At 45.7% G+C, this 72,089-nt stretch overlaps 1 protein-coding gene across 1 annotated transcript; it reads left to right on the top strand.

Annotated features, from left to right (window-relative positions):
• The first annotated feature begins 3,146 nt into the window (after nt 1-3,146).
• On the top strand, nt 3,147-49,923 carry BACE2 (beta-secretase 2). The gene is made up of 9 exons (XM_044287481.1): nt 3,147-3,526; nt 27,556-27,644; nt 33,652-33,868; nt 34,445-34,573; nt 36,892-37,026; nt 37,558-37,659; nt 41,056-41,205; nt 43,349-43,517; nt 48,771-49,923. The coding sequence occupies exons 1-9, from the start codon at nt 3,263-3,265 to the stop codon at nt 49,016-49,018; spliced, it is 1,503 nt and encodes a 500-aa protein (XP_044143416.1). The 5' UTR covers nt 3,147-3,262; the 3' UTR covers nt 49,019-49,923.
• Nucleotides 49,924-72,089: the final 22,166 nt, after the last annotated feature.

The raw sequence follows: 72,089 nt of genomic DNA on the forward strand, positions 1-72,089 counted from the left end.
TAAATAACCTGAGGGGTGTAGTTTCTACAATGGGGTCATTTATGGGGGTATCCACTATGTAGGCCCCACAAAGTGACTTCAGACCTGAACTGGTCCTTAAATAGTGGGTTTTGGCAATTTTCTTAAAAATTTTAAGAATTACTTCTAAACTTCTAAGCCTTCTAACGTCCTAAAAAAATAAAGTGACATTTACAAAATGATGCCAACATAAAGTAGACATATGGGGAATGTCAGAGGTATCACTTTCTGTTTTAAAAGCAGAGAAATAGAAATTTTGAACATTTCTAATTTTTCAACATTTTTATTAAATTTGGGATTTTTTTATAAATAAAGGTGAAATATATTGACTCACATTTATGACAGTCATGAAGTACAATGTGTCACGAGAAAACAATCTCAGAACGGCTTGGATAAGTAACAGCGTTCCAAAGTTATTACCACATAAAGTGAGATATGTCAGATTTGCTAAATTAGTCCTGGTCGGGAAGGGGGCAAATGGCCCAGATGTGAAGTGGCTAAAGTGGTATTATACCTACTAGAAATGGAAAAATAGAAGCTCTTAGCGCACAAATTTGATCAAACGTGTGTTGGGCCCATCTAGCAGGCGTCAAGGTGGCTTCCGCAGACGGGTCCCTAACACTAATATACCGCCTCTCTTGGACTTTCCTGAGCCCACATTATCAGGGCAGTGAAGAGACCCGCTACATACGTACTCTGCTCAGAAGCCCCAGGCAGACGGACGTTGCTCAGTCTAAAAGAGGCGCTACCCTCAATATATACTACAAGAACTCAGGGCTGGGACATGCGTTTTGGTGCTCTATACGGATAATGAATTTGACCCGCTCCAAGCCATTATATCCATTCAAAATGATTGACGGTTGGGTCATTGGTAGAGAAGAGGTTAATGGAAACATCACTGGTGGTCTATGTACGTGAATGGGTTATAAAATATAACGCGTATAAGGCTTTCATTTACATAGACCAGGGATGGCCAACCTGAGGTTCTCCAGCTGTTGCAAAACTACAACTCTCAACATGCCCAGACTGCCTACGGCTACCGGCCTACAGCAGTGCATGGTGGGAGCTGTAGTTTTACCACAGCTGGAGAGCCACAGGTTGGCCATGCCTGACATAGACCATGACCCCAGACGCTGCTCACCTCCTAAGCTCCAGTCACGAGTAGTGCGTACATCCTTTATCACCCCCCGAAATGAATAAGGACCCCAGACCAAACCTTAGAATAAACGGATCCCAATGGAAGTACAGACCCCAAAATAAGCACAGACCTCAGAATTAACCCAGACCGCATCCCAAGATACAGACCCAGAAATAAGTACAGACCTCATACCAGACGACAGAGTAAGGACCAACCCCAGAATAACCCTGAAATACACCCCCCCAAAATACAAGCAGCAATATTTCCAGGGGTTCAGGTTGCTCCTCTGTTTATAAGGGTACTGTGCCTGGCATTATGGGGGTCACTATTGGTGATGTTTCTGGGGACATGTTGGATGACACCAGGAAACTACGAGGCTTTATTATGGGGACACTGAGGGGACAGTGCCTGGCATTATGGGGGTCACTATTGGTGATGTTTCTGGGGACATGTTGGATGACACCAGGGGACAGTGCCTGGGGAGAACATCTGCCACAGGACACCATACCTCCCAACTTTTTGGACGGTCAAAAAGGGACACTTATGGTTTATTGTGTGAAAGATCCACTTTCCCTGCATATTTATAAACTTCAATAACTTTTTTTTTTTACACAATAGCGCAATAATTATAAATATCAAAATATATATTTTTTTATATATAAATGTAAAAATTTCTAAACTCCAAATATGCATCAAATAATGAAATAATATGCAAGGTGATCTCTAATATGCAGAGAGGAACCAGGGAAACACTTTCTGGATCAAGATTGTAAATGTTAGGCCTCATGCACGCGACCGTGACTTTTTTTCGGTCCGCAAACCGCAGATCCGCAAAAAACGGAAGCCGCCCGTGTGCCTTCCGCAATTTGCGGAACGGAATGGGTGGCCCTTTGTAGACATGCCTATACGGACAAGAATAGGACATGCTATATTTTTTTTTTTGCGGGGCCTCGGAACGGAGCGGACAGCACACGGAGTGCTGTCCGCATCTTTTGCGGCCCCATTGAAGTGAATGGGTCTGCACCCGAGCCGCGAAAACTGCGGCTCGGATGCGGACCCGAAAAACGGTCATGTGCATGAGGCCTAATAATGCAGATCTCTACCTCAGATCATAAAGGGGGACATTAATTTAGGGTAAATGCACATGTTCAGAATTAATGTGCACTGAAATCCGCAGGTGTTTGCCGGGAAATCCGTGCGGTCAATCCGCATCAATTGGTGCGTATTTTACTCTCCCCATTGAAGTGAATGGAAAAAATCCGGTCAGGAAAAAATAAAATAAATCTGCATTGTGTGCATGTGAATTTTTAAATTCTCATAGAATACAATACACATGACCTACGGTGCGGAAAATCCGCACGCAATCCTGATCATGCGCATTTAGCCTTAGGGCTCATGCACACGACCGAATGTATTTTGCGGAACTGAAAAGTTGGCCCCTAATAGAACAGTCCTATCCTTGTCCATTATGCGGACAATAATCGGACACGGAAATACGTATATATGGAAACGGAATGCACACAGGGTAACCATTGAAATGAATAGTTCTGCATACGGTCCGCAAAAAACCCCGGAAAGGACACAGAAAGAAAGTACGTTCGTGTGCTAAGCCCTTAAGGAGCAAAAAGGGACATGGATCAAAAGTAGGGATTGTCCCTCCAAAAGAGAGACACTTGGGAGGTATGGGATACACGTGTACTGGGTGATGATTTGGATTTATTTTAGATTTCCTGAGCTTTGGGGGGTAGGTGTGCCCCTTACTAAGTAGTAAGAAGTTTTAGATTGGGGGGGGGCTGCACCATGTTTGACCATCTTCTACACAAAGGGGAGGCTGTTCCCCTTCCCCCACCAAATGTCTGCTCTCTGATAACCTGGCTGATAAGGCACTGAGCAGTACCCGTGTGTGGCCAGCAGGGGGCAGCCGGGCTCCTCCCTCTCCCAGGACTTCAGGAGAAGTTTGCAGAAGTTTGCAGCTTGCTCCTCCCTGCCATATCCGTTTGTGTAGCCCCGGGGGCAGAGCTGGGACTGGGGGCTGCCTGCTGCAGGAGAGTGAGCAGAGGAGCAGGCATGTGGGCAGTGGAGTGCGAGCTCTTGTGACCAGACATCATGAGGGGGTGCCTGGCTCTTCTGCTGGTGCTGGGGGCAGTGTGTGGTGCCTCTGCCCCTTTCTCCTTCCCTCTGAGGATCTCTCCAGCTCTGGTCAGCCAGCCCAGGCTGGTGTCTCCAGCCACTCCGAAGGACATAGTGGGACTATCCCTGGCCTCAGACCCCAGTGGCAAAATCAACTTCATGGCCATGGTGGATAATCTGGAGGGGGACTCTGGCAGGGGGTACTACCTGGAGATGATGATAGGTACCCCACCACAGACGGTGAGTACCCCAGCAGGTTTCTGTGTGGCCAGGGGGGTACTGTTGTATAACTTGCAATGTGTCTATATGATGGCGTTGACCTTAGAAAACCTCTCGGGGAACTGCACTTTACGCAATTCCCTAACCTAAGAGGTGATCTGTGCAATTATCCAGTGGATCCGTCACTACCTGCCACCAACGGAGAGGAACATGATACCCCATGGACTGTATACCCCCTATGGACTGTATATCCCAGCCCCCATACTGTCCCTTATATCCTCCGCACCCTTATGGACTGCATACCCCTTATACTGCCCCTATGGACTGTATATCCTCCGCCCCCTTATGGACTGTATACCCCTTATACTGCCCCCCATGGACTGTATATCCCAGCCCCCCATACTGTCCCTTATATCCTCTGCACCCTTATGGACTGCATACCCCTTATACTGCCCCTATGGACTGTATATCCTCTGCCCCCTTATGGACTGTATACCCCTTATACTGCCCCCCATGGACTGTATATCCCAGCCCCCCATACTGTCCCTTATATTCTCCGCACCCTTATGGACTGTAGTACCCTAACCCCCTATACCCTTCCCTTATTCCCACAACCGAATCCCCCCCCCCCCTGTTAATACTTTGGCAATGCTAAATGTCTTCGGTTCTGCCAGTAAGACTCTTGTATTTGGATACAGGCTCATTTCTAAAAACTTCAGGGCTGCGTACAGTAATAATTCGGCTGCCAGGACATGCTGGGGGTTGTAGTTTTGCAATAGTTAGGAACCACTGTCTTTGACGTTGATACACAGGCGTCCATTAGTCCAGGGTTGATCATTACACAAGATCTACGTAGAATACTACTAAAGGAATTCTGCAGCAACCCTGTGCCAGGTTGTGTCCGTCCGTTGGAGTACGTGGAGTATAACCCCACTAAGTATTTATCCGTTCGTGCCCGTTACGGCCCATGTCTGTGCTATCCACTATCCGATCCAGCGGTCGGCCACCTCTGTTTGCTTTTTTGGAGGTGGCTCTTGGCTTCAGTAGATGGGGGGAAGGGAGTCTGGAGTCACTTTTCGAAACAGGCCATGGAACGAGTTTTAAGCTCCCTATATACGGCTGCGAAGTTCTGTAGGACCGTCTTGTAGTAAAATGAATCCTAAAATGTGCGCCCTGTATGTGCAAGCGCTGACCTCGGGCTTCAATGGGCTCCTTTGTTCCTGAGACGTCCCGATACATTCTATGTTTACAGTAACAGATTTGGAAACATTTGTCAGTGTTACATTGTTCCTTCTGCTGGGAGCCCTCCTCGGCGCAGTGCAGCAAGGTGGAGGACCTTGGGCTACTTTCACACTAGCGGCAGGGCGGATCCCACAGGCTGTTCGCCCTGTGGACCCGCCCTGCCGCTATTTCGCCGGACCGCCGCTCCGTCCCCATTGACTATAATGGGGACAGGGGGCAGAGCTCCGGCAGTGCGCGGTGAGAGGCCGCCGGACTAAAATTACTGCATGTCCGACTGCTATGCTGAAAACAACATAAGGCTACTTTCACACTCGCGTTTGGTGCGGATACGTCATGGGCATCCTGGGTGTTGTGGTACTACCGATCTGATATTGATGACCTATGCTAAGGTCTCAGAAAATCCCATTAAAATTAAAAAAAACAGACAATCCCTTTTTAAGGTGACCTTACACGTTATTCTTGACTGAACCCTCCAATTTCGGTGGAACCGGTGGACCATCTAATGTGGGGGCATCCCATCTATGGCAGATGTTGGTGCCGTAGAGAAGGATCGGGCGGTTATTATGCCCAATCTAGAGGTGGCATTGACCAACTGCTGTCTACAATGTGTGGGCTGCGGCTACTGCTGGCGTTCATTGCTGCCCCTGTTACGTGACCATCCCTATGCGTGCTGCGTACACAAAACGGCGGAGCACAAAACCGGCTGTGACAGGTTCAGCCTGTCCGTCATGTGCTGCGTCTCCTTGTAGAGGAATGTTTTACACCTGGTCTTAGATGATAGTTTACGACGCCTTGTGACATTTTTAGGTCTTTTCCAGCCTTGTATAATGGAAAGCTCTGCAATAGTCCTGTATTTCAATCCTCCTGCCTTTTTTTTTTTTTTCTTCTTCAAGATCTCTGCTTGCTGTCAGTGGTTGGGAAGATCCTTGTTTACAACCAGAGGCTGGAAATCCAGCACAGACCTAATACTTCTCATAGCTGAGGATTTCGTCAGCGTATACATCAGCAGCAGCCAATCTCTTTCATCCTGATAGTTTGTTACAATGTATCAGTTTAAAGTCCCGATTTTTATTTTATTTTTTGGCTCATTATACAGTCACTGAATGGAAATCATTGAGGGTAAGGCTACTTTCACACTAGCGTTCGGCTGTCCGCTTGTGAGCTCCGTTTGAAGGGGCTCACAAGCGGACCCAAACGCTTCCGTCCAGCCCTAATGCATTCTGAGTGGACGCGGATCCGCTCAGAATGCATCAGTCTGGCGGCGTTCAGCCTCCGCTCCGTTCAGCAGGCGGACACCTGAACGTCGCTTGCAGCGTTCGGGTGTCCGCCTGGCCGTGCGGAGGCAAGCGGATCCGTCCAGACTTACAATGTAAGTCAATGGGGACGGATCCGTTTGAAGATGACACAATATGGCTCAATCTTCAAACGGATCCGTCCCCCATTGACTTTCAATGTAAAAGTCTGGACGGATCCGTTCAGGCTAATTTCACACTTAGACATTTTTTGACAATATAATGCAGACGGATCCGTTCTGAACGCTAGTGTGAAAGTAGCCTAATAAGTTGATTACTGTGTGATTGGCCGCTGAAACCCACTGCTCTGCCCCTTGGGTAATCCTAGATACTGTAGGGATGCCCATCATAAATGACCTCTAGATACGCCAGTGGTACCGATTATTAAAGGGATCTTTTCCAGAGACCACACCTTTTTTAAAGGGGTTGTGTCACTTCAGAAAGTGGCATTTATCATGTAGAGAAAGTTAATACCAGGCACTTCCTAATGTATTATCCATATTGCTTCCTTCGATGGCGGGATTCATTTTTCCATCACATTATACACAGCCCATTTCCATAGTTACGACCACCCTGCATTCCATCAGTGGTGGTCGTGCTTGCACAGTATAGGAAAAAGCACCAGCCTCTCTGGTGCCGGGGGTCGTGAAATCGCACATAGGCTAGCGCTTTTTCCTGTAGTGTGCAAACACGACCACCAGTGATGGATTGCAGGGTGGTCGTAACCATCCGGCAAGTTACAAATGTATGCAAACTGAACGAGAATAGGACCTTTTCTATCCTCTCTATGCAGACAGTAGATGGTGTGCAAGAGGTTTTCCGAGACCATGGCCAAGCAAGGTGCAAAACTTTCACCTGCCGCAGATCCTCCAAGCCCAGCGCTGCTCTCCCTTCTCCTCAGCTTCTGGTCCTCGCTGGATTGGAAGTATGAAATGCCGTCTACATGCACGTCCCCACTTCTGACCACTCGATGGCCTCCACAGTGGGAGCGGGCCTGGAACGTCACCAGTGAGGACATCGATTGGCCAGCATTGATGGCATGACATGGGGACCGAAAGCGGAGGAGAAGGGAGCTGAGCGTTAGACTTTTTCTTTACTTTTGCAATTTGCACCCTGCCTGGCCATCTCAACAGGGTTCCCATCTAGGAAAACCCCTTTCAACGAATTTAGCTGTACGTAGTCAGTGGGATTTATAAAAAAATACCGTCCTCGTGCTGGCACGGAAACATGCTATGGCCTGTTATGTTATTTTCCCAAAGAACAGCGTGCCCTACCCCATGATGATTATATTTTTTGTGGCATTTTTCCATCTTTGACTTCACTGAGTAAAAATGTGAAAGATAAAAGTTTAAGTAAGGCTACATTCACACAACCGTATGTGTTTTGCGGTCCGCAAAAAAAAAACTGATGACGTCCGGATTTTTTTTGCAGATCCATTGTAACAATGCCTATCCTTGTCCGCAAAACAGACAAGAATAGGACGACATAATTTTTTTTGCGGGGCTATGGAACGGACATACGAATGCAGATAGCACATGGTTCCCCGTGGGCACACAAATAGGCCACTTTGTCTTGCCAGGCTACCTAAACATAGGGCTATGGCAGCAAAACTTACCTTTGCCACTTGGTGAAAGTGGCTCTAGCTATGGCTCTGGTTCACATGCTCATCCTATACATATGATGCCGCGGGCCTTGGCGTTGTTTACCTCTGCATTGTATGATTCGCACTGTAGCCCTCATACAAATATATTATAGGGGTTTTCTGGTCTTCAGATATGATTATGGGGTGGGTATGACTGCTGGGAGCCCTTGTAATTTGCTGCTTATTTTCCCTGCAGCGCCTCCACAGGTAAGGAGACGCATGACGGGAAAGTCATCACTGTGCAAACATTGATTTCAGTGAGCACCGTCTGGTCCTACAACACAGAGAGAAGAGTCGGATAACCATTTGGGCTTTTGGTCCCTTCATTGAATCTTGGGGTTGGGGCACTTGAAGATGAGCTGTGACCACTAAAGACGCATTTACAGTTCGGCAAGTGAGATCACTTCAGCCGCTCTGTGTCACTGATCTGTCATGGCTGCCATTACACAGAGCAGTGCAGTGTGTTGAGACTCTGTCCTCTCTGTCTCTGCAAAGTCAGGCATGATGAGACATGTAGTATTCATTGGGTAAACCATATGAGAAAGACCCTTCTTGGGTATTAGGAGACCAGATGGTTGGAAAGCTCGAAGAAGCCATCATGTGGATCTGCTGCCACCTAGACCCTGGTCCCGTCGAAGTTGTCTTCCCGCCTGGACCCTTGTCCCGTCTAAGCGGTCTTTCCGCCTAACCCCCCCCCCCCCCCCCCGGGGCCCGTCGAAGCGGTCTTCTTCACTAATCTTCTACTGATACTTTAAAACTCCTGGTTATTTAGGTATTTTCACAGCGTCTTATCAGTTCAGGATTAGGTGATGACAGTAGCTCCAGGCTCCACACTTAGGTAGACCTGTCTGATAACAAGGAGATTATGACATTGTCCATTTGATGGTAGGGCTCGAGTAAGTCACGAGTTCCTTTAAACCTTCCCCAACCGGAGTGTTCCTGTTCTGCGTTGTTCTCCAGGCCCATTTGCTAGTTCCTGACCTTAATTTTATGTTCTTGAAGCTTATATTAGATGGGCAGAAAATCTTTCAGCTGGCAGTGTAATACTGCCGCCTATTACCTGATGAACGAGCAAACGCTAGTTCATTGGGTAATTGGAATCTTTAAAGAGATGTAAAAATCAATTTTTTCTGGCGGCAGATCGCGCTGTGTAATCGCGGTCTGCTGCCGGCAAACAATGATTCAGTATAGAGAAGTATATCGACCCCCCCCCCCCCCCCCATACTGTGGAGGACGTCATTGCATGTAAATACACTTGTCTCTTCCACTGGACGAGAAGTCAACTGTCGGGAAGGAACGCTTCCTTCCCAACAAATCGGCCCGTGTAAATCCAGCTTATGTTAGGACCCACCCAAACTGTGTATGGTAACTGCTGTCTGGAAAGAGAGCTATAAACCTAATTTATTTTGGAGCCCATTGACCCTGGTGGGATTGACCCATGATCAGAATTGTATAGGAGCAGATTTTAGGTTGAGGGAAAACGTCAGCATGGTCCAACTTTTGGTCCCTTCTGAGATGAGGTTTTCCCTGTGACACAGGTCTGCAAAGTGGAAGCTAAGGCTAGTTCCGCACCTGCAGTAAAGGTATCCGGCAGAGCAACAGCCCGCTGGAGTTCACCGTACCCGGCTTAGCCTAACTTCTATGGGGCTGAGCTGCGCCTAAACCAGGTGACCAATAAACGTGACGTCTCTGACCTAGACTAAGCTGCGAGAATGCCGCGGCGCTACTGTGAGCACCAGTGCCTTCTCAAACTGCTGATTGGCAGGGTTCCTGGGTATTTGATCCTCATCGATCAAACACTGATGACCTATCAGTTTAAGACCTCCTGTCTTTTGAGAGCAGCTACGTGGGCCTTAGACACAATGGTCTGGAAGTGGATCCCTTTGACTTATATGGGAGAGTCTTCTGTTCTGTGATCCGTGCGGAGGTCAGGAGGGGGGAAGATGAGCTGTGATATTCCCCATTGTGAATGGTGGATGAATGGTGGATCCTGTCTTATCTATACAGAGGTGTTCATTATCATTGTAATCCTGCCTGTGATGATGATGATGATGATGAGAATTAGTCAGAAGTTACCTGTACAGAACAGGAGATTGGACCTATAAAGACCCAGTGTAAAAACAGTCTGGATTATATACAATGTTTTATTTATATTTTTTTAAATATAACGACATGGAAAAGTAAAAATTTTTTTTACATAAAAACAATATTTAAACATTAGTTTTTGTTTTTTATGAGGACGCCTTCCTTTAACATTGGGCGCAGAACAGCGGTAGACTAGGGCTAGTCCACGGACCTTATTGGCAAGTGACTTCTCCAGAGTCTCCTCCAAATGAGGCGTGCCGCCCTACTCCTCCAGGACAGCAGGACCCTGACAGATCTCTCCAGATCCTGTTATTGTGTAAACGTGTTCCTGTGTGATGACGCAGTGTCCGGATCAAAGGCCGCCCTCGTGAACACTGCCAGATCCGTCCCCAGGGCTAAGCCACTACAGAAGAGGAAGAGCAAGTATGTGGAAAACCTGGGCCTGAGGGTGCGGGACTGACTCAGCCTGTTCCATGTGGACTACAGCCATTTACCCTATTCTGTTGCTGGTTTCAGAAAATCCTGTTTCCGGGAAAAATTTAATATATTTTAATTTGTTTAGTTATTGTTTTAGTTTTTATACGCCCCCCCAAGTTAAATTATTTTTATTTGCTCTCAATCAAGTGCACCCGGTGCAGATTTGTATGCAGAAAATACACACTACTTATTACCCTTTTGGTGCAGGTTTTTATGTTTTTGTTCTAGATTTTGAAATCTGCAGCGTGTTGTTGTCTTTTTATTTTTTTTGTGTGCAGATTTCACCCTTTTCAATGGAAGGTGAGATCTGCAGAAAACCCGCATCAAATCCACAAGTGTGGATTTATGTGCATCCATAGAAGCCACATAATGTGACATGTACCATCTACCTAACCACTGTATAGACAATGACTCTCCTTTCATGGCAGTAGTGCCCCCCCTAGTGGCCTCTTTCAGTAGGCTAATGCCCCACCACACTGGAAAAACTGTCCTGGAATGAGGAACATGACAAAGAGCTCAAGGCAATGACATGGCCTCCAAATTCCCAAGATCTCAATCTGATCATCTGTGAGATGTGCTGGAACAACAAGCCCGATCCATGGAGTCCTCAGAGGTCTTGTGGAGTATATGCCTTGATGGCTCGGTGCCTGTTTTGGTGCAAGGACTTCTACTTCCCACCATTATAAGATTGTCCCAGAAGAATTTGGAGTTTCAGGTCATCGCTTTCCATGTATAGGAGCCAGGTCACCAAAGGGCACCTCTATATTACTGATGACCTCTCACCATAAAACAGCTTATGACCCTCCAGCTGTTGTGAAACTATAACTCCCAGCATGCCACGAATGGCAACTTCTTCTGCATGCTGATTGCATGGAGCAGGGTTCTCGACCTTTAGGCGTCTCCTGTAGATCAGCAGGGACCTGTTTTTTATTTTTTTTTCCTGGAGAAAAGCAAATGAACCTATTTCACTGAACAAATATTGACTCTCTGATCTGATCTATGTAGTATGGAAATGTTTCAGCAGTATGAATGGCGTGGCGGGCACTCTGCTGCTCTAGTCAAAGTCTATGAACTTCTAGAAGTTAGTAGACTGCTACACCGATGACCCCATTCTTGCCACCAGTGGTCGGACTTCCCCCACCACCAATAAAGCACTTATTACCTACAAGGTCTTTCAGTACAAGTGCTACATATCTCATTGTTGAGTTTCACGAGGTTGCCTTTAGATTTGTCCCGCTGGGAAGCCTTGCCTCGGGGCCAGCTCCTCGTCCACTCTTCTAAGCAATTGTGGAACTGGTTTTGTAGAATTGCCTTCAGCTGTCGTATAAAATGCCTTCCTTTTTCTTTGGGGGCTCGATCCAGTGATTATGGAGGGTGTCCCAACACAGTTATTTCTTTAGCTAAAAACTCCCTCACAGATGGCACAGTTTGAACAGGTGCATTGTCATTATGCAAGATCCATGAGTGTTCAGGAAAAATTTCAGGTGGTTCTTACATCTTTCAAACTCGTGGATCTGCAAAAACGGATCAGTTACAATAATACAACCGCATGCATCCATTATGAACACATCTGGTTGTATTATGTCTTCTATATCCAAGACGTATCCATCTTGAACACCATTGAAAGTCAATAGGAGACGGATCAGTTTTCTATTGTGCCAGAGAAAACGGATCTGTTCCCCATTGACTTACATTGTGTGCCAGTTTGGCTCAGTTTCGTCAAGCGGAATGCAGACTGGAGGCAAACTGATGCATTCTGAGCGGATCCTTCAGAATGCATTAGGGCAAAACAGATCCATTTTGAACCTCTTGTGAGAGCCCATGACTGATCTCAGAAATGGAAAGCCAAAACGCGAGTGTGAAAGTAGCCTTTACATTTTTCGCGACCCCCCCCCTCATCAGCACTTCCAAATGGAACACTTGGTGGTTTGAAGTGAACACTCCCTCAAAGGTCAAAGAAAGTTACCAACTTTCTGACTTTTTGGATTTCAACCTTTGGTACATTTGTGGGAGAATCGTCTTCCATTGTGCACTTTGCCGCTTGGTTTCAGGGAGATGGCACGGCCCAAAACTTCATCTTGCTTCTTCAAAAGGTCTTTGCAAATCTTTACTCTCCTTTTGGTTGTGCTTGTTGGTGAGCATCATGGGGACCGTTTTGGCACATGCCTTCCTCATTGCAAGATTTTCCTTACTGTTTCTCTGCCAATTGTTCTTTTGCTCTGCTATACTTCTGACAGTCAGGGTGACCACTTTCATAACCCCCAAAAGAAGGACAGTGGGTAACGATAGAGCAGACAGAACGGAAACTGTGATCTATAGAACAGCATCAGAAGGCACTACAGGGAAGGGGTATAAGAGGAGAGAAGTACAACTCCCAGCGTATCCAGGCTGTTATGGGATATTCAAGAACAATTCAGAGAGGGGGTATAAGAGGAGAGAACTACATCTTCTAAGGTTTCTCAGGATCACCACTTCTGAACTCTGCTCCTCCTGCACTGCACTGACTGACATCATCACATGTCCTTACCACTGCTTCTCTTCCTGCACTGATCACATGACAGTGACATCATCACAGGTCCTTACCACTTCCCTGCTCCACTGCTGTTCTCAGGCCCTCCTGCACTGATCACATGGCTATGACATTGTCACAGGTGCTTATTACTTCTCCTATCCACTTGTCACGATCAGTATGGGGAGAAAATGCCACACAGGAGGGAAGGGGAGCTGTAACTGGGCCTGGAAACTAGGGAAGGAACAGGTCACTCCCTAAACAACCCCATTCCGGGCCCTAACCACCTATTAATATGAATAGACCTTGAAGGTAGGAATACTCATGCAGGATACCTAGGCCCTTAATTCCCTCTAAGGCCCTGGAATAAGGTTAGGACCAGAGACGACCCATTCCTCCCCAGATGGACGAATGGAAGTCTCTGTCTCAGGCCAAAATACAAACAGGGAATATAACAAACACGACACTTAACTTTTTTGAATAGAAGGATAAGCAGGAACACCAGAGACAAACTCGCACCAGCTCAGCCAAACCCAAATTAAGCTATCTACCGCATAGTCAGAAGGTCAGACTATAAAGGGTAGAAGTGAGAACAGCTGAGAAAAGGGAAGTGGTCATTAACCCTATCAATACTGAATCAACAGAAATCAAGGAGGCTGTTAGATTCCTCCACGCTCAGCCAGTCTCCCTGATCTCCTGACATCAGTCACCTGAGGGACCGTGACACCACTGCTGTACTCGGGAACCTCCTGCACTGATAACATGACGGTGACATCTTCGCAGGTCCTTACCACTTCTCCGCTCCACTACTGTTCTCATGCCCCTACTGCACTGATCACATGGCTGTGACAGTCACAGGTCCTTATTACTTCTCCTCTCAACTGCTGCACTCGGGAACCTCCTGCACTGATCACATGACGGTGACGTCATCGAAGGTCCTTTACCAGTTCTCCTCTCCACTGCTGAGCTTCAGCTCTTCCTGCACTGATCATACGACAGTGACCTCATCACAGATCCTTCATCTTTTGCACTGTAGCAGATTATAGTACCCTCCCATTGGCGCCATACTTTAACCTCCATCCCAGAAATTTTTAGTAACTTAAAAATCATTGCCAGACAATCTTTTTAGGACCCGGAAAGAGGAGATATGGTCACCTAGCCAAGAATTTTCACGTGCAATGCTTTCGTCGGTTCTGCTTGCTCTTGGCCGCCCCTCTCTCTCTTTCTTCGTCAGCAACACTTTCTCTGCCTATAGGAAAAGGTTAATTCTGCCTGTAAACCGCTGCTTTTTTATAGCTTTATCCTCATAAACTTGCAATAACATTTTCCTGATTTCTCTTCCACTCTTGCCAAGTTTAGCAAGGAGCTTGGAAATTCCAGGGACTGGATACAGAAACACGCACAGACATTACTAGTCACCTGTCAGAATGAGATTGTTGCGGGCCTACAAACACACAGCTGTGAGCCTCCGATAGTATAAGGTCCTGGAACCTGCTCTGCCCTGACCAGCTCACAATGGGGAGTCCTCAAACCTGGTACCGTAGAGGACCTCTAGGAGTGAGGCTCTTAAAGGGATCTGGGGCAATCCCTTTAAGAGCCTCACTCCTAGAGGTCCTCTACGGTACCAGAATACTAATGAGTTGCATAAATACTCATCCTCTATACACCCTTTTATATTCTGTACCTTTTTGGAAAATGGGACAGTCATGGGAAAACCAAATCTCCTGCCCTTTTCTCCACAGCTCCTCTGCCGACCGGATGTTTTATGGCAGCCTGTAGTGCGGTCACAGGCTTCCATAAATGGCATCTGGCCGGAATCGTAGGGGCACGGTTGAGCAGTCCATCCTTGCTATAACCCGAGCTTTGTTCTGGTTTCCATGGATGTCCAAGGTGGGACCTGTAATATAATTTTTTTATTTGATATTATTATTATTATTTTTTGTCCTTTTGTCTGTGCACATGCCCCTTCCTCGCTCAGGGCCATGTCACATGTCCAATCTGGGCAGATTGCTTGTATTCAGTGAATTGTAAAAAGTCTGAGTCATGTGTTACCTTGTGATGAAGCCAGGAATCTCTCAGCTGATGAGGAGGGCGGGGGCGCTTACATAGGTCCCTATGGAAGTCCTATGACACATGCCCTGCAGAAATCAATTTGTGGTTTTACGAAGGCCTTAAAATTTGTACCACTTGACCTGGCGGCGTGTTGTGTGATCTCCTGGTGGGCGTCTTGTTCACATTGTAACAAAAAAAGCTTGATCCTGACACATTGTAGCAGTTGTCGTGTAGAAATGCTGAATTATTTTTGGCTTTACCATGCAGATGACTATAATGTATTGTTATAATGGTAGCCGTCACACCTACGGGGGCCCATCCCCTCTCAGACCTAAAGTGCAGAACATAGTGATGTTTATATGGAATGGAGTCTTACTTTTTGCATTATTCGTGTGCTCTGACATCACTGCTGAATACTGTGACATCAAAAGTTCATTATACCAGCATTTTTCTTGTGCAGTGATGTCATAGTGTACATTATGCCTGTTCTGTGGCATCTTGATGTGAATCCTGTGTGCGCTGGCCCGGCGCTCTGACGCCACCTTGTGTGCGCTGGCCCGGCGCTCTGACGCCACCTTGTGTGCGCTGGCCCGGCGCTCTGACGCCACCTTGTGTGCGCTGGCCCGGCGCTCTGACCTCACACTGGCCAAAATATCTAAAATGATCATGCGTTTTCTTGTATCGAATGTTCTCTTGAAGATGGTCATGGTGAAGGGGGGGCCCCGTTCCAAGTTTTGCTGTGGTCCACCTAGAGCAGGGGTGCACAACCTGCGGCCATCGATACCATTCTGTGCGGCCCCCAACCATCTGGTAACAGACATGTGTAATACCCCAGAGTGGCATTACCACTCCTACGCCCAGCTTCTATCTGTGTATACTAAGATCATGTCATCTTGTGTGTTTATTTCAGGTCCACTACACTGTGCATTCCTAATAATGTTCTGCAACTGTTATGTTCAAATGTAATGTTCCTGGTTCACCAGCAGGTGGTAGCAAACATGGCAGAGCTGCAGTTAGGTAGAATGGAACTTTCCATTCCATTCTAACCCCCCCTCTATGGAGGAGTGTGAGAGTCCCACTTCATGTAGGAAGGGTGGGGATGAGAGTTAGTGAGTTCCAGCTTACCCCCTGACCAGGGAGGGTGTGCCGGGCATTTCTCTCCTGGACGTGCCCAAGCCTGCCAGAGCACCTTCAGCTCTGCTGGTCATGAAGGCCACAGCTTAAAGCCTCAGGAGCCAGGAGGAAAGTTTCCTGGCCTAATTAAAGGGAGTCTGTCACCAGATTTTGACCTTTTAGACCGCTTACATAGCGCTCTAGCATAGCAGTCTATGATTCTAATGGTACCTTTGATGTTTTCTTGTGAAGTTCCCCCAAGGCAAAAACTGACTTTTATTCATATGTAAATTAGGGCTCGCAAGTGCCCAGGGGCGGCGTTCACCTCGTTGGTGCCCAGGCTGTTCTGCCTCTTTTTGTCATAGCCCCGCCCCAGCCTCTTCCTCTGCCCGCCCCGCTCTTCCTTTGCGTCCTCCTTCTAAAGTTCTCTGCAGCGAGATCCCGCGCCTGCGCTCTCCATTGCTTGGCCGGGGCATGCTCAGTAGCTACTGCCATGCCCTGCCCACAATGGGCATCGCAGTGCACATGTCCTGGCAAAGCTATGGATAGCACAGGTGTGGGATCTCGCTGCAGAGGAGGACGCAGAGGAAGAGGCTGGGGCGGGGATATGACGAAAAGAGGCAGAACAGCCTGGGCACCAACGAGGTGAACGCTGCCCCTGGGCACTTGCGAGCCCTAATTTACATATGAATAAAATTCAGTTTTTGCCTTGGGGGAACTTCACAAGAAAACATCAAAGGTACCATTAGAATCATAGACTGCTATGCTAGAGCGCTATGTAAGCGGTCTAGAAGGTCAAAATCTGGTGACAGACTCCCTTTAACCCTGCTTTCACACCTGAGCGTTTCCCAAACGCGCGTTTTTGTCGCACGTTTTTATGCGCGTTTTTTGTAATAGTAAACGCGCGTTTGACGCGCGTTTGTGTCATTGACTGCAGTGTCCTATGGCCACAAACGCGCGTCAAAACGCCCCAAAGAAGCTCAAGTACTTGATTATGCGTCGGGCGTTTTACAGCGCGATCGTACGCGCTGTAAAACGCCCAGGTGAGAACCATTCCCATAGGGAAGCATTGGTTTTCATGTCTTGAGCGTTTGAACGCGCTGTAAAACGCTCAGGTGTGAACTTAGGGTAAGAGACAGACTATAAAGAGAGAAGTTGCAGCATACAGCAAAAGCAAAGTTATACAGTCAGATTGTCAGTACAGCAGAGCCAGAGAGCAACAGATGTAGGAGAGACGAGTTTGCCTGCCAGAGTTTTAATGCTAAAGCCTGCTGGGACCGAGACAGTCTGTAAATCGTTTTGGAGAACGTTTATACAAAGTAAGGCCTCATGCACACAAATGTATTTTGTTTCTGTGCCTGTTCTGTTTTTTTATTTCTTAAATTTATTTTTTTTCTTTGCGGATAGGATTTCAGACCCATTCATTTTAATGCGTCCGCAAAAAAAGCGGACAGCATACCGTTTGCTATCTGCATCCGTTTGTCCGTTCTGTAGCCCCGCAAAAAAATATAGATGTCTGTTTTACAGACAAGGGTAGACATTATTACAATGGATCTGCAAAAAAAAACGCATGACATACGGATGTCGTCTGTTTTTTTGGGGCGGACCGCAAAACGCATACGGTTGTGTGCATGTAGCCTAAAGCTGCTTTTCAACTGCATTTCAAGGTCTGGACTCAAGTTATTCTTTTATCCCTCAACTATTCCCCCTATTTGTTTGCTTCGGAGCCAACGCCTGGGGACCAGGCGTGTCCAGGTAGGAGCACCGCAACACTCACAACTCGCATAAAGGGACATTTTAGGCCACCCTATACCACTCGGCCATTCCTACACCTGGGTCCTCTAATAGGGCCCCAGGGGGCGGCCCGCTGCACATGTATGTCTATGTCTTGTGGCTGCTCAAATGTATTTTTCATGTATTCTCTTATTAGATGGGAGTCCTAGAAGTGTAACTAGACATTTATGATATATACTGTGTGTTCAATATGCCATATACATAGTTTTTCAGTTGGTAAATACCCATTTAACTTTATTTTCAGCCCTTGGAATTGGTTCAGTCTGACAATGTGGCCCCCAACCAGAAAAGGCTGTGCACCCCTGACCTAGAGGTTACTTGTCAAGGCCTTGAATAGTGCAGCACTTTGCCCTTTGTCAGTGAATTGCAACATGCAGAACATATCACGCAGGTCTTCCAGTTCAGTCACAGTTTTGATAATGACGGTGGTAGTCACAGTCAGGCGTTTCGCAGTGACGACGTGGTCACACCGGTGTCCGCCAGCAGCTAAGCGGTCTTCCATCATACCCATCGCCCTTTCTTTGTATGTCGTCGTTGGATCAAAACGATTTTCCAGGACTTATTTGCAGCGTGCCAGCTGCTTGGGCAGTGCGAGGACTGGTGGGGGGCATGGGAGTACTGACCATGACAGCGTTTGGTAGTCCACATGGTGGCTAACCCCGCTCCAGCGCTCGTCCAGGCCGCACATGCAGTGAGTGGAGTGGGCGCCTTTCTCGAGGAACACCCTTGACTTTGAGGTCTCCTGCCTGGTGGTGGCTGGGATGTCCTTATAAGTGTCGGCTACTCTGATGGGCTTTCTATAGATGCGTGTAAGCGCTCTCAACATTTCAGCGGGGTGCAGTCTTCCAACGGATGGACATTCCATCCCAGTAAGGTGGCGGGTTCTGGAAGCAATATACCCTGACAAAATACAGTAAAGTCTACAGCCGTATACCTGCGTTACCTTTACTGTCTGTCCAAGCACTGTCCCTTTTAGGTCCTCAACTTTCTGTAAAAGTTCAATTCTTCCTTCCCTCCGAGGTTTTCTTGTGGCAGGGTTACTTTTCTGGCAGCTTGATATCTCACAGGGATGGTGTCTTCCCTGGAAAAGGATTTTGTCTTGGCCTCCTTGGCAGGAGCTCTGGCTTTCTTACCAGAAGACTCGCTAATTGGGGGCTGGGGCCAGCCCACTACCCAGCAACTAAGGCTGAGTACTGCCAGTTAACTCTTTCCTACCCATACATAGCCTTTCTAGGTTACATAGTGCATAGATCATAGTGACCATCAAAGTCAACATTTTAACCGCTTCAGCAGTGAACCATAACATTAACCCTTTAGCAGTCAACCAGCGAGTCACTGCATATTGATAATCTTTATCAGTATCTGATTGGTGAGGGTCCAACTCCCAGGAAGCTTTTTGAACAGGCTGTGGTGCCTCTTCCTCTGTTTGTGACGTCCAGTCAATCAGTCGCATCCGAGGCAGAACTGACTTGGCTACGGGCCCCGGGCATATGTTTTTTATATTTATTATGTGACTGAGTGGGTGCCGGGTTGTATGGCAAGTGAGGGCTGTATTCACGAGCTGCAGGGAAGTGGAAGTTGCTTGGTCAGATGTGGGGGGGGGGGTTCTTATTACCCCTTGGGTCACATGGTCTAGGCGCAGCTCAGTCCCATTCAAGTTCCCCCATAATACCCAATTTAAGAACTGAACTAAGAAGGTATATGTTCTATGTTGCCTATCAATCCGATCCCAGCATTCATCTTCCCTCGGCTTCTAACATTAAAGAGGTGATCTACCGGTAATTGGTAATTTTGTACGCCCCTAGATGATTTCATTTGTCATCTCTGCTTGCTGTTGGTGAATGGAAAACTTATAATTTGGATCCAAAGGCTGCAAACCTGTACAGACCTAATAGTTTACACAGAGGAAAAGGCTGAACGGGTTGTCCAGGATTAGAAAAATGTCTGCTCCCTTCCAAAAGACAGCGCCACCTCTGTCTATGGGTTGTGTCCTGGTATTGCATTTTGGACAGATTTTTGGTATTTATTCTTCCGCGGTGAGAAAAAAGCACCCCCGGATTTTTCCAAGGTAACTATTCCACCCCTTTCCCTCACAGCACAGGCCCTTTTTTATGATATTCTCTTTTTACAGGATGCTGTATGGAATGGCGCAGTCTACTGTGCTATTAAATACTGTTAAGTACCAGCCCCGCAGAGGGAAAACCCGCTTGGCTTCAGTCTGGCTAATGTCGCCCTATGGACACGTTTAGCGTGTACAGCACTAGCTTTCCAGCATACACTCTAAACGAGGTGTGAGCGCAGCCTTTATTCCATCAGAGGTGTCCCGTTCACACTTGTGTTGCGCGGTCAGTGCTGGCTCTCTTCTGGCAGTGTATATATATATATATATATATATATATATATATAATCTCGTACGTTTCTATCTGTATTTCGCCATAGCAATCTGCACCTGCTAGGGGTTGTGCGGGCTGAATCTTCTATATATATATATATATATATATATATATATATATATATATATATATATATATATATATATATATATATATATATATATAATTTCATCTCTTTCACATTTCGGCTGCCGATCAGAATGTTCTAATAGTTGGGATCCAGAATCTGAATTTGTATTTTTTTTTTTTTTTATAATTTGCCAATTTCCCTCCAGACGAGAGACTGGCAGGCTGGGGTCTGTGTTTGGGGGGCGAGAGAAGGGCATTCTGGAGGGCGTCTGTGTTTTGGTGGGCAGTCTGCGGGGGTCTGTATTTGAGACATCTGCATTCATTTTAGAGTGTGTTGAAGAGGGTTGATCTGCACTTTTTAGGTGTCTTTAGATGGGGGTATGGCCTTATGTAAATGGAGGAAGCCTGAGTCCAAAAATATTGTAAACCTTATGGCCTGTTTTTTTGTAGACACATCATAGGAACTATTGTCTCCCTTTGGAGTACACTGGGGTCGGGAGAAAAAGTGGTCCGCTAACAGAGGTCTCGTGTGGCTAGATTGTGAAGAAATACTCCATAAAAATGTATACTGTTAAGTCCAGGGCAGAGCCTGAGGGGGTGGAGCATGACACCGGGATTCAAAGACAAGAGCCATGCTCTACCTGCTCAGGCCCTGCACTAGGCATAACTCAATGTATTCGTTTTTCGAAGGCCTTCTATGTCATAGTCCAGTGGTAGGCAGCCTCCGACGTGCCAGCTGTTGTAAAACTACAACTCCCAGCATGCACACTTGCTCTGCTCTTCTCAGAGCTCCCACAGATGTGAATGGAGCATGCTGGGAATTGTAGTTTCACAACAGCTGGGGTGGCTGACCCCTGTCATAGTCTAAGTGGTTGCTTTGGGCAACACCGCCAATCGGATTGACGTTTGGTTGCACCATTCTTGGTAAATCTCCGTCTTTGGTAAGCGATCCATAATATTGAGATTTATAATAATCCCGGGAAAACCCCTGTAAGTATGGAGGATTCCTCCGGCAGACGGCGGTGCAGACATGATGCATGATTCTTCGCGGCACCGGCATCTTTTACGAAACATATGTTTAAACAGATGAGACGCTTTGCTGGTTATAAAGTGCCAAACGAACATGATTAACAGAATGAGCGCCAATAATAACATGTAATAATCGCACGCAAACCCAGCAGAGCCCGGCCAGGAAGCCATTTACTCCGCTGCGCTTGCGAAGAGTTGCAGCAGATGGGCTTGTAATGTAATTAGGAATCTTTGTGTTAAATGAGGCATTATTTAAATTGGCTGCTAATTTTCACATCTATTAACCCGCTGAAAAATGGAAAATGCCGCAAATTCTATTTTTATTTTTTTTCTGCTGGTTAAGCAGTAAACCAAAAAGAATAAAATTTTCTGTCCAGCCAGATGGACTTGGATGTCAGTGATGGCGATATCGGGGGAGGCGTCGTCTGCAGAAAGTGGCTCTCCAGCGATGGTGGAACTACAACTCTCAATAGGCTTGCCTCCTGAGTTTGAAAATCCTATGGATTTGAAGGAGTTTCCCAAGACTTTTAGGGCTCATGCGCACGAACGTGTTTTGTTTCTGTGTCCGCTCCCGTATGCGGAACCATTCTCTTCGATGGGGGCCGCAAAAAAGACGGAAATGACTCTGTGTGCATTTAGTCTCCGTATGTCTGTTCTGCAAAAAAAAATAGAACGTGTCCTAATATTGTCCGCATTACAGACACGGATAGGACGGTTCTACTAGGGGCCAGCTCTTCCGTTCTGCAAAGTACGGAATGCACACGGACGTCATCCGTATTTTTTGTGCATCCGTGTTTTGTGGGCCACAAAATGCATACGGTCATGTGCATGAGGCCTTATACAGTTCAGTATCTGATCCAGTGGCGTAACTAGAGTGTTATGGGCCCCAGTGTAAACTTTGTTCCTGTCACAGTAGTTATGCCAACTTTTGTGCCCCCTCACAGTAGTTATGCCAGATTAGGTGCCCCCTTACTCTAGTTGTGGGCCCCATTTTGCCTCCTGAACCCTCTCCAGACTGCAGCTTTATGAAAGAATAAAAACCACATACTTGCCTTCTTCCCTGATGACGCGCTCCCACACCCGCACCGCGCTGCTGGCTGCGGGAGGAGCGCTGAAAGCCCGGGAATCGGCCTACGGCACAGCCAGCAGCGCTATGTGCGGCCTGCGGGGGGAGCGTCGGAGCTCAGAAGAACGGTCGACCACAGAGCGGGGAGGGCTCCCTGCTTCACTCTGAAAACGAACAGTGACCAGAACTACCGTGTGGGTGCTGGAGCGCGTATTATGCATGTTTGAAGCATTGTCACTGTACTTCAGACCGGGCCCCGTCAGAGTGCTCCCGTTACATGTGAGTGCAGTGGCCCCCGATCTGATCAGTGGGAGTCTGACACCCGGGGCCCCTGCTGATCACGCAGTAGCGCTTTGTCCTTCTCAAGCTTTTCCTAGGCCATGTGACATCACATTCATCAGTCACATGGCCTAGGCTCTTTTCAGCCCCTTTTGAAGTGAATAGGGCCCGATCACAGGAGCACAGCCGCGAGGGTCCCGAGTGTCAGACCCCCTCCGATCAGATACTAATGATCTTTCTAGAGGAACCACTTTAAGGCTACGTCTACACAACGACATTTGTCGCGCGACACATAGGGCACAACTACACTGCAACATTTGTAGCGCAACATTTTGTTGCACCAATGTCGCTCGACAATTTTTATAATGGCAGTCTATGGTGTCGCACTGCAACATGCTGCGACTGCAACGCAACAGTCGCAGAAAAAAACATCTCAAATGGATTTTCTGCGACTGTTGCGTCGCAGTGGCAGCATGTTGCAGTGCGACACCATAGACTGCCATTATAAAAATTGTCGAGCGACATTGGTGCAACAAAATGTTGCGCGACAAATGTCGTTGTGTAGACGTAGCCTAATACTTCTCACAGCTGAAGGTTTGCTACAAATGTGACCAGACTGGAGAATAAACTGAACTCCGGAATGATACATTGTAACAAACGATCAGGACGGGGGAGAGATTCCTGGTGTTGAGATTGAGTTCACATCTGCTTTAGGCTTCCAAAATGGAATGCAGACCTGGGACGAATGCGTCGCATGACTGGCGTGGTCTGTGACAGACAGACCCCAATAACTTTATTATGGGTCTATCATTAGTTCATCATGTTGCATTATTGTGTTTTTTTTCTGATGTAATCAGCCTAAGGCTACATGCACACAATCGCACTGTGTTTTGTGGTCCGCAGATTGCGGATCTGCAGAAAACTGATGCCGTCCGTGTTCGTTCCACAATTTGCGCAACGGGGCGCTCATAATAGATATGCCTATTCTTGTCCAGAAAATGGACAAGAATAGGACCTGTTCTATTTTTTTTTTTTTTTTTTTTTTGTGGGGCCACAGAACGCAGCAACAGAGTGCTGTCCGCATTTTTTCCCGGCCCCATTGAAGTGAATAGGTCCACAGCAGAGCGGCAAAAATGCGGCTCGGATGCGGACCCAAGCAAATGGTCATGTACATGTAGACTAAAAGTGATGGCTAGACTAAGTGCAATTGTAACAAACCCTCAGATGCAAATGGAATTAGGTCAGGATCTGTTTAGCCTCTTCTGGATTTAGTTTATTAGAAAGTTTATTAGTTGTGATTTATTAGAAAGTTGCCAAAAATTCCATTATACAACAATAAAGCTTTATATAATGGTTTAAATGGCAATTGTTTAAAGGACTGTGTAAATAAAGTTTATTGAAGGACGCTCAAGACGTACTACACTTGGTGTCCTACTCATTCTCGTGAGCCGTGTTCCCTTTTTGAATATTCAGTGTATTTTATATTTGGGCGCACGTGATTTCGGGTGGCAATGGTGCACTGACTTTAGCCTGGGAGTTTGTTACATTTTTCGAGGCATGAGGTTCTTTGTGGCTCAGTAACTGCCTCTGGTGGATTCTCTTTCTGTGTTCCTGACTGCTGCATGGCCGCCTCTCAGAATCCCATACTTTAAAGGCGTCCAGCTGTGAGAGATGACACTGGCCCGGGAGGCAGATAATAGATTGCTTCTCCTGGGAATCCTCACTTCAGAGCAATACTGAAGACGTCTGCCTAATGAAGGGAGGAAAATGGAGGTTTTATTGGAGCCCTATTTGACTGTGCATCTATTATCACTAGCGATGGCCAATGGGAAAATCGTAGTAGTAGAAATAAAACAAGAATATAACTACTATAATACTGCCTCCTATGTACAAGAATATAACTACTATAATACTGCCTCCTATGTACAAGAATATAACTACTATAATACTGCTCCTATGTACAAGAATATAACTGCTATAATACTGCTCCCGTGTACAAGAATATAACTACTATAATACTGCTCCCGTGTACAAGAATATAACTACTATAATACTGCTCCCGTGTACAAGAATATAACTACTATAATACTGCCTCCTGTGTACAAGAATATAACTACTATAATACTGCTCCTATGTACAAGAATATAACTACTATAATACTGCTCCTATGTACAAGAATATAACTACTATAATACTGCCTCCTATGTACAAGAATATAACTACTATAATACTGCCTCCTATGTACAAGAATATAACTACTATAATACTGCCTCCTATGTACAAGAATATAACTACTATAATACTGCCTCCTATGTACAAGAATATAACTACTATAATCCTGCCCCTATAGATCTGTATTGTGACACACAGGATTGCAGTGTAATAAGAGGAGCTGCGGGTTTCTGTCACCTATACAGATGTAAATGTTTCCGCACTGCAGAGATATGTGGAGAGCAGATCACGGGGGCAGGGATGTTTCTGGACATCTGCCAGCACTCTCACAGACGTCCTCTCCGCTGCATGGATGGGCTGATAACAGGGAGCACTGCATTGCATTCCACTACAGAGATTAGAGATATTCCGCCATACCCCTTTATGAACACTGATCTGTAGAGTGTAGGTGTACTGTCCCTTTAATTCAGTGACTATGGGCACTCCTTCTGTACAATGTGTCCAGTGTGCCCGTGTTGCCTTGCTGGGCTGACTGGTGGGCGATCAGATCTGCGAATGCCCGGGGCTGTCCGCTGATTGTCTTACATTCCACAGTCACACACCAGATCTTGGCACATTTCTCAGTAACATGGGAAGATCTTCCTTCTAGAAACACGGGCGCCTCCCCCCAACCACAGGGGACGCCCCCTATATTACACTATTAGCAGATTCCCCTCTTACTCTGCAATGTGTTACTCTCCTTACTGACAGGCCTGGCATCTATTAAACTCCCTGACAACCTCTCCTGTTAACCCTTTCAGGAATGCACGCGTTTTAGGCGTTCTCTGTGAGCTAAACGGCCTGCACTCTAGACATAATACCTTCTCTGCTACATTGTGACAAACTCTCAGGGCGGAATAGTGATTATGTACTGCTGGGGAAAATATAAACTGGATACCATTGTAGCAAATCTTCACCGGCGGGAAATATTAGGTCTGTGCTGGTTTTAGCCTCTAATTGTGTAAAGCGGAGGATTTCCATTCAGTGACAGCAAGCAGCGTAATGGAATTTTAAAGTTCTGCCTGTCCCTAGGGAAGCTGATTGACCACCTAATGACGTTCTGAATTCTAGGAAAGCTGGGTGGCATTCCCAGGTGGTTCGCTAATGGCTGCCCAACCTTCTTGGTTAACAGTTGGGACTCCAAAGACATACTGATGGGGACCTTAGATTGTGAGCCCCATTGGGGACAGCTGGATGCTGATGTCTGTAAAGCGCTGCGGAATATAGTAGCGCTATATAACTGCATTAAATAAATAAATTGGAGCTCCCTCCAATCCTGGCTGTAGAGCAAAAAGGCTGTTTGCAGAGCAGAAGCGAATGCAAAAGTCAGTGGATGGTCATTAAGGGGTTAAAGGGGATGTCTCCTTATAGGCACCCTCTTAAAATGAGACTAGCTGATTACCGGGGATCCCGAGACAACATGTCAGACTGCTGATTTTGCTAGGGTAAGGGCTTGTTCACAAGCAACGTGTTTTAGAACAGGAGGCCTTCCGCCACTCTAAGTATTTACAGGGAGTCTGTCAGCAGGTTTGACCATGGTAAACTGCTGACGGCACTAGCTACGGCCTGGAAAGAGCAGGACAAGCACGCCTTTTGCTGAGCTTTTGTCATCATGAGCAGTAAGAATATAACATTTTATTCTACCAGGTTTGGCTCCTTTAAAGGCTATGTGTACACCTTTTAGGGGCAATTTGTTTTTTTTATTGCATTGTACTTATTTTTAGCTAAAAATCATTTTTTCAATTGTTTTTTATTAAAAATATGGAGACCTTTTCTCTGTACAGAGCTGAGATGCTCTAATAGAGGGATCTGGATTTTCTCTTTTTCAGTCGGGCAGGGAGCTGACTGGCTCCTTTATCTTTGCACTCTGACATTATAAACACTCATTATAGCTCAGTTCCCATCTAGAATGTGGCTTAAATAAGTGTTTATTGACCTCTCAGTAATTTAGAGATCAGTGTTGTTAGATGACGGCAGAAAGTGAAAGCAGGATTCGCACAGCTAGAAAAACTCTTAACCCTTTGTGACAGAATGGCTCAATATTTTTTAATAAAGGCCAATTGAAAATAGAGTTTTTAGCCAAAAATGAGTAAATTGCAATCATAAGCAAAAACTGCCTTTTAAAGGTGTTGGCCTATATTGGTAGGTGCAAGTCGCACCTCTGGGACCTGCTCCCATCTCCAGAATGGGCCCCCAAGACGCAACATGCTCTCCACTCATCCCTATGGGAGTTCAGAAAATAGCAGTTTGGCTCTTTTCGGAACTCCCATAGCAGTGATCGGAGGGTGGCAGTGAAGGTCACGTTCTGGAGATAGGTATAGGTCTTACCTCTGGGACCTGCACCTATGTGACATGGATGGCATTTCCCTAGGATATGCGCGATGAGATCGACTAACCCCAGACATGGACGCCCCTCTGACATTAGTTGGCCCTGATAGGGAATATGGACAGGATTTTGACCTTTGTTCCCATGTAGTACGGTATCACCAGGGTTTGAAGTGCGGATACGCTGTAGCTAACTATGTAGTTGGAGCATGTATGGACGGACTGTATGATGCAGGACCTATCAGAAGTCACAGATCACGTTCTCTCACTGCTCCATCTATATGGAATGGACTTGTTCAGCCTGAGCTTTTTGATTTATGAACTCAATGCGAAAGTCGTAGTGAAGACTAGAATTCGAATCTACAACAGACGACTCTGCTGGGTGAAATGTTAGTGTGATAATGCTATTATTTTTGGGAAATGTCCCTTTATCGCTAATTTTAAGCGTTTTTATTTTATTTTTATCTTCCAGTTAAACATATTGGTGGACACGGGAAGCAGTAATTTTGCAGTCGCTGGAGGCCCAAATCCTGACGTTACGGAATATTTCCATTGGGTCTTGTGAGTGTCGGAATCATGTGACAAATTCTGATGGATGCGTCTTATGTGTTTCACTCTTTGGCGGAATGTCTTCATTACTACTCCCATTATCTTTTGATCAGGGGGAGGTTCGGGGTTATTGTACTTTCCTGAAGTGGTGGTGAGGTATTCCTGTTATTCTTAAAGTAGAGACATCAGATCCCCACAACCACCACCACACACACCAGATGCTGCAGAGCCTCCAGATATATGTATACACCCCCGGCTCCTCACTCATTGGATGCTGCAGGGCCTCCAGTCACTCCAGATATATGTATACACCCCCGGCCCCTCACTCATTGGATGCTGCAGGGCCTCCAGTCGCTCCAGATATTTGTATACACCACTGGCCCCCCCACTCAATGGATGCTGCAGGGCCTCCAGATATATGTATACACCCCCAGCCCCCCCACTCATTGGATGCTGCAGGGCCTCCAGATATATGTATACACCCCCAGCCCCCCCACTCATTGGATGCTGCGTAGCCTCCAGTCGCTCCCAGATATATGTATACACCAGTGGCCCCCCACTCATTGGATGCTGCAGAGCCTCCAGATATGTTTACACCCCTGCCCCCCCCCCACTCATCAGATGCTGCAGGGCCTCCAGATATATGTATACACCCCCAGCCCCCCCACTCATTGGATGCTGCGTAGCCTCCAGTCGCTCCCAGATATATGTATACACCAGTGGCCCCCCACTCATTGGATGCTGCAGAGCCTCCAGATATATGTTTACACCCCTGCCCCCACTTATCAGATGCTGCAGGGCCTCCAGATATATGTATACACCACTGGCCCCCCACTCATTGGATACTCTGTAGCCTCCAGTTGCTCCAGATATTTGTATACACCCCTAGCCCCCCACTCATTGGATGCTGCAGAGCCTCCAGATATGTTTACACCCCTGCCCCCACTTATCGGATGCTGCAGGGCCTCCAGATATATGTATACACCACTGGCCCCCCACTCATTGGATACTGTGTAGCCTCCAGTTGCTCCAGATATATGTATACACCCCTAGACCCCACTCATTGGATGCTGCAGAGCCTCCAGATATGTTTACACCCCTGCCCCCACTTATCAGATGCTGCAGGGCCTCCAGATATATGTATGCACCCCACTCATTGTATGCTGCAGGGCCTCCAGATATATGTATACACCCCCAGCCCCCCACTCATTGGATGCTGCAGGGCCTCCAGATATATGTATACACCCCTCCCCCACTCATCGGATGCTCCTGAGCTTTGATATGTGTACACCGTCTGCCCCCCACCCATCAGATGCTGCAGAGTCTCCCGATATATGTATACACCTTACCCCCCCCCCCCCCACACCCTGGATGCTGCAGAGTCTTCATTTACTGTACAGCTGCTGCTGAGCCTCCAGATATATGTATACACCTTACTCCCCCACCCCCCTGGATGCTACAGAACCTCTAGATATATTTCTACAGGCCCCTTGGATGCTACAGAGCCTCCAGATATATATTTGTATGCACACCTCTGAATGCTGCACATCCTATAGATATATACAGTATATGCAGCAGAACTTTGAGATATACAGTGGCATGCAAAAGTTTGGTCACAATTACTGTTACTGTGAACAGTGAGCAAGATGAAGATGAAATGATCTCCAAAAGGCATACACGTTCCCTTTGTATTTTAATCAAAACGATTTTTATGTTCAACTTTTACATTTTCAAAATAAAAAGGAAAAGGGTCTGAAGCAAAGCTTTGGGCACCCTGCAAGGTTAGTACCTAGTAGCACTTCCTTTGGCAAGTATCACAGCTTTTAATCACTTTTTGTAGCAGCCAAAAGTCTTTCATTTCTTGTTTGAGGGATTTTCATCCATTCTTCCTTGCAGAAATATTCCAGGTCTGTGAAATTTGTGGGCCGTCTTGCCTGCACTGCTTTTTTTTAGGTCGGTCCACAGATTTTCAATAATGCTCAGATCAGGGAACTGTGAGGACCATGGTAAAACCTTCTGCTTGCGCTTCTTGAGGTAGTTTCAGGTAGTCATTTCCTCAGTTTGAAATGTCATTAAGAAATGGCATCTAACAGAAACAGTGGAGGTCAAGAGAAGGTCTGGAAGACCAAGAAACATTTCAGGAGCAGCTGCTCATAGGATAGCTAGAAAGGCAAATTCGGAATACCCGCTTGACTGCAAAAGGCCTTCAGGAAGATTTAGCAAACTCTGGAGTTTTGGTACATTCTTCTACTGTTCAGATACACCTGCATAAATATGGCCTCTATGGAAGATTCATCAGAAGAAAACCCCTCCAGAGTCTTTACCAGTCTTGCAAAAGAACATCTAAACAAACCTGATGCATTTTGGAAACAAGTCCTGTGGAGCGATGAGGTTAAAATAGAATTCTTTGACCACAATGGGCAAAGGTATGTTTGGAGAAAAAAAAGACACAGAAAAACACGTTCTCCAACCATGAAGCATAGGGGTGGATCAATCATTCTTTGGGGTTGTGTAGCAGCCAATGGCACCAGGAACATTTCATGGGTAGAGGGAAGAATGGATTCAATGAAATTCCAGAAAATTCTGGAAACAAACACAACACCAACTTGTAAAAAAAGCTGAATTTGAAAAGAGGATGGCTTCTACAAATGAATATTGATTCTAAACACACCTCAAAATCCCCAACAGACGACCTCAAAAGACACAAGCTGAAGGTTCTACCTTGGTCCTCATCAATGAACATCATTGAAAATCTGTGGATAGACGTCAAAAGAGCAGAGCATGCAAGATGGCCCAGGAATCTCAGAACTGGAAGACTTCTGCAAGGAAGAATGGATGAAAACCCTTCAAACAGGAACCAAAAGACTCTTGGCTGCTACAAAAAATGATTCAAAGCTGTGATACTTGCCGAAGGGGGTGCTACTAGGTACTAACCATGCAGGGTGCCCAAAGATTTGCTTCGGACCCGTTTCCTTTTTTATTATTTTCCAAATAAAGATGAAAATAAAAATGTATTTTTGCTTTAAAATACAAAGGGAATTAGTCATCTTTAACTTTATGCCTTCTGGAGATCATTTCATCTTCAACTTGCTTAACTTTTCACAGTAATTGTGACCACGGGACGTCCAAATGTTTGCATGCCACAGTGTATGCACATCCCGGGAACCATCTGAAGAGACATATACCCCTATGGGCTGCAAAACCTCCAGATATAACAATCCTCTGTATATAGAACATGGCCGACCACATTACAGCCCCTGTGTGGTTTGGATGTGTCCTTGTGGACTCGTACAGGCGGTGAGTCAGTGCAGGGTGTGAGGGCGATAAGATCGGAGGATTGTATGCTAAGCCCAGGGATCTGTCTTCTCAGGTTTATGTATCTCTAATCCCTTGCATAGTGGGACGAAAACTCTGCAGATGTAATTACACACCAGGAAGGTCAGTGATCTAGGTATTGATCCAGGTCTTTGCGGGATGTTGCCAGGTAAGGTAACTACGACCATCCCGTACGCTAATTGTTGTCAGGCAGGGACGCCACGTAATCCACCATCAAGACTGACAATTACTTGTTAGCAATCTTCATCCTGAGCTGCCTGCTTCATGTAGTGAAAGCACAGAAATCTGGACCTTCTGCCTACTAGGACTGAACTAGGAGAAGAACATGGCTCTATAGTTTGGTAAGGCTACTTTCACACTGACGTTTGGTGCGGATCCGTAATGGATCTGCATAGACTGTTCCGCACCGATAATACAACCATCTGCATCCGTTCAGAACGGATCAGTTTGTGTTATCTTTAACATAGCCAAAACGGATCCGTCTTGAACACCATTGAAAGTCAATGGAGGACTGATCCGTCCCCATTGACTTGCATTGTGTGTCAGGACGGATCCGTTTGGCTCAGTTTCGTCAGATGGACACCAAAACGCAGTGTTTTGATGTCCGCCTCCAAAGTGGAACGGAGCCAAACTGACGCATTCTGAGCGGATCCTTATCCATTCAGAATGCATTAAGGCAAAACTGATCCGTTTTGGACCGCTTGTGAGAGCCCTGAACGGACCTCACAAACGGAAAGCCAAAACGGCAGTGTGAAAGTAGCCTAATCCGGCAGCAGACTGGTCCCTCGGGGGCCGGATTATCAGATGCTTTCAGCTCATCGTAGAGATTCTAATGTACTGAACCGTTACTGCCCCGAGATAGGTTTGCACAGCTGCAGATCTAGGCAAGGACTAGCCCTATTGTCGTGAATGGGTTAATCCTCAGTTCAGTGCACCTCAGTGAGGTTCGTGGTTTGTGCCTCAGTTCCACCATATTGATGTCACCTTCTTGTGTTTTTCACTTCAGTTTCTTTACGTGAATCTGTAAACAGGAATGTCGCCCTACAGGTTGTACCAGTCGCGGCCATCACATCACGATATCTGCCTCATGGGTTCAGCACGCTTTTTACTTCTGTATGGTGGTGTTATGGTGTAGCAGAGAGGATGCAGAGGTTGAAACTGCACCCGGGCCCCTGAATACAGTGTGTCCCAATGCCACAGAAGAACTAATCCTGCAGGGCGCAATGCGTTGTATGATCTAGTAATCCTACACACAGCAGCCTTACAGCACAGGTTATATTTTCTATGTAAACCCTGCCCATGAGTACAGGCCACTCCCCTGAGGTTCTATTATTATGCAGTCAGGATAAACCCAATTAAGAGACTGTCTTCACATAAGTGCCAGTAGGGGGCGCTCATGGCATACAGATTTATGTATGTCTATTTATTTAATATTTTTGCTATGACAGAATACATTGATAATATTAATAATTTAATACTTTTCATTGGGGGCCAAGAAGCTTTAAGGTTTGTCATCATAGTAGTGTAGTAAGGGGATAATGTAATGTATTGGCTTTCCCTGGAGTATCACTTTTAAATGACGACACATTTCGATCGGCTGTCTTTTTTTTTTTTTTTTTTTTTTTTTTTTTTTACTGGCCTCTCAGACTGGTGACTACTGGGATATGGACTGGAGGAGGAGGAGACTGAACTTTTGCATTGAAATTTGGATCTGTCAGTGCTCCAGGCTAAGCGTTATAGTATTGGAAAATAAATCCCACTAAAGAGGAGCTGTCACCTCTCCTGACGTCCCCATGTAATAACCATTCTGGAGCATATATTCTCGCGACTCGATGTAGCGACATTCCTCTATTATTCCTACTGGAAGTCTGCAATACAGGCCTAGATGGGGGGGGGGAGGTGTCCGTGCACTGTCCAATCGGTGCTGCCACTGTCGGACTGTTCAGGGACACTCCTCAGGACCCCAACACTGTTTGCTAACAAATGCACCATTCAGGTTCAGAGACTCTCTTTAAAGAGAGATTACACAGAGATAATCAGTCTAATGGAGTCCAGATGATCAGAGACTCCATATTTACACCTTAAACCCCAGGTGGACCTGTATTGCAGACTGCTAGTAATTCATTCATAACTTCTAGTAGGAATAATAGAGGAACGGCACAATATTGAGTCATAAGAATAGATGCTCCAGAATTTTTATTGCATGGGGGAATGCAAGTAGTTACTAGACGGGTTCTCTTTAAATGGGTTGTCCCAAGGTTTAAACGTCCTATGTCCCCCCCCCCCTCATATGAATGGAGTGGTGGTTGAACATGTCTCTATGAGACGGAGACGGTGGAGTGCTGTACTCTGCTGCTGCTCAGCCGCCCCTCGAGATGAACGGAGCAGCAGTGCACACTCCATTCATATCGGGGGATACCCGACTTCCATGCTTGTGATAAGCGGTGGTCCCAGTGGGGGGGAGTTAAAGGTTCCTCAATGGAAGCGCTTATTAGTACCGGGTCTGTACAGCCGTACAGGAAAATACCAGCAATTAACATTGACCGTAGAAAAAAATTACCGCCACTAAAATACCGGCGCAGCCAGTGAGATGGCGGCCGGGTGACAACCCTACCCATAATGTGGATACAGCTAACACAATGTTTTGTAAATAGAATATATTATATATATTTTTCCTTTGTAGGTCCACCACATACCAGTCTCTTGGAATTGACGTCGCTGTCCGGTACACTCAGGGAAGCTGGAGCGGAGTTCTTGGAAAAGATGTCGTTAGTCTCCCCAAGGGAATAAATGGCAGCTTCGTAGTGAACATCGCCTCCATCCTGGAGTCCGACAGCTTCTTCATGCCTGACATCAAATGGCAAGGGATTCTGGGACTGGCCTACAGGACCTTGGCCAAGGTAAGTGGTCGTGTGCAGTCCCCCCAGAAGAACCGGACCCGCACTTCAGCTGCAAGCATTTTCAAGTTAAAGGGGTTTTATGCTGATGAGCTATCCTTAGGATGGGTCCTCAGTATCTGAGTGGTGGTGGGGTCCGACTCCTGGAACCCATACCCATGCCGATCAGCTGTTGGCGTGCGCCATGGCCTCCTCACAGCTCACCAAGCACAGCGCCATACATTGTATAGTGGCTGTACTTGGTATCGCAACTCAGCCACATTCACTTCTATGGGGCTGACCTGCGTGTAGGCCATGTGACTGTTGAACATGTCCCTTACTGGAGGCGGGTAAGCCCTGTGGCCTCCTCAAACAGTTGATTGGAAGGGGTACTGGGAGTCGGACAACCAGATACTGATGGTCCATACTGAGGATAGGTCATTGGTATAAAACACCTGAAAAACCCCTTTAATGGGACTAAGCTGCAGTACCAGGCACCGCCACAGCTGTGAATATGGCGCTGTGCCTTGGTAAACAGTGGAAGAATCACTGTAAACTTTTTGTCCTACCTTTTTTTAATTTTTCTTTCCTGTCTTCCAGCCTTCAAGCTCTATCGAAACTTTCTTTGACTCCCTTGTTGAACAGCAGAAGATCCCGAATATCTTCTCCATGCAGATGTGCGGAGCTGGCCTGCCCACCAGTAACTCGGGCAGCAACGGTGGCAGCCTGGCAAGTACCTGTGATAACATCTCATTAATGCTAAATACATCAGCAGCGGCTGCATAAATCTCTCTTCTAGTTTGCTACAATGTGTCAGTCTGGGTTCTGGGGATGTTTTGCTCACAGAGCATTGTCTAGACTGTAGACAATTGTATCCAAACTTCTATTTTGAAAATAGTGAGGAATTGAAATACAGTGAGGAACATTTATCAAATGTTTTAAAGTCACACGGGGACCCTCGTTTCAATCATCGTTGAGGGTCTCCATCCGGAACAGCCAGCAAACGCAAACTGCTACCAGTCTTTCTTAACCACTTCGGTTGGTAGGAAGCTAAGGCTGCCCATAGAAACATAGAAACATAGAATGTGTCGGCAGATAAGAACCATTTGGCCCATCTAGTCTGCCCAATATATCTGAATCCTATGAATAGTCCCTGGCCCTATCTTATATGAAGGATAGCCTTATGTCTATCCCATGCATGTACTTCAACAGAGCCTTCTGAAAGGCAGTATGCACTTGGCTGCTCAGAACCCAGGTTATTTCTGTGGAGTAAGGTTGCAGAAAACAGGTGTGAGCTCACTAGAAGCAGGTCTATCAAAATTACCAGGAAGAAAACCAGGGTCAGAACCAGAAAAGACAGATAGGTCCACACACAGGTTGAGGGGTTAATCCAGAAACAAGCCATTGTCAGAATACCAGAAGGATGACTGGGTAAGGAGTTAATCCAGAAAACAAGCCACAGTCGGTGAACGAGGAGGTCCAGAGTTCAGGTACAAAGCACAGAGGTTGAAAGACAGGACAGTGACCATCAGCTGGTCATAACTGAGTAGAAGACTTAAAGGGGTATTCTGGTTTTGCAATTTTCAGCATCAGTTGACAGGAAACATTGTGTTATTGGCTGTTAATCTGTAATGGTCTGTTTTCCTGCACTCCATCATGGTCATGTGACACATATGATACCACTGTGTTGGCTAACCCGATTACATCATGTGTGCATTTGAGGAGTGGTACGGCTCTACCCTGTAGACACAATATCATCAGTGACCTTGCCTCTCAGGGCGGTATTCTGCTGATTTACCTGGACCCTGCCCTGTAGACGTAATGTCACTAATGATGCTGTGTCTTGGGCTGGTTTCAGACGAGCGAGTGTCACATTCCGGCCTCGCAGCGCAGCACCCGTCCTGACCTCCCAGCACCGCTGGGGTCGCATAGCATTATATTGATTTATGATGCGAAGTAGCCCTTACAGAGCTGGAATGTATTGGATAACACTGACAAGCATTATGTCAGTGTTATCCAGTACATTCCAGACCTCTAAGGGTTACATAGCATTATATTGATTTAGGATGCTATGCGACCCCCGACAGTGCTGGATGTTTAGGACAGTCCGGAGGGTGACACTCGCTCATCTGAAAGGGTCCTTAGGGTGGGGTTTTTCCTGCAGGGCTTCATTCAAGCAGACTTGGATCCAAGGCTGCCTTCAGGGATTTCAGGGCTCCATACATTTGCCGTATGCCCCATATCTTATTTACACGGTTTACTAGTCACCATAAATAATGTGTATTTACATCGAGTATTTTGTATCCCTGTAATCATCATAACCTGTACAATATCGTGAACACATTATTTATTGTGATCTGTAAAGGGCGCACATTTCCCCCCTTTTATTTCAGTAATACACTATTTATTTAGTGTTCTGCTTCTGGAGGAAAAAATTTACTCACAGAACATTCAGTCCCATCCAGGCAGGTCTGTAGTGTAATGGTAAATATTCTGACTGCCGTACAGAAGGTCTGGGGTTCAAATCCTGATGACGACCTGTTAAATACTTTCTTTAGTAAAAGTCTGTATTGGAAGAGGACCCCTCCCCCAACCCATATCATCTGACCTGCAGTAAGTTTCAGTGCTGGTCGGGGTATTTTATATTTTTTCTTTTAGTGTAATCTGGGAAGCTCCTTTAAAAACCCCTGCCTAGCTCTGGGATTGTACACCGAGCCAGGAACCTGATTGGCTTCCAGCCTCGCCGATTGGTTGACCAGCCGGGGCTTGACTGGTATGTCATGGCAACCCTTCAGCACGGCCATGCATGGAGTTTTGGCTGGGTAAACTCCTGACAACTATCCTGTGGCTCGGTGTTAAATGTTGTCAATGGGCCAACCCCTTTAAGAAATGTGGGTTTCTGTATTGTATGAAATCTTCTGTAGAATGGTTGCAGATATTTTAACCCTTTTTGTAGAAACGTTGAAAACAAAAATGTAAAAAAAATACAAAAAAATGTAATGCTCTCTGCATACGAGCAGCTTTTTATGCTGTGGTTCCCCCTTCAGGTCATGGGTGGTATTGAGCCGAGCCTGTACAGCGGTGACATCTGGTACACGCCCATCACTGAGGAGTGGTATTATCAAGTGGAGATTCTCAAGTTTGAAGTAGGAGGCGTCAACTTAAACCTGGATTGTACTGCGGTAAGTGAAAAAAATCATCTATAATGGATTGATGGGGGGGGGGGGGGGCTGACTCCATGCACCCCAACCATCAGCTAATTGGAGGAGTTGCAGTTGCGCTGTGTTTGCCCGGCGCAGTGCCATGCTTTGGGTTGTGGTTGTATCTGGTATCGCAGTTCAGTCCTGTACACTTGGATAGGACTGAGCTGTAGTACGAGCCATTACCAAATGTGCAGAGCTGCACTCGCTAGACGACCAACGGAAGATGGTGCCACCGCAACCCCTTCAATCAGCTTCCAGGAGTCTCGGGTCCCAGCTGCGCTCCACCTCCCAGCTGGTAACGGCATTCCCAATTATTTCCCGCCATGTCAAGACAAGAGCAGGAAGTGGAGCGAAGCACGGACCTGAACAGCAGCAGCGGATGATCCAGGAGGAGAGTAAAATCTAGTTTGATTTGGGGTGGGGTTAACCATGGCTTTCATGGCTATTTTCTTCTCTGAGTTGTCACAGAGGTGTGGGTTTAAAAAAAATATTTTTTGTTTTATTTTCTAGTATAACTCCGATAAAGCCATTGTGGACAGCGGCACGACCCTCCTGCGTCTACCCGACAAAGTTTTCAACGCGGTGGTGGAAGGGATTGTTCAGACTTCTCTGGTGAGCAATAGGATAGCACTTCAGGCTTTTGTAAATAATTTTTGAACATTCAACTTTTTGAATTCTTTTATTTTTCTTTATGCTTTTTTTTTTTTTTTTTGCTCTAAAAAGAATAAGGGAATGGCGGATACTTTGCTCAGTCATGCCAGAGCTTTACTTGTGCAATTAGTATGTTTGCACTTCTTTCTGGAGACAGCACGTACGTTCTCTCCTTTACCAAACAGAACACGTAACTGGAAAATGCTCAGTCAGGACAGCGCCGCCGCCTTCTGAGCTCCGGTTGGATAAAAAAAATTTTTTTTCATTTTATATTCATTGGTTCTAAGTTCTTATACTGGACCATTAGAAAGTCAGTTATAGGTAGTTACATAGTCGGGACGGTTGAAACAAGACTCGGGTCCATAAAGTTCAGCCTGTCATCCTGCAGTGTTGATCCAGAAGAAGGCAAAAACCCCTATGAGGTGGTCACCAATTGCCCCAAATTAGATTTAAAAAAAAATAATCCATCAGAACATTCCCTGGATCTCCAGAAATCTAGAACTGTAAACTGCAATATTTTTCATTCAACAAAGTCATCCAGGCCCTTCTTGAACTCGTACAATGAATCGGTTATCACAGCCGCCTCCGGCACAGAGCGCCATAGTCTCACTGCTCTTACTGTAAAGAGTCCTGTCGATGATGAGCTCCATAGTCTCACTGCTCTTACTGTAAAGAGTCCTGTCGATGATGAGCTCCATAGTCTCACTGCTCTTACTGTAGAGTCCTGTCGATTGAGCTCCATAGTCTCACTGCTCTTACTGTAAAGAGTCCTGTCGATGATGAGCTCCATAGTCTCACTGCTCTTACTGTAAAGATTCCTGTCGATGAGCTCCATAGTCTCGCTGCTCTTACTGTAAAGAGTCCGGTCGATGATGAGCTCCATAGTCTCACTGCTCTTACTGTAAAGAGTCCTGTCGATGAGCTCCATAGTCTCACTGCTCTTACTGTAGAGTCCTGTCGATGATGAGCTCCATAGTCTCACTGCTCTTACAGTAAAGAGTCCTGTCGATGATGAGCTCCATAGTCTCACTGCTCTTACTGTAAAGAGTCCTGTCTGAGCTCCATAGTCTCACTGCTCTTACTGTAAAGAGTCCGGTCGATGATGAGCTCCATAGTCTCACTGCTCTTACTGTAAAGAGCCCTGTCGATGATGAGCTCCATAGTCTCGCTGCTCTTACTGTAAAGAGTCCTGTCTGAGCTCCATAGTCTCACTGCTCTTACTGTAAAGAGTCCGGTCGATGATGAGCTCCATAGTCTCACTGCTCTTACTGTAAAGAGCCCTGTCGATGATGAGCTCCATAGTCTCACTGCTCTTACTGTAAAGAGCCCTGTCGATGATGAGCTCCATAGTCTCGCTGCTCTTACTGTAAAGAGTCCGGTCGATGATGAGCTCCATAGTCTCACTGCTCTTACTGTAGAGTCCTGTCGATGATGAGCTCCATAGTCTCACTGCTCTTACTGTAAAGAGTCCTGTCGATGATGAGCTCCATAGTCTCACTGCTCTTACTGTAAAGAGCCCGGTCGATGATGAGCTCCATAGTCTCACTGCTCTTACTGTAAAGAGCCCTGTCGATGATGAGCTCCATAGTCTCGCTGCTCTTACTGTAAAGAGTCCTGTCTGAGCTCCATAGTCTCACTGCTCTTACTGTAAAGAGTCCGGTCGATGATGAGCTCCATAGTCTCACTGCTCTTACTGTAAAGAGCCCTGTCGATGATGAGCTCCATAGTCTCACTGCTCTTACTGTAAAGAGCCCTGTCGATGATGAGCTCCATAGTCTCGCTGCTCTTACTGTAAAGAGTCCTGTCGATGAGCTCCATAGTCTCACTGCTCTTACTGTAAAGAGTCCTGTCGATGAGCTCCATAGTCTCACTGCTCTTATTGTAAAGAGTCCGGTCGATGATGATGATGAAAGCTTCTTCCCTTTAGATGTGGATAATGTCCCTTTGTCATGACTACAGGTTGCCTGTAACCAATCTTTATTACATATTGTGTAACCTCGAGTTTGACAACCCGTATTGCAATCCACCCGCCTTTTTCGCCCTCCTCTGCATCCGCTCTAGTTTGGCTATGCACTTTGTCTACACAGGCGCCCCAGTGCTGTATCCAAGTCCATGGGAGGTCTGACTAGTGATTTGTATACTGGCAAACTAGCTTCATGTACATCTACTTCTGCTGACTCATACAGATATTTTATTTGCCTTGGCAGCAGCTGCCTGGCATTGGTCAGTAAAGTTAAAGGGGTGGTTTCACTTCAGCAAATGGCATTTATCATGTAGAGGAAGCTAATACAAGGCACTTACTAATGTATTGTGATTGTCCATATTGCCTCCTTTGCTGACTGGATTCATTTTTTCATCACATTATATACTTCTCATTTCCGTGGTTATGACCACTCTGCACAGTCCATTAGTGGTGGTCATGCTTGAGCACTATAGGAAAAAGCACCAGCCCATGTGCGATGCCAGTCCCGGCCAGCGCTTTTTCCTGTAGTGTTCAAACACCACCACCACTGCTCGATTGCTGAAGTGAGACATGTATCCCCACCATCGGGGCCTGATTATAAGGAGGGTCAATGGACCAGTTGTATTTGGGGCCTCCATCACTGAGGGGCTTCATAGTTCTGAGCGAGCCTTCTTCAAAGTGGTTGTCCCGTTGCAACAATCTATCCCCTTATGGACAGGATAGAGAATAAGTCTCTGATCTATGGGTGTCCATCTGCTGGGGCTCCTGCCGGTTACAAGAACGGAGGCCATGGTCCCTCGTTTGGAGGGCAGAGACACTTGTGTGCCCCCTGCTCTGTTTGGCTCTACCGGACAGCTGGATATTGGGAAGTACATGTGCTTGGCCGTCTTCAGCTGCCCTGTGGAGTTGAATAGAGTGGAAGGGTGCATGCAAATGGAGGAACATCAAACACCCTCCCGAGCCCCCCCACAAAAAAAACCTCAGAGACCCCCACTTTAATAGTAGTAATAAAAAAGAAAAAGAAAATCAGTGGAGCAACCAAAAAAAGCCATCCCTTTTGGTTGTTCAGTTTACTATGATGAGGGATTTAGTATGTGGCCAATAGATGAATGATTTATTTTGTATGTTTTTATGTCTTTATTTTATATTTTAATTTAAAAAAATATATATTTTTTTTCTTTCCTCATGTACACATCTAATGGATACTCCGGGTTATAAGTCAGTGAATGGATGCTTGTGCGATTCGGGCTTCTATTTCATGAGTTTTTTTTGTCTTTGGCAAAATGTCTTTCTTTTTCAGTTACTGATGAACACTGGCGTAAGTCGATGTTGTCCGCAGAGATTGCGGTCAATAAAGTTTATTAATTCTCCGTCTTCTCTCATTGATTCTGCAGATTGAGAATTTCAATAACGAGTTCTGGACGGGCTTGCAGCTCGCTTGCTGGGAGACGACTGAAGAGCCATGGGCGTATTTTCCTGACCTGTCCATCTATCTGCGGGATGTGAACTCGAGCATGTCCTTCCGTCTCACCATAAAGCCTCAGGTTCATTGACTTTTTAATTTTATTTTGCCTTGTTATCTTGAAATAACACTTGTGTGAGAATTTAAAAAATGTATATATTTTTTTGCATTTCTTATAAAAATATTTTGTCCCCCCCCCCCCTCCCCTCCCCCTCTTGTGAAATATTTGTCAGCATAGGGTATGTACTGAATTATTTATTTTTTCTTTTTCTTTTTACATCCTAAAATCTGATTTGCTTTTGCAGCTGCTGCCCGACATTGAGCCCTTCTGCTTAGCTTATGCAGCAAGCCCCTGAGGAGCTGGAGTAGAGATTGGGAGTGGTAGTGGCCCTGATGATGATGTGTAACTGTGTACTCCCTCAGGCTGTCGCTCCCTGGGGTCAGTGCAGTGATTGAGGGGCACGCCCTGTAGCTGTGGGTTCCCTGCCTGAATGTTTTAAGTGGGTGCTAGGCAGGACAGGTGATGGACAAGCAATGGCCAGTGTGTGGTGTGAGATTCAGAAACCAGGTCAGGTTGAACTTAACAGAAGTTTCTCTTTACTGTGTGCACAATAGGAGTCGTAGTACATCCAGCCAGTGTAAATGCCTCTCAGATGTTGAAGCATGAGATAGGCGGATGGTTGCTGCAATTGCCCTCTGGTTACTCATTCTTTTGCAAAGACTCTGACTGGTATCTCTGGCTAGCAACTGCCACTAGGCTAGGGTGTATAAGGTGTCTTAACATGTTTCCCCTTTGCAGCAGCAGGGTCTGGATCGCTTTAAAGAGGACCTTTCATCTGTTTAACCCTAGTCTAATAAGGGTCTTACCTAATTCTCCCTGGCTGTGAGCGGTGTGCTCTGACTGGCTGCGCTCACAGCCAGGGAGAAGAGAACCGCTCCAGTCTCCACCTAGTATAACCAAGTCGGCAAATTAGAATATAAGGGGCCGAAATCAACGGGGGACAAAAGCAGACGAACTTTAAAGTGCGATGACATTAGTGGGGTTGCCCTATAAGGTAAGACCCTAATTAGACTAGGGTTAAACAGATGAAAGGTCCTCTTTAAGCTGGGTTTTCCTGCTGTCTCTTTCTTCCTCTAGTTCTTTCTTGCTTTCATCTCCTGGAGCTCGTGTAGGTGTCACCGAGGCTCCCGGGCTCGAATCTGGAATCCGGGGGAGAGGGGCACTTGGAATTTGCTCCCTTTCTACATCTAGACTACATGGCATCTTGGAACTAGGGGGTGGGGCCAGCCCACACCCTAAGCTCCAGAGGAGGTTGGGCTAGGACGATTAACTCTTACCTCACCTAGCATCTGCTTGAGCAAACTGGAAGTAAGGTGTATTACAACCTGTTGCAGATACCCCCAGTACTGGGGAACTGCACCTACCTGTAACCAGAATATCCAGGTTCTTCTCTTGTTCTGTGGTCCCCAAATTGAATCCCTTTACTGTGTGTGCAGTAATAGGATTAATGTAGGACTGGGATCCAGGTCCTATCAGAATTAAAGTTGTCAGACTGATAGACAATGTTGCTATCACAAAAATTGTGGTTGTACATCTTGGATGGTTGCAGATTGTAGGCTCCTAGAGATGACTGTGGTCACGTGGACAGAAAAGTCTGGGGTCAGTCAAACCGGAACAACTCCTGGAGAGAAGGTAAACGGGGAGGGCAATCTGCGTCACGTTCAGCCTGACATCTACCAGAACATGAGGAAGAAAGGTCTGCAGGCCGTCCCATCAAGTAGTGTCCTTTAAAAAAAAAAAAAAAAAAATTTGTAAAAAAAATAATAATAATAATAATATGTAACATCCCCCATGCTGTATAACAGTTTTTCTTATTGTTCTAATTTTTGTAAATTATACATTATATTATCTTACGTTTTGTCAATTAGACATTTTTATACAATTTTATAAGTTACATTTTTATATTTATTAATTTATTTTAGGCACTTATATAGTACTGACATTATCACTGCATTACATAATTTTTGTAAATGAAAGATTTTTAGATTTGTTTTTACATAATATTAGTAAATTTTACATTTTGCTTACTTTTTTCTTGTTGTTTAATAATTTTTGAAAATGATAATTTTTTTTCACCTATTAGTCAATTATACTTATTTTTATTTATTTTTTCTTATTTGTTTCTACATAATTTTTGTGAATTATTATAATTTTTTTTTTTCAGTTATACATCCAGTCGGTATTGACAATGCGCACGGATCTGAATTGCTACCGTTTCGGCATCTCGCCTTCATCCAATGCTCTGGTTATTGGCGCCACGGTCATGGAAGGATTTTTTGTCATCTTCGACAGGGAACAGAAGAGGGTTGGTTTTGCCGTCAGTAACTGTGCAGGTGAGATGCTGAACAAAATGGCGGCCGGGATGGCTGTGCATCCGCAAGGATATTTTTTTTCTCTAAATATTTTTGGAATAAAACTTGATTTTTCACAGACACAGTAAAGGCTAAATGGGCAAATAACGTAACGTATGCTTCTGGTCACAGTGTAGCGGGGCTGCCATAGGAATGAATGGGGTCATAGGGCTACTTGCACGATACGACGCCGCGGCGCTGCCTTCTCAAACAGCTGATCGGTGGGGGTCCCGGGTATCGGACCCCCGCCGATCAGATGCTGATGATCTATCCAGAGGATAGATAATCAGTTAAAACAAACTGTAGAACCCCTTTAACCACCTCCCGACCGCTGTACGCAGATATGCGTCCGGGAGGTGGTTGCTTTACTCCTCCTGGACGCATATACGCGTCATCTCGCGGGACGCGAGATTTCCTGTGAACGCGCGCGCTCACAGGAACGGAAGGTAAGCGAGTGGATCTCCAGCCAGTGATTTTTTTTTTAACCCCTAACAGGTATATTAGACGCTGTTTTGATAACAGCGTCTAATATACCTGCTACCTGGTCCTCTGGTGGTCCCTTTTGTTTGGATCGACCACCAGAGGACACAGGTAGCTGTGCAAAGTACCAGAAAACACTACACTACACCCCCCCCCCCCCCCTGTCACTTTTTAACCCCTTATGCACCACTGATCACCCCATATAGACTCCCTGATCACCCCCCTGTCATTGATCACCCCCCTGTCAGGCTCCGTTCAGACGTCCGTATTATTTTTACGGATCCACTGATACATGGATCGGATCCGCAAAACACATGCGGACGTCTGAATGGAGCCTTACAGGGGGGTGATCAATGACAAGGGGGTGATCACGCACATAAAATTCCTGATCACTTCCCTGTCATTGATCACCCCCCTGTAAGGCTCCATTCAGAGGTCCGCATGTGTTTTGCGGATCCGATCCATGTATCAGTGGATCCGTAAAAATCATACGGACGTCTGAATGGAGCCTTACAGGGGGGTGATCAGGGAGTCTATATGGGTGATCACCCCTCTGTCATTGATCACCCCCCCCCCTGTAAGGCTCCATTCAGACGTCCGCATGTGTTTTTGCGGATCCGATCCATGTATCAGTGGATCCGTAAAAATCATACGGACGTCTGAATGGAGCCTTACAGGGGGGTGATCAGGGTGTCTATATGGGTGATCACCCCTCTGTCATTGATCACCCCCCCCCCCTGTAAGGCTCCATTCAGACGTCCGCATGTGTTTTTGCGGATCCGATCCATGTATCAGTGGATCCGTAAAAAATCATACGGACGTCTGAATGGAGCATTACAGGGGGGTGATCAATGACAGGGGGGTGATCACCCCATATAGACTCCCTGATCACCCCCCTGTCATTGATCACCCCCCCTGTAAGGCTCCATTCAGAATTTTTTTTGGCCCAAGTTAGCGGAAATTTTTTGTTTGTTTTTGTTTTTTCTTACTAAGTCTCATATTCCACTAACTTGTGTCAAAAAATAAAATCTCACATGAACTCACCATACCCCTCACGGAATCCAAATGCGTAAACATTTTTTAGACATTTATATTCCAGACTTCTTCTGACGCTTTAGGGCCCTAAAATGCCAGGGCAGTGTAAATACCCCACATGTGACCCCATTTCGGAAAGAAGACACCCCAAGGTATTCCGTGAGGGGCATATTGAGTCCATGAAAGATTGAAATTTTTGTCCCAAGTTAGCGGAAAGGGAGACTTTGTGAGAAAATACAAAAAAAAACAATTTCCGCTAACTTGTGCCAAAAAAAAAAAAATTCTAGGAACTCGCCATGCCCCTCACGGAATACCTTGGGGTGTCTTCTTTCCAAAGTGGGGTCACATGTGGGGTATTTATACTGCCCTGGCATGTTAGGGGCCCGAAAGCGTGAGAAGAAGTCTGGGATCCAAATGTCTAAAAATGCCCTCCTAAAAGGAATTTGGGCCCCTTTGCGCATCTAGGCTGCAAAAAAGTGTGACACATCTGGTATCGCCGTACTCAGGAGAAGTTGGGGAATGTGTTTTGGGGTGTCATTTTACATATACCCATGCTGGGTGAGAGAAATATCTTGGTCAAATGCCAACTTTGTATAAAAAAATGGGAAAAGTTGTCTTTTGCCAAGATATTTCTCTCACCCAGCATGGGTATATGTAAAATGACACCCCAAAACACATTCCCCAACTTCTCCTGAGTACGGCGATACCAGATGTGTCACACTTTTTTGCAGCCAAGGTGGGCAAAGGGGCACATATTCCAAAGTGCACCTTTTGGATTTCACCGGTCATTTTTTACACATTTTGATTGCAAAGTACTTCTCACACATTTGGGTCCCTAAATTGCCAGGGCAGTATAACTACGCCACAAGTGACCCCATTTTGGAAAGAAGACACCCCAAGGTATTCTGTGAGGGGCATGGCGAGTTCCTAGAATTTTTTATTTTTTGTCGCAAGTTAGTGGAATATGAGACTTTGTAAGAAAAAAATAAAAATAAAAAATCATCATCATTTTCCGCTAACTTGTGACAAAAAATAAAAAGTTCTATGAACTCACTATGCCCATCAGCGAATACCTTAGGGTGTCTACTTTCCGAAATGGGGTCATTTGTGGGGGTTTTCTACTGTTTGGGCATTGTAGAACCTCAGGAAACATGACAGGTGCTCAGAAAGTCAGAGCTGCTTCAAAAAGCGGAAATTCACATTTTTGTACCATAGTTTGTAAACGCTATAACTTTTACCCAAACCATATTTTTTTTTGCCCAAACATTTTTTTTTTTATCAAAGACATGTAGAACTATAAATTTAGCGAAAAATTTATATATGGATGTCGTTTTTTTTGCTAAATTTTACAGCTGAAAGTGAAAAATGTCATTTTTTTTCAAAAAAATCGTTACATTTCGATTAATAACAAAAAAAGTAAAAATGTCAGCAGCAATGAAATACCACCAAATGAAAGCTCCATTAGTGAGAAGAAAAGGAGGTAAAATTCATTTGGGTGGTAAGTTGCATGACCGAGCGATAAACGGTGAAAGTAGTGTAGTGCCGAAGTGTAAAAAGTGCTCTGGTCATGAAGGGGGTTTCAGCTAGCGGGGCTGAAGTGGTTAAAAAAAAGAGAGAAAAAAAAAAATTTGGAAATAAGGCTAGGTCTACACGACGACAGTTGTCGCGCGACATTTTGTTGCACCAATGTCGCGCGACAATTTTTATAATGGCAGTCTATGGTGTCGCACTGCAACATGCGACATGCTGCGACTGCGACGCGACAGTCGCAGAAAATCCATTCAAGATGGATTTTTCTGCGACTGTCGCGTCGCAGTCGCCACATGTCGCATGTTGCAATGCGACACCATAGACTGTTATTATAAAAATTGTCGCGCGACATTGGTGCAACAAAATGTCGCGCGACAACTGTTGCACCCTATCTCGCGCGACAAATGTCGTCGTGTAGACCTAGCCTAAGGCTACTTTCACACTTGTGGTGTTAATTCCGATATGGAGATCCAGCAGAGGATGTCAATACCGGAATAAAATGGATCCGTTTTGATTTCGCACATCAGGATGCATCCGTTCCGTTGTGTGAAATCAAAATGGGGGGGAAAAAAACCTGATCCATCACTAAATACATTAAAAGTCAACGGGTGACAAATCAGTTTTTTGGACCCTAAAAAAAACAAAAAAAACATCCATCTTCATTGACTTACATTGTTTTTAGTGACAGATCCGTTTGTTTTTCTGTTTTTATGACCGGACACAAAACTGCAGCTTGCAAAAAATAAATAAAAAATGGTACCAATAGAAACTACAGCTAGCCCCAAAAACATTCCCTCACTACCCACGAGTTTTATATAACTTTCCATAACCGTATAATAATGGTGTATCTGGCGGGTCCCATTTATGCCGGATTAAAGAAATTCTACTTGTGTGTGTACCATAAAGTTAATAGTGTATCCAGTATGTTGGAGGATATTTGGCGCCATCTAGTGGACGTGTGCAAAGTTACAGATCACTGAAAAATCTAATGAAAAAATACCATCATTCTTGACTTGTTGTTTTTTGTCAAGTTGTAAAAATACTATTCAGTCCTACCAGGAGTCTATTCATGAAGGGGAGTCATATGAAAGCATTTTAAATGGGTAAAACAATAACTTTTAAATACCTATCCTCCTTCCCCAAGACTTACATTTTTAAAATTTTTGAGGAAAAAAAAAATAAATAAAAAAAAAAATATATATATATATATATATATATATATATATATATATATATATATATATTTTTTTTTATTTTTTTTTTTAATTTTTTTTATTATTTTTTTTATTTAAAAAAGTAAACCAGAAAATTGGCATATAAGGACTTGGGTTGCTGTGACACTACATTTTTGTTTAAAGTTTTTTGAGGAAGAAAAAAAAACTTCCAAAAACACAAACCTAGTGCTGCATTATCCCCCCCCCCCCCCCCCTTTTTCTTGTGGTGCTTTGTGTTGCCCCTTTTCAAATGGTGTGTTTTAGCAATTTTTTTTTAATGACCATTTGATGTTTTGTCCTCCGTAGATCAATGGGAAAACAAAGCCATGGTTTTAAAAAATAAAAATTTTTTTTGAAAAAAGACATAAAAATGCAGCCAACACCATTGATACTTGCATTTTTTTTTAGGCAGGCCAAAAAAAAAACAATGGCTGTCTTATTTGTCAAAAAAAATAAAAATGTGGTAAAAAAACTCCATACCCAAAACGTGTTGCTAGTTGAGAAAAAAAAATAAAAAAAAGCGTTAACCCAAAAAACGGCAATGAAAGGGAAAAAAAAATTGCAAGCAATTTCACAAAAAAGCACTAAAAACGTCAAACCGGCAATATAAAAGTTACAAAAATATTCATATAAAATTCTGCTCCATAAGTCACTTAGGGAAAGGTAAAGTATTACTTAAGGGGGTTATCTAAGATCTATACCCCACTCCATCCTATATGCCTGGGCCTCTCACAGAGGTTGTACTTACCTCGCCCCCCAGCACCCGCCTTGCTTCTTATACCGGCATGGGGAGATGCAGTGGGGGCCGTGCCGGGGAGCCAGGTAAGTACAACCTCTGTGAGGGGCCCAGGCATATGGGGTGCAGGCATTATAGATCTTGGATAACCCCTTTAAGACTTAACTCCAACTCCAGTTTTTGTTAATTTTTAACTTTTTTTTCCAACTTTTTCATTTTTTTTTTCTTCTCCTCTTGCAGTGGTCAATGGCGTGGTGGTATCTGAGATCTCTGGCCCGTTCAGTACTAAGGACATAGCCAGTAACTGCATAGCCAGTAACCCCCTCAGGGAGCCGGTCATGTGGATTATATCTTACGCCCTCATGACCTTCTGCGGCATCGTTCTGCTGGTCCTTGTGGTCTTGCTGCTTCTTCCCAACAGAAGGCACAGAGAAGACCCCGAGGTGGTCAACGACGAATCCTCCTTGGTGCGTCATCGTTGGAAATGATCCTCAGGTGGCATCTCGCCTTGGTCTGATCTCCGGGACCTGGTAATATTTCCCATCATTCATTACATGCTGCTGGGAACTCTCGGTTTTACGAACCCGTCGCTACCAAAGCCGTTCGCGAGACGTGACGCCGTCTTCATAACTTATTGCCTTACCTTTTCTTGAGACGTCCAAAGTATGCCAGTATTGGCGAAGTCTTACTACTACTATTACTACTCCTCCTCTAACTGGATGCACTGCACCGATTCCGTGTGTTTTTTGTTAGTTTTTTACTGAAAGCCATAGGCCATGACCACTCGGCTACTTGCAATGCTTAATATTCGTTAAAGGACCTTTCCCCTTTAAAATAAAATTGCATATATCCTGACTCCTCTTCTGTTAGGATGTATCCATTCTATGCAACCCTGTGATGCCTGTCCCTGAGAATGCTGGGTGACAACCAGTATGACTTCTGGTGCTGTACCAACGGGTTGTCACTCAGGGACCCTTGAATATTATGATTTTTATATTTTTTTTTAATTTTTTTTTTAAAGGGGCAGTTCCTCTTTGATCTTTTTTGTGCACTTATGACCCGGGCCTGTGCGTCCGCTCTACATTCCACATGGACATGGTCATGCTTCCGATCACGGATATTTGTTCATCGGACTGTAAATCCGCGGTACAATCCCTGCTACTCCTCGTTATAATCCAGGTGCAATCGACTGATCACAGGACCTGAGCAGTCTATCAGTATTTGGAGATTTTCTTCAGAAAGTTCGCCTTTAAGAGAATATGGAGGAAGCCGTCGTATATTAAAACAATCAGCAAGCCTGTTCCTTCTAAAGGGCATCTGTCAGCAGTTTTGTACCTATGACACTGGCTGACCTGTTACATGTGCGCTTGGCAGCTGAAGACATCTGTGTTGGTTCCATGTTCATATGTGCCCACATTGCTGAGAAAAGCTGATGTTTTAATATATGCAAATGAGCCTTTAGGAGCAACGGGGGCGTTGCCGTTACACCTAGAGGCTCTGCTCTCTGCAACTGCCGCGCCCTCTGCACTTTGACAGGGCTAGGGGTGATGATGTTTTCACTACCTGGTCCTGTCAATCAAAGTGGAGAGGGTGCGGCAGTTGCAGAGAGAGCAGAGCCTCTAGGTGTAACGGCAACGCCCCCGTTGCTCTTAGAGGCTCATTTGCATATATTAAAACATCAGCTTTTCTCAGTAATGCGGGCACATATGAACATGGGACCAACACAGATGCCTTCAGCTGCCAAGAGCACATGTAGCAGGTCAGCCAGTGTCATAGGGACAAAACTGCTGACAGATGCCCTTAAAGGGGCAGATCTAATATGACATGTGCTGTTTTACTGCTTGGTTTATAAATTCTTGATATCGATGTAAACCAATCCACCCTGTAGCTCATCTTAGATGAATATAGCAACACCGACCCCACAATTACTTTATAAAGTCTCAGCCAATATTGGTACGTTTTGTGCTTGCCCTTTAAATTGGATTTATTAGAGAAGGTTAATAGTACGTTTGAAAGGGGATGTCCATCTGTGAAAAAGTAAAGGGGTAGAATAGCTTAAAAAACTAAACAAAAAAAAACATCCCCACCTCTGTTTCGACATTTCCCCTGCCGGTCTCTAATTCCTGGTTCCTCTCAGTGACTGTGGCCCCCAACGAAGCCAGAGATTAGCTGAATTATTACACTTCTGCGTATAGAGGGGCCCGGCAGGGGATCAGTTAGGTAGGTATAAACTTTAACTTTTTTTTTTTTTAATGTTTTTTAAATTGTCATTTAACTCCTTTACGTTTTCCTAGCTGGACACCCCCTTTGATGTAACCTGTAAGGCCTCTTTCACACGACTGGTTTTTTTTTTTTTTCCGCTTTGCGGGCCGTTTTTTGCGTTCCGTATACGGAACCATTCATTTCAATGGTTCCGCTAAAAAAACGGAATGTACTCCGTATGCATTCCATTTCCGTTTTTCCGTTCCGTTAAAATATAGAACATGTCCTATTATTGCCCGCAAATCACGTTCCCTGGCTCTATTCAAGTCAATGTGTCCGCAAAAAAAACGGAACACATGCGGAAATGCATCCGTATGTCTTCCGTATCTGTTCCGTTTTTTGCGGAGCCATCTATTGAAAATGTTATGCCCAGCCCAATTTTTTCTATGACTGTATACTGTATATGCCATATGGAAAAACGGAACGGAAACACAACGGAAACAAAAAACGGAACAACGGATCCGTTTAAAACGGACTGAAAAACACTGAAAAAGCCATACGGTCACGTGAAAGAGGCCTAAGGCATATGTACAATGCGACAAACGCCCAGCAATGTGCCAGTCAGGGGCCAGAAATGGACTTATTGTACGTGTCGTCCCCCCCCCGGGGGTGAGCTCCTTAGAATTATGCCACTAGGATCATATGACACGTCCTCCGCAGACCTGCATTTTAGGGAGTCAGGTAGGCGGGGCTTGACACCTATGGCACCCGGACATTAGGGGGATAAATACAGTAATTACTGCAATCGCACCAGTGGTTCAGATCCTAGACCTTCATCTTTTTATATTGGCTGCAGTGTATATTGCGTGATACCCCCAGGCCACCCCCTGCTCGTGCTGGGATCCATCAGCACTGTTCTTTCATTCCATAATGAGAGTTGTAGTCTAAAGTATCGTAGTTGGTAAGGATTGTACATTTGAAGAGCGATAATCTGGTGTCCTGTGTGTTTTTTTTTATTTTTTATTTCTGTGCGCGCCGACTCCCCCTGGTGGCCATGAACCAATATTACATTATTTTTTTCTCTTTTAATTTCTTATTAATTGTTCAACTTGCGCTCTGAGTTTTAAGTGTTATCATCACTACAATCACCTGGATGTTTACGTCATTGATGTATTTATAGAAGTGTAAATGAGACTGAACACACGATTAAACCGAAATTTATATCCAGTCAGCGTCTCGCATTCTTTTATTTTGTATGACTTTGGACAGACTGAGCGCTGACACATTAGAGCAGGGTTTGGCCGTCCAGCTGTTGTGAAACTACAACTCCCAGCATGCATACCTGATCAACGGCACTCAGAACAACTATAGAAATAAATCAGACATGCTGGGATTTGTAGTTTGCCAATAGCTGGCGTGTCATAGGTTGCCAACCCTTGCATTAGAGTCAGTAGTCCTACTGAAGTGCGCGATTGAGCACCTTGTATATGTGCAGATTTCTCCTCTCTAGTGAAGAGCAGTTGTGCCTGAGTGGTCCGAGCAGGAAGGAACCCATAATGCACAATGCAGGGCAGTCTATTGGGGTCTCTCGAAAAAGGTTGGGTATAGGGGTAACATGTTATTCCAAGCAGGGCCGTATTCAGAGTTCACGCTGCCCTAGGCACGTGCCCCTAAGTGCCTAATTGGCAATACGGCCCTGATTCCAAGCAGTGGTTTAGTGTTTGTGCACCTTACTGGTGCTATTATTTAAAGGGGTCTGTATTTTTTTAATCATACACAGTGCTGACTTCCTCTAGAAGGAGGTAAGAGGGGCAAACAACTCTCCAAGTATAATTATAAAATATATAAATATATTAAAATAATAAAATATATAGATCTCTCATGCTTGGAGTGGTAGGTAAACTAGTACTACATTTATCCACTAGGTGGCAGCAACAGTCAAACAAAATTGCTAATCCAGTGCCGTCCTGCATCTGTGCACCGCCCAAACCGAAATAGTAATGCTAGAAAAATTGGGATGTAGGCGAAACCAACTCGGGTTATATAATGGATGAGGCGGGGGAAGATTCCCTTTTAAAATGGTATAAAACTGTGATGGGGGGGGGGGGGGGGTTACTATTATGACTTGATGTAGGTGCCTGCTTCATGCCCGTGCCGGGGACCAATTAAACAAGGCGCAGATTGGAAGATGGACACGCGAGAGGCGGCACCAGAGGTCTCAAGAGTTGTGTTTTATGTGTATTTTAACCTAAGATGGTCAAAATGTGGTTTAGGATCTGTCTATGCCTTTTTGGTGGACTAAGTGGTCAAGAGTAAACAGGTCCCTATTGTCACCACTAGGTAGCGCTATATCCCTTCCCCATGGAGTTGGAGTCTAGCGCTAGACCGCCAAGTGTATGCCGCTCACTACAGTCCTAGAGTGAAAAGCGGCCGCCGAGAAGCACAAATGTAGAGAAAAGACACCAGGGAACGTCACACAGGAGATGTCAGGGAAGGGTATGGGCTGTACAGCCTCCGCGCGCCGGAGAATAAAACCGGTTGTGTCACATTTTTCAAACCAGCACCTGGAGCTGAATACGTTTGTACTTACATGGAATTATTTTTTTTTTTTTTTATAGCCAGTGTGTCTGTATAGCGCCACCTGCTGTTTGTTCTTTTCCTTATATTTTTTTTGTCAGTCTAAGGGCCCCTGCACACGACCGTCAGCGGGCCATACGTCCCAGAGCGGCATTGATCGTGCGCAATGATGCTATGCGCGTTAGGCCGCCCGCATTCATAAGATCATAATGGTGTGTGCACGATCAATGCCGCTCCGGGGACGTATGGCCCGCTCACGGACCGTATATCTTGGAGCAGGGGTAGGCAACCTTCGGCACTCCAGCTGTTGTGAAACTACAACTCCCAGCATGCATACTTGCTCTGCTCTTCTCAGAACTCTCAAAGAAATGAATGGAGCATGCTGGGAATTATAGTTTCACAACAGCTGGAGTGCCGAAGGTTGCTGATCCCTGTCTTGGAGGGTATACGGTCGTGTGCAAGGGCCCTTACTGAGATGGTCGCACATGCTCAGTATAAATCTTCAACTGCCACCTGCCATATGTTCTGTTAGAAGCTGTGGCAGTTATAGGGAGAGAGCTGCAGCAGAAAGGACACGCCCCAGGCTGAAAATTATCTAGCAGAGCAATTGGCGCTGTGAAGGTGAACATTTTTTTATTTTTTTACATCAATTATGGCATAAACCGTTTTAGTCTTACTCTTATGGTACCTGGACTTGCTTTACATGCACACTGTGGAAGTCTCTAAAAGATCCACATCCCGAACGTGTGCTGCCCGGTGACGGCATTTTTGGATCCATAAAACGCAGGCGCCATTCCGTGGGCATTCCCCATCACGGATGTGGACCCATTCACTTCAATGGGTTCAGAGATGCAGAACGGAAGCACAGAACGGAACACTACGGGAGCACTACGGGGTGCTTCCGTGGGGTTTCGTCCCGTACTTCCGTTCCGCAAAAAGATAGGACATGTCATATCTTATTGCAGAACAGGCGGATTGCAGACCCATTACCCTGCTTTCACACCTGAGCGTTTCTCAAACGTGCGTTTTACGCGCGTTTTTGTCGCACGTTTTTATGCACGTTTTTTGCAATAGTAAAAGCGCGTTTGTGTGATTGACTGCAGTGTCCTATGGCCACAAACGCGCGTCAAAACGCCCCAAAGAAGCTCAAGAACTTGATTATGCGTTGGGCGTTTTACAGCGCGATCGTACGTGCTGTAAAACGCCCAGGTGAGAACCATTCCCATAGGGAAGCATTGGTTTTCATGTGTTGAGCGTTTTACAGCGCGTTTGAACGCTCTGTAAAACGCTCAGGTGTGAACTTAGGGTTAAAGTGAATGCGTCCGCGATCTGCTGCGGCTGCCCCACGGTCAGTGTTCGTGAATTAAGGCAGGGCGCCTAAGGCCTCTTTCACACGAATGATACGGATTGGCTCTGGATGCTCTCAGTGAAACTCGCACCATTTCGCAAGTTCAGTCAGTTTTGTCTGCGATTGCGTTTAGTTCATATATTTTTTTTTTCGATTTACAAACCACATCTTTGAGCAGCCATCAGTAAAAAACGTACCAGGATGCGATGCGTTTTTCACTGAAGCCCCATTCACTTCTATTGGGCCAGGCATGCGTGAAAAACACAGAATATAGAATATGCTGCGATTCTCATGTAACGCAGAACTGATGCGTGAAAAAAATTTAATGTATGGGTCAGGATTCAGTGCGGGTGCTATGGGTACACGTCACGCATTGCACCCGCGTGGAAAACTTGCTCCTGTGAAAGGGGCTTAACTCTGAGTACAACAACCTGTAAAAAAGGTGCAGAGCATAGTCTGACATTACTATAAGGGCTCATTCAGAAGGCCGTATGCTGTCCGCAAAAATGCGGATCCATTTTTTTGCGGATTAGATGCAGACCTATTCATTTCTGTGGGGCCCTTTTCTTCCATTCCACGGTTCCGCAAACATGTCCTATACTTGTCAGTGACAATCGGGACGGGGCCCCATTGAAGTCTATGGGTCCTACCTGGGGAAACATTGGTTTAACTGGGGGCATTTTTATTTTATTTATTTTTTTATACTGGCACACATCAGACATCACATAGTACATGACATCCTCTTTCTAAGGCTTCCTGCACACGACCGTTTTTTTCCCCCCGTTTACTGGCTGCTTTTTGCGTTCCGCAAAAAAAAAACGGAATGTACTCTCTATGCATTCCGTATTTCCATTTTTCCATTCCGTTGAAAGATAGAACATGTCCTATTATTGCCCGCAAATCGCATTCCGTGGCTCCATTCAAGTCAATGGGTCCGCCCAAAAAAACTGAAGACATACGGAAATGCATCTGTATGTCTTTTGTATCCGTTCCATTTTTTTTTGCGGAACCATCTATTGAAAATGTTATGCCCAGTCCAATTTTTTCTATGTAATTACTGTATAATGTATATGCCATCTGGAAAAACAGAACAGAAACGGAAACACAACAGAAACAAAAAAAAAAACACGGAACAACGGATCCGTGAAAAACGGACCGCAAAACACTTAAAAAGCCATACAGTGGTGTGCAGGAGGCCTAACAAAGCTAGAACCATCCCTGCACCTCACATGGATCCAGAGATCTCCACATTCATTGCTCTGCTAGATTTATATCAAGTTGACAGCTCAAGGGGCTTTCTGCTGCAGCTCAAGGGGCGTGTCCTTTCTGCTGCAGCTCAAGGGGCGTGTCCTTTCTGCTGCAGCTCGAGGGGCGTGTCCTTTCTGCTGCAGCTCGAGGGGCGTGTCCTTTCTGCGGCAGCTCGAGGGGCGTGTCCTTTCTGCGGCAGCTCGGGGGGCGTGTCCTTTCTGCGGCAGCTCGGGGGGCGTGTCCTTTCTGCTGCAGCTCAGGGGGGCGTGTCCAGTTGAAGAACGAAATTGAGCATGTGCGGCCATATCACTGAGCAGGACAAAGAAATAAGAAAAGAAAAACAAACGGCAGGTGGCGCTATACAGAAACACTTTATTGAATAACTCAATGGCTATACAACATTTTTAATTACCTGCAATTATAAATGTCAGATTCAGGTGGTTTGAAAACTGTAGAATATTTGACAACCCCATTTAAATGAGAGAGAGAGAGACGCCAACCTCCCAGACATAGCCTTGGGAGTGGCTGCATATGACAGCTGTAGAGACTGCCTTTAATCTGATTGGTGCCTGTGTGATCAGCTATTGCACTCAGTAATGTGCAATGGACTATGGGTTTGTCGCGCCTCACCGTGTGACTTTTAGGCCTCATGCACACGACTGTTGTTTTTGTGCGGCTCGGGTGCAGACCTATTCACTTCAATGGGGCCGCAAAAGATGCGGACAGCACTCCATGTGCTGTCCACATCCGTTGCTCTGTTTCGTGGCCCCGCAAAAAAAATATAACCTGTCCTATTCTTGTCTGTTTTGCGGACAAGAATAGGCAGTTATATCAGTGGCTGTCCGTGCTGTTCCACAAATTGCGGAGCGCACACGGAGGCCATCCGTGTTTTGCGGATCCGCAATTTGCGGACTGCAAAACACACAACGGTCGTGTGCATGTAGCCTTATGTGTAAAACGCTGATATAAGTCACTTAGTGATTCAATACAATGGACTATGGGTTTGTCGCGCCTCACCGAGCAAAAATTTTCGACTTTTTCACTCCATTATTCTGACTTGAGCTAATGATAAATCTGGCCCATAGTGTTGTGTGTTTCTTCCAAACAACTCAACTTTGGTTGCATCTGTCCACAGAATATTTTGCCAGTACTGCTGTGGAACATCCAGGTGCTCTTGTGCAAACTGTAAACGTGCAGCAATGTTTCTTTTGGACAGCAGTGGCTTCCTCTGTGGTATCCTCCCATGAAATCCATTCTTGTTTAGTGTTTTACGTATCGTAGATTCGCTAACAGGGATGTTAGCATATGCCAGAGACTTTTGTAAGTCTTTAGCTGACACTCTAGGATTCTTCTTCATCTCATTGAGCAGTCTGCGCTGTGCTCTTGCAGTCATCTTTACAGGACGGCCAGTCCTAGGGAGAGTAGCAGCAGTGCTGAACTTTCTCCATTTATAGACAATTTGTCTTACCGTGGACTGATGAACAGCAAGGCTTTTGGAGATACTTTTATAACCCTTTCGAGCTTTATGCAAGTCCACAATTCTTAATCGTAGGTCTTCTGAGAGCTCTTTTGTGCGAGGCATCATTCACATCAGGCAATGCTTCTTGCGAAAAGCAAACCCAGAACTGGTGTGTGTTTTTTATAGGGCAGGGCAGCTGTAACAAACACCTCCAATCTCATCTCATTGATTGGACTCCAGTTGGCCGACACCTCACTCCAATTAGCTCTTGGAGATGTCATTAGTCTAGGGGTTCACATACTTTTTCCACCTGCACTGTGAATGTTTACATGGCGTGTTCAATAAAAACATGGGAACATTTAATTCTTTGTGTGTTATAAGTCTAGGGCAGTGATGGCTAACCTTGGCACTCCAGCTGTGGTGAAACTACGACTCCCAGCATTCTCCATTTATTTCTATAGAGTTCTGAGAGCAGCCAAGCAAGGGGGGCATCTTGGGAGTTGTAGTTTTACCACAGCTGGAGTGCCAAGGTTAGCCATCACTGGTCTAGGGGTTCACATACTTTTCCCACCTGCACTGTGAGTGTTTACATGGTGTGTTCAATAAAAACATGGTAACATTTAATTATTTGTGTGTTATTAGTTTAAGCAGACTGTGATTGTCTATTGTTGTGACTTAGATGAAGATCAGATCACATTTTATGACCAATTTGTGCAGAAATCCTATCATTCCAAAGGGTTCACATACTTTTTCTTGCAACTGTATGATGTGACAGCTCCACCTAGTGGTGAATGTGTGTAAATGCAGTTACCAGCCTATTGTGAGGAGCTTGCAGCTATTACAGAGGGAATAGACAATGGCATAAGATGACATATACAAAAGTTTGAAGTGTCCCCTTTTAGCACGTAGTGGGACACTGCAGGAGCGCAGACGTGAAGGACAGGATTACAGTGTCTCAGTGCCCCTTGTCTGTGCTGCCAGTCACATAGTTGCAACTATCCCGAATTTGGCCGGACTGTCCTTCATTTTCAGGGACAGTCCTGGCAAATTCGGGCTGCCCCGAGCAGAAAACGGGCAGGGCTTACATAAACCCCGTCCACAAGCGGGTGTTCTCTGGCAGGGACAGGGCAGTCCAAGGGGTGGGGACCAAGTCAGTGGCGCAGGCAGTGCAAGCAAGTGATTTTATTGCCCACACGAGTCTCTGATACAGTGTTTCGTGGAGGTGGGAACGGGGTCATCATCCTGGTTCTAGGGGTCGGTTTGAGCCATCTGGATCCCACCCCTGTGTGTAGGTATTATAAAATTCTCACAAGACACTCAATTCTGCTCCATACGTTTATTAGGGATTATCTCCTGCGGCTTCGGGATGGATCGCTGGTTGACGGATTTTTCAGTAATTGATGATTGTTAGCGGGAGACGTTTTTCACCCTCTTCACGCCCATCAGCTTTAACGACGACTAGGACGTCTGCGCCTGTGAACTGCAACAAAAATGGCGGATGAGGTTCAGTCTCAAAATTACAGCAAGTGCTTCCTCACACACCAGCCTGGACCTAGGAGAATACAAAGCAGGAGATGATATGGCGCTACCTGTTCTTTGCTGGTGCTTATAGTCGCTCGTCCTGCGGTATCTACGCCTCCTCCGAGGTGCGTTGCTGACTCTCTTCCTTCTAGGTGGCATTGTGGTGTCCTTTATGTATCTTCTTATAGCAAGGAGCAGAATGCAAATGGCCGCTGGGCCCTGTGCCTGCTTTATATACCCTGTGACATCACAGCTTTATGATGTCACATTCTCTATAGGGTTATTTGGCCCCTCCCTGTAGACTGTGACATCACAATGGTCAGAGGGTATATAGGAGGGGCAGAGTGCTGGCAGCCATTAGTAACTACTTACTTCTTACAAAAGCAAGATACCAACTGGTCATCACCATGACAACTAGAAGGTGGTGCCAATACCGGACGAGGGGCGGCGGGAAAGTCGTAGACAAGGTGAATGTATACAATCCAGAGGATCTGTATATACTGTGTTTATATCTGGTGTTACAGACGGCATTCATAAATTCGAAGGGGGGCGCCCCCCGCTAATGGAGTTTTGGAGCCACCAAAGACCTCTTACAGCAGCTGGAGGCGGCATTGCGTAATAAACAGAAGGAGCAGAATTTGGTGTCTTGTGATGATTTTATGATTAAAGGGACTGTTTAAAAGTCGCCTTCAGCTACAATACCAGACACTGCCATGGACGACGGGGGGGCGCTGTATCTAGACAGAAAGCAGTTGTTATATTAGTCTTTTAACAGAAGCGTTCATGATGAGGGGATCAGGATGTAGATGTTGGAATGGGGAAGGGTGAGGTAGACGCACACAGGGCTGCGCAGTTCATCTTGTACAGGATTTCTGGCCGCTTTCTTCCAGGAACAGCGCCACACCCGTCCATGGTTTGTATCCGGTATTGGAACTTTGCTCCACTGAAGCGAATGAGGATGAATCGCAATACTACACAAGCTGGGACTGTTTTTGTAAGAAAGCGGCCATGTTTTTCTGTGCTTTATGAAAACTGAAAGTAAACCTGGCTTTGTTTCCCATGGCAACCAATCACAGCACAGCTTTTATGTCATATTATGCTCCTGAAAAATGAAAGCTGTGCTCTGATTGGTTGCCGGGGGCAACAAAGACAGTTCTACTTTCAGTCAGAGAATCCAAAGGACATTGCAGCAATAGTTTGACTTCTCGGGCCCCCAGCGACCCCGAGAATGATGGGTGTTGGAGTGCCCTCACTAAATGGAGTGGTAGTGAGTATTGTCGGTCCCCCGCTGTGTCAATCTTATAGACGTGAATGGAGCCATAGACCGACATGTACTACTGCTTCATTCAGAGGGGACTCAGCGACCCCTCGTTTTTTGGTAATGCTGGGGGTCCCAGTGATTAGACCACCCTTACTATCCAGTATTTGTCACCTATTTTGTGGACAGGTGTTAAATCATTTTCCTTGGACATCCCCTTTAAGGGCACCAAATAATAAGGGTCTTGGTTTCCCATAGGCAGACATGATATGACATTGCAGTCTAAGATGGGAAAACCAACGATTAATAAAGGCGTTGTCCATAATTAGAAAAACGTGGCTGCTGATGTCCAAAAACAGCGCCACCCCTGTCCACAGGTTGTGTCCAGTATCACATGTCAAATCAGCGGAGCCAAGTGGCAATAACTGACCCAACCCTTGGACGCGGTTTTGTGCAGAAAATGTATTTATTTTTTTACATGCTCGTCTGCAAGGGGCCTAACTGGGCCGTGAACACGGCAGGTGTTCAAGCTCTGGATGGAAACCTATGGGCTGTTTAACACGAGCGGATGCCGTGCGTGACATCCGCTGTGTGAATGACAGCCAAGACCCGATGCAGACTGCAGAGGCACGGAGCAGTAACATGATTGATAACGCTCCGTGCCTCTCTGTGACCTCTTTACTACGAAATCACAGTGACAACTTTATCTCACTGTGATTTCGTAGTAAAGAGGTTACAGAGAGGCACGGAGCATTATCAATCATGCTACTTCTTGGCTGTCATTCACGCAGCGGATGTCACGCACGGCATCCGCTCGTGTGAAACAGCCCATAGGTTTGCATTCACTGACAGCAAGCAGAGGTTTTGAAAGTGGTAAAGCAAGGCAAGAAAAGGGTATTAGAACACTGCAGATTTTTTTATTATTATTATACATTTATTAAGATTTAGCTACATAAAACAAAAAAACTTTCACCCAATGCACTGAATGACGCACTCGGCTCTGCTACATCTACTTGTTTTGGTCTCTCAAACACCTGTGGTCCGTTATCATCAGGTGAATTACCATAGGAAGTATTTGTTCTCTGTCCTGATAGATAGCGTCCATGTAATCCGCAGCCTTAACACTGTTACATCTCTGAACCTTTGCGGTCACAGGAAGGATATCAGACCCTTTTGTGCTCAGGACCCCGAGATCATTTAGAGATCCGGCTGTATTGTGGAGATACACTGTATACCCTCGTCGGGAAAACGCATAAACGGCAATTCCTCATGACCGTTGCCACCTGCTCTAAGTGAACTGCCCGCCTGTGCTGTTTATGGCGGCCTGTGTCCTGCGGATAATGGGAGATCAATAGTGTTTCAGAGCTCTGGTTCGTTGTGGGAGGGGGGACTGATCTTGTCCAAAACAAATCTCCCTAAGTGGGTATTCCAGTAATCACTTGCCAAAATTGTGAGGATCTAACGATCACTGCTCTGCCTGCCCCACAGGACCTGAAACACAACCCAATAACCCCTGAAATGGAGCACTGTTTTGTAGAGAATGGATTGTGGCCCCGTAGTGATCGCTGGGGGTCCTAACGGTCAGACCCCCACTGATGAGCAAGTGACGGCATATCTTATCTAGTGTTGAGCGAGGCTCGCTTCGGATCCTAGATCCGAAGTCACTTCGTCTCCACACGGCATTCAAATGTATGGGCTCCTGGTGAGACAAATTCGTTATTCCCGAAGTCTCGCGGGACTCCGGTGAATAACTTCAGGATCTGATTTTTAAACTTTAAAACCATTTTAAAACATGGATCCAAAGTCATCTTCGGTAGCTAGGTACCAGCCGGTACCAAAGCCAACTTCGGATCCGTGTTTTAAAGTTTAAAAATTGGTTGCTATGACGCCGTGCGCCCCTGCTGTCAGCAGGAATCCAGGCCATCATACCACGGACCGTTCACGGCCGCGCAACACAATCCAAGGCCCCATTCAATTCAATTTGTTTGCAAAAAATACGGAATGCACACAGAACACATCCGTATGTCATCCGTATTTTGCGGATCCACACTGTAGAAATGCTATGCCCAGCCCATATTGTTCATGTGTTTGGTGATAAATAAGCTACTGTTTCAGTTTCCGATCCGCAAAATAACTGATCGCATACGGAAACCATATGATATGTTTTGTGGAATAACGGAACGGAAGGACTTAAATCAGAGAAAAGAAAAACCTTTAGATGCAGAACAACGGATCCGTGAAAAACGGACCGCAAAACAACAACGGTCATGTGCATGAGCCCTAATTCAGAAGTTTTCTAACTTTTGCGCCTATTTTCTGACCTATTTATGTAGGTGCGCCTTACTTTGTGCCTGATTTAGTTGCAGAAATAGTCTAATTTCCACTCCAGGGCTGGCATATTTTTCTTTATTGGTTTTAGGTGGTGAGTTTTGCCACATTTTGCTTAAAAATTCCCCCTTTCATGTGCGTGCGCCTACTTTCAGCTCACTTGCCTAATATTTTCATGCACATACAAATTCTACCAGTCTTAGGCTTCGTTCACATCACCGTTCAGCCTTTCCGAACGAAAAGGACGGAGAAGGCACATAACGGAGCCCTTAGGACCCCATAGACTATAATGGGGTCCGTTATGTTTCCGCTCAGAAGATGATTTTGGAGCGGAGACAAAGGTTGTGCGCACAGGACTTTTGTCTCCGCTTCAAAATCATCTTCTGAGCGGAAACCTAACGGACCCCATTATAGCCTTTGGGGCCCCCCGTGGGCTCCGTTTGGCTCAGTAATGTGCCTTCTCCGTCCTTTCCGTTCTCCTGCTCCTAAACGGAAAGGCTGAACGGTGATGTGAACGAAGCCTAAATAGGAACCTGTCGTACTGATAAAGAACTACTAGAGGTCAGACTAATTGCGGTATGCCTCGTCTAATTTACATAGTTAAGGCCTCATGCACACGGCCGTTGTTTGGGTCTGCATCCGAGCCGCCGTTTTGGCGGCTCGGAAGCGGACCCATTCACTTCAATGGGGCCGCAAAAGATGCGGACAGCACTCCGTGTGCTGTCCGCATCCGTTGCTCCGCAAAAAAAAAAAATAACATGTCCTATTCTTGTCCGCGCCTTTGCGAACAAGAATAGGCATTTATATTGACGGCCGCCTGTTCCGTTCCACAAATTGCGGAAGGCACACAGGTGCGGACCGCAAAAAACGGAACGGTCGTGTGCATGAGGCCTAATACGGTTGAAAAAAGACAAACGTCCATCAAGTTCAACCATGAAGTGATTTATAAATATTCATCAAAACATTAACAGGTGAAGCAAATACGCCTGCCAGGCGAGGCGAGCTTGATAAATGTGCCCCAAAGTACACAGGAGCTGAAAGCACACCAAAATTATACTAAAAAAAGACAAGCAGACAAACGTTAAAGCGGTTTTGTCACCAGATTTAACCCTATTAAGCTAGCTGACATTAGCGATGTGCCGATGTCAGCTAAACCTAACTAGCCTATTCCTACTTTTATCTATGCCCCCGTTACTCCAGAAATATAACTTCTATAATATGCTAATTACCCTATGAGCGTCTTTCCCTCACCGTGCCTGCGCCGAATGCTGAACGGCGCGAGAGTTCACCAGAGCACAGGGTTGGCAGACAGCATAACAAAATGATAATGTGAAAATGAAATGAAAGAGCAGGACAGCAAAAAAAACGAACAAAAAAAAAACAAACAATAAATAAAGTCTTACAAAACATGCGCTGTGGGGATAGGAGAGACCCCACACGTATCGCCCTCCAGCACCCGATCCCTGAAGAAGCTGCTAGGGGAATCCCCACTGCACATTTTGTGAGACATTATTTATTGTTTTTTGCAGTGTTCTGCACTTTCATTTAATTTTCACATTATCATTATGGCATTTATATTACTGATTGTCTCATGTTTTTTTTTTTATTGTTTTGAATGTTTGTCTTTTCTTTGCATAGTTATTAACCCTTTCTACCCCGGGCCAGTTTTCACCTTCCTGCCCAACCAGTTTTTGCAAATCCGACGTGTCACTTTATGCGGTAATAACTTTGGAACGCTTTCACTTATCCAAGCCGTTCTGAGATTGTTTTCTTGTGACACATTCTACTTCATGACTGTGGTAAATTTGAGTCAATATATTTTACCTGTATTTATTCAAATAATCCAAAATTTACCAAAAATTTGGAAAAATTCATAATTTGAATTTCTCAACTTTTAAGGCCTCTTGCACACGACCGTATGTATTTTGCGGTCCGCAAAAAACGGATCTGCAAAATATACGGATGACATCCGTGTGCATTCCATATTTTGTGGAACGGGACAGCTGGCCCCTAATAGAACAGTACTATCCTTCTCCGTAATGCGGACAATAATAGGACATGTTCTATTTTTTGGTGGAACGGAAACGGAATGCGGACGGAGTAGCTTCCGTTTTTTTTGCAGACTCATTAAAATGAATGGTTCCGTATACAGTCTGCAAAAAAAATAGCACGGACATGGTAAGAAAATACGTTCGTGTGGAAGAGGCCTAAGGCCTCCGTTCCGCACGATTCCGCATCTCTCGATTTGCGGACCCACTGAAGTGAATGGGTCCGAATCCGTGATGCGGAATGCCCACGGAACGGCACCCGTGTATTGTGGATCCGCAAATGCGGTCCACAATACGGCAACTGGTCGTTTTATTGGAAGCAGTTGAACAAACATGGTCACCAACCTGCATGAATGTGCAGCAGGTATAAATTTTGTGACCACACTTGAAGCTGGCAATGAATCTCAGCCAAGTGGGTTGTATAGCGCTAGCCTCTGTGAACATAGAGGGACTCACCCTGTTGGTGACCATGTTTGTTCAACTGCTTCCAATAAAACTTTTCATATCAAACAATACATTATTGCAACACTACGTTTGTAGTGTATTGCATAACTTGTATTTTGGTGCTGCCTCCTCGGCTGCACTTCTAACAGTTTAAAAACCAGAATCTGCAGACACTTTTCTGATATATGTAAGAATCTATATTGTCAAAGATCCGAAACGTGTAGACCTGGATGTACATGGTTTTATTGCACTGAATAATTAAAAGATTCCACGTTATTTGGAAGCTGGACCTTTCTCTTTTTTACTGTTAATTTCAATGGGTCCGCAAAAAAAAATTGAAGGTACTCCATGTGCATTCTGTTCTGCAAAAAAAATAGAACATGTCCTATGATACACTCAGGAGATAATCCTATCACATGCGTCTCCTCTTCCCATTCATTCATTATGGAGGGGGTGAAGATATCTGTTTGCATGTTCATTGTGGATTGCGTCAAAGACAATGCCAGTGTGTTTGTTGAATAGGGTTTGTTTTGTGTTTAAACTGTACAGGATTGGCTGCTATGTCATGTCCTCAGTATGTCATGTGTATATAAGTCAATGCTGTGTGTTCAATAAAGAGTTCCTGTTTTACCCTTTATCATGTTGAGGCTGGTGTTTGGGTAACTGATCAACACTGGGGGATTGCTATACGCTGAAGATTTGCTATACTCCCCTGGCTATAACTCCTAGCTCTTGTAAGAGCTGTTCCTGCTCTCTGGATTTAGGAGAGGTTCCCCCACTGGAGCCTGGAGCCTTGTCGTAGGTCCAGGGTGGGTAGGAGACGGCGAGACCTCAACCAAGCTTCGGCGGTTCGTGGGGTCTGTGGCGGTTATGGTGTCAAGTGGAGTGCTTGGAGTCCTCGGAAAGGGCTAGGAGCATCCATCGACGGAGGTACCTGGTCGGGGTGCCAGGAGATCCGTTACAATAAGTATGAGTGGTCACCGAATTAGCCTCACTATTACCAAACGAAAGAAGATCTAGAAATGGAATGGTGGAGGCATCATGATGAAGAGTACATTTTAAACCGCATGTATTATTATTGAGGAAATCTCCCAGGAGAGGCACAGCCGCCACACCGCCCAACCAAACCAACAGCAGGTCGTCGATGTAGCAACTGTACCACTCCAAGGAGGTCCCCCATGGGTTTGAATGTGAAAAAAGATGATAATGCTCACACCAAGCCATATAGATATTGGCAAGAGAAGGGGAGAATCTCGCTCCCATGGAAACTCCTGTAAGTTGGAGAAAGAAACGGTGATCAAACATAAAAAAAATAATGTTGCAGCAAAAACATGACTACTTGACAGATGAAATCTTAAAAAAACATGAGAAAAGTCGGCGTAGATTCCAAGGAACCATTGCAATGAAACAATGGCTAGATCGTGAGGAATAACAGTGCACAGCGACGTGACATCAGCTGTGATTCAATCAATGATAATCATGAAATGCTTGGAGAACTGCCCTTGTGTATTTTAGGAAGCTAGGAATGCACTAGACCAACGGCTGTAAAATGCTGTCTACCCAAGCTGATAATCTCTCCGAAAATGAGCCGATGCCCGACACTATCAGGCGCATAGGTGGAGGGAAACCTTTCTTGTGAATTTTTGGGAGGGAATGAAATATGGGAATAATCGGACGAGGGACAAAAATGTAATCAAATTGCCTCTGATCCAAGAAGCCCTGTTGAAGGCCCTTAGACAAAATAGAAAGGAGTTCCTGTTGATAAAGGGGTTTGGGATCATGTACAAACTCTCTAATACCCTATTGGTATCTTCTAGCATAGCTAGATTTTGAGATTTATAAATGAGCTCGTCCAGGATTACCACAGCACTCCCCTTATCAGCCCGCTTAGTAACAATGTCGGACAACTGCTCGAATTCATGGAGCGCAAGCCGCTCATGATGAGTGAGATTATTGGAGTGCCTGTTCACACTGGAAGAGTGAACAGAGGCCTCCAAAGCAAATAGATGCCATTCAACCAGCTCCTGAAACCTATCCAATGCAGGTTTACGTGATTAAATAGGATAAAAATTATGGTTATGTGTCACAAAACTATGTGCAAAATCATGTGAAAAAACATGTTCGGAGCAAGGTCTAGATTGCTGCATTCAATCACGTACTGATGCATTAGATAGGTTTCAGGATGGTTCCTTGGAATCTACGCCAAATTTTCTCCTGTTTTTCAAGATTTTATCTGTCAAGTAGTCATGTTTTTGCTGCAACATAATTTTTTTATGTTTGATCACCGTTTCTTTCTCCAACTTACAGGAGTTTCCATAGGAGTGAGATTCTCCCCTTCTCTTGCCAATATCTATATGGCTTGGTGGGAGCATTATCATCTTTTTTCACATTCAAACGCATAGGGGGCCTCCTTGGAGTGGTACGGTCGCTATATCGACGACCTTCTGTTTGTTTGGTTGGGCGGTGTGGCGGCCGTGCCTCTCCTGGGAGATTTCCTCAATAATAATACATGCAGTAAAATATACTCTTCATCATGATGCCTCCACCATTCCATTTCTAGATCTTCTTTTATTTGGAAATAGTGGGGATAATTCGGTGACCACTCATACTTATCATAAAGATACAGCGGGCAACATCATCCTGCATGCGACATCCTGTCATCCACCGCATGTAGTAAAAAATATTCTCAAAGGGCAATTTATTCGCACTATACTCAATTGCTCTGTGGATCGGGCATGTCGCATGGAATTGGATGCAGTTGCCAATCGACTTCATGATCGAAAATACTCCAGTGTTTTATTGCAGCAAACAAGAGAAAGTGTAGCCAATATCTCCAGAGTCGATTTGATTTTTTTCTCAAATTGTTCGTACCTTACCCACAAAAATTCGATGTGCAGGACTAATAAAATCGACTCCGGTCTTTGTCACCAATTACAGCCTTGAATTTTCTCTCATTTACCAGATTGTGACTAAACATTTGTCAGTCCTGCACACTGATAGTCAATGGTCTAATATCATTGGTGGGGGCACTCAGAGGCGGCTCTTCCATTAGACCACTTAGGCCGCCGCTTAAGGCCTCGCGCTGGTGGGGGCCTCGCTCTGGCCCGACACACTTGCGGGGGTGTCGGGTGGGAACATCCTTAAGTCCAAACATTCGGGGCTTGAGCTCCAGTGTCCCGAATGCTGTTCTACTTGTCCACTGATCTGCCAGGGCCAGGCTGCTGCGCCGCATGGTCATGAATTCAGTCACTTCAGAGCGCAACCCCGTCCTGCGGCGCATAATCCCGCGAGACCCACCGCGGGAGGTCACGGGTCTCGTGGGATTACGCCCAGCATGACGGGGTTGCGCTCTGAATTTTCACTTTAACTACTTGCAGACCACCGGATGACTTAAAACGTCCAGCAGGTCCAGATGTATCTCTGCCAGGATGTTCCTGGATGTCCTTGTTGAGTACAAGGTGGGCGGCAAATTACATAATATGAGGCACTAGTGTGTGGGTAAATTTGTGAGGCAGTGTGGCGGGCAAATTAATGGGGGAAGTGTGGGGGGTAAATTACTTAATGGGGGGCAATGTGGGGGCAAATTACTTAATGGGGGAGTGTGGGGGCAAATTACTTAATGGGGCAGTGTGGGGGCAAATAACCTAATGGGGCAGTGTGGGGGGCAAATTACTTAATGGGGGTCAGTGTGAGGAGCAAATTACGTAATGGGACAGTGTGGGGGGAAATTACTTAATGGGGCAGTGTGGAGGGCAAATTACTTAATGGGGGCAGTGTGGTGGGCAAATTACTTAATGGGACAGTGTGGCGGGCAAATTACTTAATGGGACAGTGTGGCGGGCAAATTACTTAATGGGGGCAGTGTGGGGGGCAAATTTCATGATGGGGGCAGTGTGGGGGGCAAATTTCGTGATGGGGGCAGTGTGGGGGGCAAATTTCATGATGGGGCAGTGTGGGGGGCAAATTTCATGATGGGGCAGTGTGGGGGGCAAATTTCATGATGGGGCAGTGTGGGGGGCAAATTTCATGATGGGGCAGTGTGGGGGCAAATTTCATGATGGGGCAGTGTGGGGGGCAAATTTCATGATGGGGCAGTGTGGGGGGCAAATTTCATGATGGGGCAGTGTGGGGGGCAAATTTCATGATGGGGCAGTGTGGGGGGCAAATTTCATGATGGGGCAGTGTGGGGGGCAAATTTCATGATGGGGCAAATTTCATGATGGGGCAGTGTGGGGGGCAAATTTCATGATGGGGCAGTGTGGGGGGCAAATTTCATGATGGGGCAGTGTGGGGGGCAAATTTCATGATGGGGCAGTGTGGGGGGCAAATTTCATGATGGGGCAGTGTGGGGGGCAAATTTCATGATGGGGCAGTGTGGGGGGCAAATTTCATGATGGGGCAGTGTGGGGGGCAAATTTCATGATGGGGCAGTGTGGGGGGCAAATTACATGATGGTGGCAGTGTGGCGGACAAATTACTTAATGGGGCAGTGTGGCGGGCAAATTACATGATGGGGCAGTGTGGCGGACAAATTACTTAATGGGGCAGTGTGGGGGGCAAATTACTTAATGGGGCAGTGTGGCGGGCAAATTACATGATGGGGCAGTGTGGCGGGCAAATTACATGATGGGGCAGTGTGGCGGGCAAATTACATGATGGGGCAGTGTGGCGGGCAAATTACATGATGGGGCAGTGTGGGGGCAAATTACATGATGGGGCAGTATGGGGGGCAAATTACATGATGGGGCAGTGTGGTGGGGAAATTACATGATGGGGCAGTGTGGGGGGGAAATTACATGATGGGGCAGTGTGGGGGGCAAATTACATGATGGGGCAGTGTGGGGGGCAAATTACTTAATGGGGGCAGTGTGGGGGGAAAATTACTTAATGGGGGCAGTGTGGGGGAAAATTACTTAATGGGGCAGTGTGGGAGCAAATTACATGATGGGGCAGTGTGGCGGGCAAATTACTTAATGGGGGCAGTGAGGCGGGCAAATTACATGATGGGGCAGTGTGGGGGGCAGATTAATGGAGGCATTGTGGGGGGTAAATTACTTAATGGGGGCAGTGTGGCGGGCAAATTACTTAATAGGGGCAGTGTCGCGGGCAAATTACTGTCACGGATGGTGTTGCAGATAGCTGGAACTTATAAATAAACATCCGACTGGTTTGATCCCAAACTAAGGAGCATTTGGGTGAGCCCTATAAAACCCTAGAGCTCTCCCTGACTGCCATACCCATGCAAAGGTCTTTATGGTAGACAATTGCATGCCCACGTACCTTATACTATGTGACACCTGAAAACCCTATAATAGTGAGGGGACAAGACCACCGGCTGCCTGCACTTAATACGGACGGAGTCAGGGTCACCTACAATCAAGACAGCAAGGAAACACAAATAAAAGAAAAAATACTTATCTGAGGAATCAGGAGAAGCAGTATTCAGCAGTGAACAACTCATCCAGGAAGAAGTATAAACCGCAAAGTGAGGCAGTATGGGTTGGGGTGCCGTATGGGGGAAAACACGGGCATCCCAACGATCTTCGCGGGGGCTTAATGTTTGAGTTTCGCCTAAGGTCTCACAAAGTCTAGAGTCGTCTCTGGGGGCACTAAATGTATTGCACGTAAAACGGCCACCCTAGGTAACAGGGTGAGTCCCTCTATGTTCACAGAGGCTAGCGTAGCCATTTGGCTGAGATTCATTGGCAGCTTCAAGTGTGGTCACAAAATTTGTACCTGCTGCACATTCATGCAGGTTGGTGACCATGTTTGTTGAACTGCTTACAATAAAACTTTTGGTATCAAACAATACATTAATTGCAACACTACGTTTGTAGTGTATTGCATAACATAACCTCCTCGGCTGCACTTCTAACAGTTTAAAAACCAGAATCTGCAGACACGTTTCTGATATATGTAAGAATCTATATTGTCAAAGATCCGAAACGTGTAGACCTGGATGTACATGGTTTTATTGCACTGAATAATTAAGATTCCACGTTATTTGGAAGCTGGACCTTTCTCTTTTTTACTGGAAGGTACTCCATGTGCATTCTGTTCTGCAAAAAAAATAGAACATGTCCTATTCTTGTCTGCATTACGGACAAGGAGAGTGCTGTTCTATTAGGGGCCAGCTGTTCCATTCCGCAAAATTCAGAATGCACACGGATGTCATCTGTATTTTTGCAGATCCGTTTTTTCAGACCGCAAAATACATACGGTCATGTGCAAGAGGCCTTACTCTGATTCTGCAGTTTGCAGAAATATCCCATATGTGGCGATAAACTACTCTATGGGCACATGGCAGTGGTCAGAAGGAAAGGAGAGCCATTAGGGATGGCCTTGCGGTTCGCCCGGCGGTCGTTTCGTCGCAAACTTTGCTCGCGGAAGATGTAAACATATGGCAATGTTCGCATGCGCAATTTTTTTTTGCATTGTGCCGAACTTTGACTCATGACACATCCATCAGGTGGGACAGGACAGCCAATTCAGACATTTCAGCACATGGACACACCTCCACCCTATAACAGAACCGGATCTGGCAGCCATTTTACATTCTGTGTTTTGCCAGTGTAGGGAGAGGTTGCATTGTGGAGCAGGGAAAGGCTGTTAGGGACACCAAACGCTAGCTAATAGGGCCACAAAAGTCCTTTTAAGGACTGGTATAGGTGTGCTATCGATAGGTGTGATATACTGAGGGGTGTGATATATGTATAATATACTTTCTAACATAGAAAGTATATTATAGTGCATTTGTATTGTGCAGCAGTTGCTGTTCTGCTGCTATACAGAGGGACAAACGCTATTGGCACAACTATTTGCAACGGGTGTGATATACCTGTTGTCCCCAAAAAAACTGATTGAGGGGTGCGATATACCTGCTTCTACAAAATACTGATTGAGGGGTGCGATATACCTGCTTCCACCAAATATTGATTGAGGCCTGCGATACACCCAGGTCCGTCTTTAACGCAGGGCAAAAGGGGCAGCTGCCTCTTCAGCCCTGCTGGCCACTGCCCCATAAAACGCACTCCCCCCCCCCCCTCAAAATGGGGGAAAAATGCCACTGCGAATACTAATGAGCACTTCCATTATAGAAGCGCTCATTAGTACCGGAGGACCAGGA

The sequence above is a fragment of the Bufo gargarizans genome, chromosome 3 (assembly GCF_014858855.1).
Source record: "Bufo gargarizans isolate SCDJY-AF-19 chromosome 3, ASM1485885v1, whole genome shotgun sequence".
NCBI classification, from domain to species: domain Eukaryota; kingdom Metazoa; phylum Chordata; class Amphibia; order Anura; family Bufonidae; genus Bufo; species Bufo gargarizans.

Coding starts and splice junctions, on each gene's coding strand:
- BACE2 (XM_044287481.1), top strand. CDS start 3,263: ATGAGGGGGTGCCTGGCTCTTCTGCTGGTGCTGGGGGCAGTGTGTGGT. Junction 3,527..27,555: donor TAGGTACCCCACCACAGACG/GTGAGTACCCCA, acceptor TTTATCTTCCAG/TTAAACATATTGGTGGACAC. Junction 33,869..34,444: donor CCTACAGGACCTTGGCCAAG/GTAAGTGGTCGT, acceptor CCTGTCTTCCAG/CCTTCAAGCTCTATCGAAAC.